This window comes from Camelus dromedarius, chromosome 9, assembly GCF_036321535.1.
Source record: "Camelus dromedarius isolate mCamDro1 chromosome 9, mCamDro1.pat, whole genome shotgun sequence".
NCBI lineage: Eukaryota > Metazoa > Chordata > Mammalia > Artiodactyla > Camelidae > Camelus > Camelus dromedarius.
The window spans coordinates 14,552,077-14,623,964 of record NC_087444.1 but is presented as its reverse complement, the minus strand read 5'-3'; the positions used below and the strand labels follow the sequence as shown (position 1 = coordinate 14,623,964).

At 40.4% G+C, this 71,888-nt stretch overlaps 3 protein-coding genes across 4 annotated transcripts; 1 reads left to right on the top strand and 2 right to left on the bottom strand.

The window, feature by feature from the left end:
• The first annotated feature begins 3,955 nt into the window (after nucleotides 1-3,955).
• GNAT2 (G protein subunit alpha transducin 2) lies at nucleotides 3,956-12,206 on the top strand. Its single transcript, XM_010975914.3, has 8 exons — nucleotides 3,956-4,136; nucleotides 5,847-5,889; nucleotides 6,193-6,334; nucleotides 7,052-7,209; nucleotides 9,054-9,182; nucleotides 9,440-9,569; nucleotides 11,240-11,393; nucleotides 11,933-12,206. The coding sequence occupies exons 1-8, from the start codon at nucleotides 4,019-4,021 to the stop codon at nucleotides 12,121-12,123; spliced, it is 1,065 nt and encodes a 354-aa protein (XP_010974216.1). The 5' UTR covers nucleotides 3,956-4,018; the 3' UTR covers nucleotides 12,124-12,206.
• Nucleotides 12,207-19,261: 7,055 nt separating this feature from the next.
• On the bottom strand, nucleotides 19,262-57,484 carry GNAI3 (G protein subunit alpha i3). The gene is made up of 9 exons (XM_031457758.2): nucleotides 57,232-57,484; nucleotides 36,198-36,240; nucleotides 35,946-36,087; nucleotides 31,902-32,059; nucleotides 29,878-30,006; nucleotides 25,858-25,987; nucleotides 25,288-25,441; nucleotides 21,433-21,645; nucleotides 19,262-21,342 (listed from the first exon to the last, which is right to left on the bottom strand). Exons 1-8 carry the CDS (start codon nucleotides 57,347-57,349, stop codon nucleotides 21,455-21,457), a joined length of 1,065 nt encoding a protein of 354 aa, XP_031313618.1. The 5' UTR covers nucleotides 57,350-57,484; the 3' UTR covers nucleotides 19,262-21,342; nucleotides 21,433-21,454.
• Nucleotides 57,485-60,405: 2,921 nt separating this feature from the next.
• On the bottom strand, nucleotides 60,406-67,286 carry GPR61 (G protein-coupled receptor 61). 2 transcript variants are annotated; one of them, XR_004138750.2, is made up of 4 exons: nucleotides 66,895-67,286; nucleotides 63,995-64,112; nucleotides 61,567-63,759; nucleotides 60,406-60,894 (listed from the first exon to the last, which is right to left on the bottom strand). XR_004138750.2 is itself a non-coding variant. In XM_031457757.2 (3 exons), exon 3 carries the CDS (start codon nucleotides 63,171-63,173, stop codon nucleotides 61,818-61,820), a length of 1,356 nt encoding a protein of 451 aa, XP_031313617.1. In that variant the 5' UTR covers nucleotides 63,174-63,759; nucleotides 63,995-64,112; nucleotides 66,895-67,286; the 3' UTR covers nucleotides 61,420-61,817. The 2 variants fall into 2 exon arrangements, 1 of the variants encoding a protein (XP_031313617.1); XM_031457757.2 differs by lacking the exon at nucleotides 60,406-60,894 and having other exon boundaries at nucleotides 61,420-63,759.
• Between the last annotated feature and the right edge of the window lie 4,602 nt (nucleotides 67,287-71,888).

Genomic DNA, 71,888 nt, shown 5'->3' with positions numbered 1-71,888 from the left:
CAGCTGGTTCCTTAAATGGCCCTCCCTGAACCCCAGGCCCCCACTGACAATGTACTCCTAAATTCTCTGAAGAACTGCTTCTCTTAGCTTCTGACCTGCAGTTCACTTATGATGTCAGCATCCTACTGAGGCCAGACTGCTGTCAGCAGACATTAGACTTAGGAGAGAACACCTACAGCCTCAAAAAGATCATTGGCATGACTGTTTCCCAAACTATACCTTATGCCTAGATCCTTTTAGCATCAAGCTGTTCAGCTCTTTTTCTCAGCTTGTTCTAGCAGCCAGCACCCCCAGCATTGTTTATAGCACCATGCAGCTGTATTGAACCATACTTGTTTATAAGTCTTCAGTGGAATTTAGCCAAACCCTTTAGCCCTTCACTGGCTAGCCCCGATTTTCCTTTCCTGTCTTCATCTCCCAGCCCTCCCCTCCGTGCACTATTCACTCTTTCACTCCAGTCCAGTCATATCAAACTTCTCAGTTCTCTCTGAGCACACTTTGTACCTCATGCTGCTGTGTTTTTCTCATGTTCTCTCCTTTTCCCCAAATGCCTACCCCTCATTTCTGTTGTTGCCCTGCTTCTCTGTTGAAAGTCTGTTCATTTACATTGTTCCCTTCTTTCTTCTACTATGGAACTTATCTGTCTGACAGTGAGATGTGTGTATAATTGTCTTTCATACCAGGGGTGGAGGCTAAGTTTGAAACAGCTCCAAATTCTCCAGCACTAGGACACTGTTCCTTTAACTAAATTGTTTCTCTGTGAATTTATGCAACCTCTTTCTTGAACTGGAAGGTCCCCAAGGCAGTTCCTCTTTCTTCATGTTCCACTCCCCCCATTCCAGCTGGGACAAGGCTTTACCCACAATCCCTACCACTGGGTATATGACAGATCTGGAGATCTCCCCTTAACTCAGAAGCAGGACTAAATTAGTTGGAAAATGGTGATTTTTTTTCTTTCATTCAAAATAATTTGGTTATAAGGGGTATGAACTTGTACACCTGAGTTCTAGCTGATTCCAATACTAATTTATAAACATGAGCATTGCCTCTCTGTGCTTCAGTTCACTCACCTCTAAAATGGGGATAGCACCTACATGATTTACCTACCCCACCAGGACACTGAACCCAAATGCAGTAACAAAGTAAGCAGCCACAGAAAAGGCACAGGAGCTGAAGACAGGAGGCAAAAGGCCACTGGCATCAGGATGGTCCATACACAGCAGCTGGTCTGTGCAATTAGAGGGCAGGCGAGGGCTGGTGAGAGGTAGGAGTTCCCATACTCAGCTTAATAGTGGGATGGGGAGCCCGGCAAGCTAGGAAACAAGCAGAAGCAGCAGAGAAGTTTGCAGAGGTGGTAGCTGGAAAAGGAACAAGCTCAAACATTTTCCCCCATGTGTGAAACAAGTGAGTGGTTCCTTTAATAATGCAAGTGCTGTTGTTATTGAGCTCATGCATTTGCCCATCATTTTTGCCCAAGTGTTCTTTCACCAGCTGCATTTGTGGAGTAGTGGAAAGAAAGATCATCTGGTTTGTTTACCAAGCTATAGGACCTTGAACAAGTTACTTAACCCTCAAGTCTCAGTTATCTGGTGTGTAATTTGGGGACAAGAGCACTTACCTTGCAGTTAGTTTGAGAATTAACGGAGATGAGCTACATTAATTGTCTAGCGCAGTTCCTGGCAGTCCCTTGCTCTGAGCAGTGCAGGTTGCAGCACAGCTCGGGCCTAGGTGTAAGTTACCAATATTGTGGGTAGGCTAGGCAGGGCTGCTGAGGTATGAATACTGAAACCTTATAGCCACGATTCCAAGACAGTCACAATTTCAAAGACACTCTCCCATTTTCCCTTAAGTCAGGAAGCACTTGCCAGTTTTTGATTGGGAAAAGATGATCACAATGGAAGGCACCTTGGCGGCTGCCTACTTTTCCATCAGCCCTGGGAGTCTGGGCTCCAGGCCCAGGGCTTCTTGGCCAGATACCCAGATATATAGCTGAGAGGTGGTGGGAAGAAGGAAGATGATCAGTGATGGCTCAGGGTACCTGGTAGGTGGGAGACCTAGGTTCTGCCTCCCACTTTCTCTGTTTACTTGGCCACCGTTGCACAATTCCACTCTAAAATGAAAGAGCAAGTCAAATCCTTCAAGCTCAGCGATTCTCCACATTGGCTACACACTGGAATCACCTGGGGAAATTTTAAAATCTTGCCTGGACTGCACTGCAGACCAATTACATCAGTATTTTTTAATAAGTTCTCTGGGTAAATTCCAATATACACCAAAAGCTGAGAAGCACTGTTCTAGATCAGGGTGTTTCAAAGTTGCCAGAAGCTGATAAGTACCTATACTGGTTTAAAATACAGCTTCTCAGGCTCTGGAACTAGAATTATTACTAGAACTTACTGATTATAAAACACACTCTTTTAAAAACATATATTTTAACATCTTTGAAATCAGAACGATCTTCCAATCAGTGGCATCTAAGATTTGATGAAATACAGAAGCATCCCAGGTGATTCTTACAATTCAGTCAGTTTGAGGAAAAATCAGTTCCCTAGTACTCCCTAGGGCAGTGCTTTCCAACCTTTAGTATCCTTAAAGTCATCTGCGGTCCTATTAAAATGCAGGTTCTGAATCAGAAGGTCTGGGTTAAGTTCTAGGATTCTGCATTTCCAAGAAGCTCCCAGATGATCTGTGCTGGACCGTGCATCACATTTTGAATAGCAACATGTCCCTCTGTCAAGTCTCCACAGCAACTCATTTAACTAAATTGAACTAACTGGCATAGAAAAGTTTGACCAATGGAAAGAGTCTTTGATATGTCTGTGAGGCAATTTCTAGGCTGCACTCTCATTTCTCCCAAGGAAGGGGCAGCTGGGATGAGAGCCAGAGGGAGGGCTGCTCCAACCTTTGAGGAACCAGAGACTAGAGTCCAATTTCCCAAGGAAGCACTTTGTTACATGAGGCAGCACAAACCACCCCCACCCGCCATGCTAAATACCAGCAAAGTTCACTTGCCAAGTGAAGCTAGGCCTCTGGTGGTTTTAGTGGGTAGCGAGTAAGCAGCCCCATTCTCTCTACCATATGCCCTTTTCCCTCTCTTCCTTCCTTCCTTTCTTTCTTCCTTCCTTCCTTCCTTCCTCCCTTCCTCCCTTCACCAAACTTTTATTGAAGATCCACTGATACCACAAGGTCTGAAGGACTCAAAGATGAATCAGATTTGGTCCCTGATCTCCAGGGGAAGAAATTCAGTATGGGGGAAACCCATTTGTAAAGCAGACAATAATGAAGTGATTAAGTGCTAATAACAGAATTATGTACAAAGAGATGAGCCAACATAAAGGAGCAATGCTAACAGCTCCCTGGTGCAGCGGCCACTGGAAGAGCTGGAGGAAATACTTCTTATGTTTCCAAGAAGGGGCAACAGCCTGAACAAAAATTCCTTGCCAGGACCTGCCTGCTGATGGAGGAGTGTACTTTGAGGCTCTGAAGCCCTATAATCTGGAGTCTCAACATGGGGAGAGCTTCCTACTTTTTTGCCTCTAATCTCTAGCTCTAAGATGCAAGTGAATCTAGAAGGAAGAGACTTTTAGGAGATCAGCCCCTCAAAAGGATGGGGCAATCATTATCTTATTCCAGAGAACTCCAGTATTGGCATGCTATCCTCCTATGTCAGAATCCAGCAGATCATTCCCTTAGTTACAGGAACACTTAAGTCTTTGCCCTTTGTCATATTGAGCTCTTAATTGGCTTGACCCATCACACTGCTAGATATAAATGCTATAATCCCTAGACTAAGTCGGTTTCCGGCTGGGGTAGGGAGTCTCAGGCAAGAGAGGCAGAGTACAAGAACTTAGAGCCTGCTCCCTCACCCAGCTCCAGAGAGACCAGCTTTTTAGGAGGACTACAAGACTGATACTTGATCCCAATTTACTGTTTCCTTATCTTCCATCTCACAGATAGGAAACCCTAAACAAGAAGTTTAAGGGCCGGAGGAAGAAGCCAAGGAGGAGACGGCAGAAAGATGGGGAGTGGAGCCAGTGCTGAGGACAAAGAATTGGCCAAGAGGTCCAAGGAGCTAGAAAAGAAGCTGCAGGAGGATGCTGACAAGGAAGCCAAGACCGTCAAGCTGCTATTGCTGGGTGAGCAAGATGGGAAGATGAGCCAGTGAAGGAGAAGGTACTGCTCCTTCCTGCTTATCCTGGATGGTAGGTGGGTTCTAGCCCATTGCATGGGGAGGAGGGATGGCAGGTCATTTTCTCTCTTCCTATCCAGTCTCGGGCTAGGGGATCAGGAGCTCTAGGACCCAGCACAGCCACCCCAACAAGATGTAGAATGCCAAAGCTACTCTGGAATTGTTCTGCTCTTCCTTGAATCAGGAATAGTACAAGGGCCAGGATGGACCTACCTATCTCCATATCTAACCAAACCTAACACCTTATGGCTTAGCAAAAACCATGAACTCTGGACTTGCAGATACCTAACGAATCTGCAGTCAGAGAACTCTGAGTCAAGGACTCAGACGTCCTACCATATAATCAGTGTCATGCAGTCCCAGAGATAGGCCCACTGGTTCTCACCACGTATACTGGTTCCTCCTCCTTGCTTTCAGTAAAATAGCTGTAAAATTATTAGAGTTTTTATAAAATAGAGAGTCTTTACAGCAGTCCCTTCCTGGCTTTCTCTTCAGTAGCTACTTCTAAAGCCCCTGCCAGATGGGAGGCTCATCAGCTTGATGATCTCCTAAGTAGATCACAGGTTTGTGCTGAAAAAAGAAAAGCACCTCAGTCAGTCAGAAATTGATCATGGCTGTAAATAGAACCAAGACAATAGAATTTAGGACATCTGGCTTAGAAAAAAAGCCCACAGTAGGGCAGAGGTAGGCTAGCTGGAGTAGGTAGGGTCCTTGTAGCAGGAGACTGGCTGGCTGGGCTGGGTTTCCAAGCTCATGTGGAGCATGAGAACTAGCGGCCCAGGCTAAGGCACCTCCTTTATCTTAGCTGATCTGTGGCATGGCCCTAAGGACACACTGAAGGAACATACTGAAGGGGCATAAGCTCGACCCAGACTCCAAGGAGCCCAGGAGGCTACAAAGGAGAAAGAGATGGCCAGGCGACTGAAAGATCTTTTAAGCCTAAGCAGCTTTCTTCTACATTCAGGATAAGAAGCTTAGAGGGAACAAGCACAGGATAAGGGGGAGGGGGTTAAGGTATCAGGCGTAGTATAGACTAAGGGGTTGAAGGGTATGAGTTAGGGAGAGTGGAGAGTGAATGAGGATATTGGGACATTTTAGTCAATAAAGCAAAATTTCATCATTCAAGATGATAAAAGACAGTATTTCAGTGAAGTGATACAGCTCTCTCCAATCCTGCCCCAAGAGGAAAAATCCTGCCTCCTGAGTAAAAACAGGCAAAGAATAGAAATGTATTAAAGGAATTCCCCTGAATCAGTGGTTCTCCATCAGATTTTGCACACCTCCACCCCGAGACACCTGGAAATGTCTGAGACATTTTTAGTTGTCACAACTGTAAGAGTGGAGTGCTGCTGGCCTCCAGTGGGCAGAGGACAGGGATGCCGCTAAACATACTACAAAGCCCAGCACAGCCCTCCACACAAACAAATCATCCAGCCCAACATGTCAACAGTGCAGAGGCTGAGGAACTCTGCTCCATATACAGATTGAATGGCACTTGAGCTCAAGGCTGGCAGAAACTAAGAGTGGCAGTCACCCCAGTGTGTTCTCTCCTAACAAGGCTTCCAAGCAAACAGTGGCTTAGACATCTCACAGGCCATCTACTGAAGGGTTGGGGAGAATTGGTGGAAATCTGAAGCATAAGCATTTCTCCCTGCAGGTGCTGGGGAGTCAGGAAAGAGCACTATCGTCAAACAGATGAAGTGAGTAGGAACAAAGCCCCAAAGGACTGAGGTAGGGTGAAGACTCCGGTAGAGCCAGCAGTGGCATGGAGGATAAAGGGCTCTTTAGCCTTAAGGAACCTGGATGTAAAGGGTATATAGCACTTTATTCCCAGTGCCCCTCATCTGCATGTCCCGTGTCCCATGTCCCTTACTCTTCACTTTGGGACAGCAGTAGGAATAGAGAGATTGGGTTCTTATGACCCTTTAAATCCTCCCAGATTCCCAATCCCTTAGGTCTGGTTTCTCAGGTCCAACTAAGGGCTGGGTGTCTGCTCCTTACAGGATTATTCATCAGGATGGCTATTCGCCAGAAGAATGCCTGGAGTACAAGGCCATCATCTATGGGAATGTGCTGCAGTCCATCCTGGCTATCATCCGGGCCATGTCCACACTGGGCATTGACTATGCTGAACCAGGCTGTGCGGTATGTGATTAACGTGTGTGGTTAAGGGTGGAAGGAAAGGCTAATGAGAAGAAACAAACCAGTGGTCAACAAGCTGAGGAAACATGGGTCAGAAAAAATTTTATGTAACTAAAATCCTGCTGAGCCTTGAATCTTTTTACTTCAGTCCTAGAGAAGCATGCAATTTCTACCTTTATAATAAATGTTCATAAAAATCTGCTCTCTGCTTCCTCTGCCTTTTTATCTTATTTTACCACTTAAATTGCTCCCCTTGGTTTCCTTGCCCTGGATGTGAAATTTTTATAAGCTGAATCCCTAGTTCCAGTATTGGCCTTTTCCTAGATTTGAATCATTGAAATAGCAAAGGTGACAGGTTCCTGTCTACCATCTTGTCCATTTCATGGTCAATCTGGTCTTTAAACTTCCAATCTCCCTACAGCAGAGGATCCACATTCTGTGGCAGGACACTTGTTTTTGGACTAAGGATGGAAGATGAAAACATCACAGAGGAAGCCCCTGGGACCTCTGCTCTCCACTACACATCCCAGGGCTTGATGTATTGCCACGCTCTACATCTCAAAAATTAATCAGTATTTTCTTACATAGAATCTTCACTGGACAATGTCCCTACCTTAGGCTTTGATAGCAATGCAAAATGCTTTTTTTCCACCAATATTCCCAAAAGCCTGATGGAAAGCCATTACTCCCATGTAATTCTCAGCCTGGTTTGTCTTACAGGATGATGGGCGACAACTCAATAACCTGGCTGACTCCATTGAGGAGGGCACCATGCCTCCTGAGCTGGTGGAAGTCATCAAGAAGTTGTGGAAAGATGGCGGGGTGCAAGCCTGTTTTGACAGAGCTGCAGAGTACCAGCTCAATGACTCAGCATCTTAGTAAGACTGATTGGAGAAGGGGTAGGATGAGGTATCAGCAACCTTCTAGGAGAGCTTGCAGCCAGCCTAAAATTTCAGACACTGAAAGCTGGAGACCCAAAGATTGAATTCAGTCTATATACCTGTTTTGTCAGGCTTGAGCACTGTTTTACTATGCTCTGAATTTAATGGCTTTACATTAGGACATTTGCCACAGGTCCCACCAGTCTGCATTGCTTTACACTGCTTCGCTGCAACTTACAAAGCTGAAGAGTCAAAATTCAAAACAGTGCTCTGTTTAACAGCCCTCCTCCCCTGTCCTCTTAAGTCAAACACAGAGCCTCTCCTTTCAGAACCATAAACACTAATTCAGCACTGCAGTTTTGCTACACTCTCTCCTAGGAGGCATATGATTCATGATGGCCCTTTTAGGGCTGAAATTTTTTAGCTGGTAACCCAGGCTCTACTGGATGCCAGGACATGGGACACACAACTGTCAGGGCAGACTAAAGGAAGCTGGTCAGGTATTATAGAGCATCAACTGTGCAAAGCTGGTCCCCCAAAAGATAAAGTATACAGAGTTTACCAATCCTACCTCAAACAGCATGGTATCACAGATGGGCATGAACTTTGGAGTCAAACACACCTGGGTTTTTAGCTCCTGTTCTGTCACCTAATCTTGTAACGAGGTTGTCATTCACTATACGAAGCACTCACTCACTCAGGCCCAGGCTCTGCTCAGTGCATTAGGTATACCTTCTCATTTAATCTGCTCATTAAGCCTTTACAGTAGATAGTATTTTTTTACTAGTCCTATTTTTAGATGAAAACTGAGGTTCAGAGAAGTAAATTAGCTTGTTCAAAGTCATACAGATAAATGGAAGAGGCTGGACTTAAACCCAGGTCTCTCTGACCACAAAATTGAATGTTTTTCATAACACATCACAATGCCTCTTGGCCTGGACAAGTTATTTAACTCTTCTGGACTTTTCCTTCATCTGTAAAATGGGAGATGAAACTTGAAGCTTCATGAGGTTAAATGAGAATTTAAATGTGAAAATGCCTGGCACATAGTAGGCACTTGTTAATTTTCCTTCCTTCCCTCCTCTGTCATCTTACTTCATATCTGCCTTCCATTTTTAAAAAAATTTTAATGGTAACTGTCAAACATAAAAGCAGAATAATACAATCAATCACCTGGCTTCAACTGTTATCAACTGATGGCCACTCTTGTTTCATTTTATCTCTATCCCCCACTGGATTATTTTGAACCCCAGATATATTACTTTGTCCTAAAAATTTAATTATGTATCTCTAAAAAATAAAGATTCTTTAAAAAAGAAATCACAACATAATCATCACACCTAAATATTTAACAATTCCTTAATGTCATCAAATACCCAAGTCACTGTTCATTCATGTTTCCCCAGTTATCTCAAATGTTTTTCCCTCAGCTTGATTCATGATATAAACAAGGTCCATGCATCACACTGATTTATGTCTCACATGTCCCTAAAATCTTTTTGAATGTACTCCTGCTTCTTGATAGAAATTTTGGCACTCATTTAAACCACCAAATCTCATTCAAGGGTCTAGAAAACCTTGCAGTCAGAAAAAACACAAGGAAAAGTTATCTGACTTGACTTAAATGGGACAGAACCCCTGCCTCAAATGTCCATCAGCCCATCCCACACTTACTTTTGTAAGGACACAAGAAAAATAACCCTAGATTTAACAATATGCATTCTATTCTAGTCCTGGTTCTAGCATCAAGTTAATTATATGACTTTGGGTAAGACCCTTCACCTTTCTTGACCTTGGCTGTGGAAAATTTAATGTCATCAATGCCAATCACTTTTCTCTAGCTACCTGAATCAGTTGGACCGAATTACAGCCCCCAACTACCTTCCTAATGAGCAAGATGTGCTACGATCCAGAGTCAAAACCACAGGCATCATCGAGACCAAGTTTTCTGTCAAAGACTTGAACTTCAGGTGAGTACATGGTTTCCTGGAGGCAACCGATACACATACGGTTTCCCTACGGGCATCTCAGATACCAAAAAAGGGCACAGGCATGCTTCTTGGCCTTCACTAAAGCCCAATCTGAATTACTCCTACTTCTCCTTTCCTCTCCACTTCCCATCTTACTGCTAACTGGCCCCAAAGTGGCCACCTCTCTGGGGTAAACACCAAGTGCATGTGGGTCATAAATTGAGCACACTTTTGAAAACAGCTGTTTCTTCTCTCAGAATGTTTGATGTGGGAGGACAGAGATCAGAGAGAAAGAAGTGGATCCACTGCTTTGAGGGAGTCACCTGCATCATTTTCTGTGCAGCCCTCAGTGCCTATGATATGGTGCTGGTGGAAGATGACGAAGTGGTGAGTAGCCTTTGCACCAGGCACCTTTGATAGACAGTTCCTGCATGACCCTTCCTCAAAGCTTTGTGTCACTCCAATGCCCCAGTTTGGGTGATTTCAGCTAACACTTATGGCCTAGCAGTCTTCTAGTAGATCAATCAATGTCTCAGGCAAATAATTTTAGAAAAACCCTTCTTCTGTAGGTTCTAGGTTAGCACTTTAGAGCTCCAGGTTTACTGAGTGCTTGATTTCAGATTAAACATCCAAATATCACTTGGATATCATATCAAAAAGCTCGTAAGAGAAACTGAGGGACAGGTGATCATTAACTTGGCAAAGCAAAGGAGTTACACTTAGTATTCTCCCAGGCTGCCTATGGAAGTAAAGGGTAGGAGATGCAAATGATAGAGCAGAAAAAACTATGTACGATGTGTTATCTTTATGCAACACGCTGGAACGGTTGAACTACTAACCTTATGCAGAAACCTAAATATATACTCAGTATCAACAAGACTAAGGAGAGGCTGGCAAACCAGGTTTCTCACATGCCACTTAAATTGGCAGCTGGACAACTACCTGAGGGTGGTTCTCTTGATCCTGTAGGGTTTTACAAGATGAGAGCTCTGCAGGACAAGTGTCAGCCCAGACAGGTACCTTCCAAGTTTAACACAAAGGATGTCAAAGGCATGGAAACCGCCACTTCACATAAGCATCCAAAAACGGAGGCCCACAGTTTATTGACAGAAGACAAAGCTCCTATCCTCCCATCCCCTGCTCCAGTTCTTCTCCCTTCTCCTGAGTAGTTCAAGTTCACATTAGAGCACTCTGAATATCTTGCGGCCAAAATGTGTAACAGGGCCATTCATTTTTCAAGGTCTCTTCCAACTTAAACCTTGAAGTCTATGAGGTCTTAAAAGGTTTTGCAGGAGTACTAGCAATGAGAAAAGGCTACAAATTAGTTTTATTAGGTGAAAAGACTGAGTCCAAGTCAGCTAAGAGCACACAAGACCCTAAAGGCCTGCTGCCTAAGGGTAGGTAGGTCTGGGTCACTGGGTAACCCCTGCACTCTGCGAATTATAGCCCCACTTCTCACTCAAAGTGGCCATCAGAGAAGGAAATAAGCCAGAAGTGCTCGTGGTGCGGCATTAGGAAATTCTTTAGCCCTTACCATTTGGCACCAGGGCCAAAGAATCCTTAATATGTTCCTGCCCAAACTGATATCTGGGACTCTATAACAGAAGCCTATCAAAATCATCCTGGAGATGTAAACGGGCACATGTTAACTCGGGCCCAGTTTCAACTCTCAATCAGCAGCTCTTATGGATATCAAAGTCCTTAGCTGTGCCCTGGCTGCCAAAGATCTGCGTAACATTTTTTGTACACCTGTATGCCAGCTACTATCGTGGACACTACACATACATGATCTCATTTAACTTTCATATTAAGCCCATGAGATAAGGAAACTGAGACTCAGAAAAGCTCAATAATTTCCCCCAAACCACACAGCTATGATATGAAGAGGAAGTCAGACCTCTTTGGCTCTACTCCACCACACTGAAAAGAGACAAGCTGTTGCCTATCTTTCTCTTTACGTTTGGAACACTAGTCTCTTCAAGGGGAACAAGAACAGTAAGTAGACAGATGTCCCATAAGCCCAACCTGATATCTCTGATGGTGTTTCCTCTTACTAGAATCGTATGCATGAATCATTGCACCTGTTCAACAGCATATGTAACCACAAGTTCTTTGCGGCTACTTCTATTGTCCTCTTTCTCAATAAGAAGGATCTCTTTGAGGAAAAAATCAAGAAAGTCCATCTCAGCATTTGTTTTCCAGAGTATGATGGTAAGTGCTAAGGGCTGGAGATAAACGGTTATTCTTTCTTAGTAATGACTGGTGATTACCTCTTCCTATACCAAGGAGACACAAAGGAACTTGTCTTTAAGAGTTGTGTTAAGCGTAACTCCTTCACTTTGCCGAGTTGATGATCCCTTATCCCTTTAATACTCAGTTTCTCTTGTGAGCTTTGTGATGTCCAAGTGATGTTTGGATGTCTAACCTGAGAAACATGGGCATTCAGCTAGAGGTTTAAATTCAGATGTCTCTGGAATACAGCAGACATTAGATGCACGAGAGTCACTGACTGTTAAAATGATATCTGCTAGAAACCAAAGGTGGGAGACAGAGACACCTCTCTCCTCAATTTCTTTGCTCAACTGGGAAACACTGGAGTGTAATAAAGGAGAGGACCCGCCCTCCAAAAATAAGCCCCCAACCACAACCATTTAACGTATTTTGAGGATCAAGTCAGTCACTTAAAAAGTAAGTGAGCAACTAAGAAGGGCTAATTCATCTCACTTCTTTGCTTTTTTTGTTAAAAACAGGGAACAACTCTTATGAGGATGCAGGGAATTATATCAAGAGTCAGTTCCTTGACCTCAACATGAGAAAAGATGTCAAAGAGATCTACAGTCACATGACCTGTGCTACAGACACACAGAATGTCAAATTTGTATTTGATGCAGTTACAGATATTATCATCAAAGAAAACCTCAAGGACTGCGGACTCTTCTAATTCTCACCATTCCTCAGTTATACATTCTATAAACAGGCTTGGAATCTGGGTGATTTCAAGCAGAAAATTTTAGGTCACTAAACCATGACATGAAGAATGAATGCATTCTCCCTTGGAGAAGGAGTACGTATGACTGCAACTGTGTCTCATACGCTCTTTTAAAAGTGGGATAGCTAGTGCAGTTCAAAGAACGCAAGGCCAGGAGTCAGAAGACCCAGGTTACAGTACTGGTTCTGCAACTTACTACAAAAATGTAAATATTTCACTTCTATAAAATGAAGTTACTTCTCTACTACTTCACAGGGTTAGTCTAATGACCACAAACATAACTGAAGGAAGAGAAGGCACATAAAAGCTATATGGTTAGAGTCACAGAAAAGAGATCCCACATAAAAGCTGCCATTTATGAAATTCAATACCAGGTTTTTACATGAATTATCTAAGCAAAAGAGCAGATCTTCCCTGCAGTCTGCAAAAAAGAAAAAAAATTAATTAAAATAAAACTTCAATAAACCTACCACCCCTTTTTACTAACACACCTTTATGTGCCTTAGCTCAGAGATCTGGATCACTGGATAGAAGATGTGAGTTTGTTAGTTTCTAAGGCACACATCCAAAAATGATCATCTTTATTAATCACAGATTACCCCTCTGCTCCCAAACTGCCAAAAAGACTGTGTTCCCTATATCTCTATAAGCTGAGTATCTCTCAGCTGTACAAGACACTTTCTGAATAAACTTGGAGGACATCAACAAACTCCCATTTGAAATATTAATGATTTTATTGCTGCCACTGCTCTATCATAGAATTTAGAACAAGTGAGCAATCCTGAGATTGTCATTTCAACTGCTGTTTCAGGAGAACAAAAAAGGCATGTAATTTTGCTTTAAGCACTGAAAATCTTTGCAGTTAAGCCATGTGATGCTTGGCTGAAAACAACATCTCCCCAAACAGGCCAACAATTAAATTATTCTTTGAACTCCTTTGAGGGGAAACAAAGCTTGTATTTATCTTGACTGGAGGTGGTGAAGTCAAGTATAGATTTAGCATTTACAATTACTAGTGAGGAAAGCTCTTGGCATCCAAGATTTAGTATATAAAAGAAAGTGTCAATTAAAATGGAAATCTGCTCCTTGCCAGAAACACACATTCACACTTAGGCTACTACTAGCAATATTGATACTGTAGAGCCATATGAGCTTGAAATACACTGAAGAATAAATTTGCAGCTGTTAAAATTTGATTCATTTAATAGTCTTTCTGATTCCTTGAAAATAAATCAACTTGGGAAAGTTACCAGAGAAATAAGAAAAACTACTCTGCCTAATGTCGATTAAAAAACATAAGTCAAAGGAAAAAAACCTGGGCAAGACTTCCTGCACCCAAGAGCTGTTCAGGGACTATTGTAAAGGGCATGCCCCAGTGATCACTAACCTATTTGCTTTAACTCAAAATAGAGGGGCTCTAAGTCTTTTTGGTGTCATGGATCCCTCTGGCAGTCTGATGAAACCTATGGATCTCGTCTCAGAATATTTTTAAACGCATAAAGTAAAATTCAGAGTATTACAAAGGAAACCAACATACTCAATCCAGTTCTATCTTTGAAGCTCTGAAGCCCCAGGTTGAGAATCTTTGCTACAGCTATAATCTTGTCTATTCGGCGCCCAAATGTAATTTTTCCCATTTATTCCACTTTCAAGTAGGGTAGCCCCACCTCCCCCCAAATCATACCAGACTGTTTGCTTCTTTTAACTTTTCCTTAATCTTTGACTCTAGGCAGGAGTTGGTTATAGGTCAAACTATAAAAGCCCAACCCAGACTCCTCGGTTATTTATGATCAATTAGGAACTGCCAGATAGTACTAGCATGAAAACAGAGCCAGGGGACAGGTCTTTGGTAGAACAATGTCTAGCAGAATAAAACAGGTTGTATTTTAGTTTTCTTTTTCTCTGGTAGACATCCCAATTTTTAAGTGGTTATAAACAAATCTACACAAGCCACCCCACATGCACTTTGCAAAAAGTATTTTGGAGGCTGGACAGGCAAGTAGCAGTACTTAAAAGCAAGTTCTACAACTGCTTTACTGAAGTTAGGATGTGGTTATTCACCTAACAACGTTTTACCATCTTACAATGTTTTCAAGCTAAAACTCTTCTTTAGCTCTCGAACCTAAAAATCTACAAAGAATAAAAATTTGGGGCCTTGGTCATTCATTCACCTGTTGCTTAGAACAGTCAAAATAATTTTCTGAAGCTCTTAGCCAATGCTGGACTCTTCTCTGAGTAAAGGTAAGAGGACTTCCCCCTCCAAGTGTTCTGGATAGGCTTCCCAAAAAGGCATTAATGCTTGCCCCAGCTTAAATGTTTGTCAGGCCCAGAGATAATTCCCAGACTTCACACTATCAGAGCTAGAGAAAAACTGCATTGGTACTTCTCCTACACAATTGGCTTATTTTTATCTCGTGGACATTTTGATTATGTGCATGAAAAATTCTTTGCATAAAATAGCTGCTAGAAAGCTTAAAACCAAATCAAGCCATATACCCACTCTGCGGTCTGTATCTGTCTTCTTTTGCTTCATTTTAAATTTACACTATACCGCTGAATTTTATGAGTCAGCAGAAATTCTTTTTTGAAACAAGATAGGTCAGAAACATATTCAACCCTATTTTCATGTCCTGCAATCTCAATTCTTAGAATAAGGCTAGAAGAAAATTAAAAATATTCCAGGTCCATCATTAGCACATTTATAGATAAGAAACTGAGGCCAAGGAAGATGGAGTGTCTTCATCAAGATCACAGTGCTAGAAGTCACAGATCTACAACTCCAAAACAGGTCTTCTGAATCCACAGCCAGTGGTCTTTCTATAGACACCACGCTACAAACAGCCCACCATACACTATGAAGTCAAAGTCAATTTTCTCATTCTCCTAAGCTGCTTCTACTCCCAAATTCTTGGTTATTTTAAAATTACTTCATCTCCAAATCACAGATATTTAACAAAGTCATCTCCAAACTAAATAAAATTGGCCTCAAAATGGAATGTGACACTAGCATAAAACAGTAAAAATATAAATAGCTTTAAATTTGTTTGTTGAAGGTATAACTTCCTGCTCTCATCCTTAGAGGGCAGACTGTAATACACTTCCCATGCACTGCATGATTAGACAATGACAGTAAGCCAAAGGTAAATTAGGTTCCATTCCATGTAAATCTGATGAGTTGCTTTTCTTTTATATAGCATGATTCCACTTACAGGAGGTATCTAAAGTAATCAAATCTATAAAGACAGAAAGAAGAATGATGGTCACCAGGGCCTGGAAGGCGAAGGGAATGGGGAGTTATTGTTTAATGGGTACAGAGTTTCAGCTGGAGGAGATGAAAAAAATTTCTAGAGATGGATGGTGGTGACAGTTGTGCAATAATGTGAAGTACTTACTACTACTGAACTATATACTTAAAAATGGTTAAAATGACGAATTTTGTGTTATATATCTTTTACCACAATAAAAAAATGGAAAAATATATTTGGAAATGTGCTTTTATGTTTCTGTGGATTAAAAGATAAAAGCAGCACAAAAGTGCAGTCTTCAAAGCAATATAAAAGACACATTTACTTATAACAGTTCCTACTCTGATAAAAAAAAAAATTCACTTACATGTACCCCAAATAGCCCAAATCAGGGTGGCCCCATCCCCACGGTAAAAAAAAATAACAGCATTCAAAACCCATTCTATACTTGGAGATGTGCCGAAGACCAAAGTGTGCCGGCCGTGCTGGGTGGAGAAGGTGGTGAAGGGCGAAGAGCTCTGACCTTCCACTGCCCTCTCTACCCGGCACAGCCCCCGGAGCACAGATTCCAGGAGGCCTACGGTGTTGGGCCAGGGCCGCAAATGTGCCAGAGCCTCTGGGGTTCCTGCCAGGTCAAAGCGTGAAGACGTCTCTGTGAGGTCAGACAGGCACACTGCAGGTTGCAGGAGAGAACTTTTCTGCCTTTTGGCCATAGAAAAGTAACCACTAGTTTGACTAGAAAATAAAGAACTGGATTTAAATGTAAAACAAAGACCTTTTCCCCCTGCTTCACAAAATATAGAGCAATTTGCAGCTGAACTTCATTTCAGGTCTTCAAAATGAATATGGGAAAAGTGATGCTGAGAAAAGACAGCCAGCTACAACGAATACATCCGTTGGTATTGTCTTAGGAGATTACTTTTTTTTTTTTTTTTTTTGCAGTGGGTATATTCTTGATTATCATAAAGAATACTTACAAAACACTTAAATATGTTATTTCTATTTGATCAGAACAATAGAACATGATAGGTGGAAGGAATAATTTAGTCCATCTTAAGGTAACAGAAGAGGGATGTGAGACTGAAAAGATTTCACAGCTAGCTGGAAGAGGGGGAAAGACCAGAACCCAGCATGCCAAACAACTCTCCAACCTCATAAGATGCTGAGAGGTCTCAGGCCCTTTATCCTACATAAGCAAGGATGAATAGTTAGAAAACAGGTAATTTCTTGTGATTTGTTATGTATACTGGGAATCTGTCTTAAAATGTTTGGATAACAAACGAATATGGCAAGGTGGGGTGGGGACTACAGGATAGGAGATAGATAAACCAGGTTCTACATAATTTAATACTCCAGCTTCAAAGATCTTACAGCTTAGTGAATGCTGATAAATTGAGATGGTGCATCCTAGCAGTATATTTACTAATATTTGCTTATTTCTGCTACCATTTCACTCCCTCTAGATTTCAGGAAGAAAAAACATACACCACTGCGCATAAAAGCACTTCTATACCATGTTTGACTCCTCAATCATTCGCTTTACCTACCCCTTCCCAAGCCCTCTCAGAAAGACTTTAATTCTATAGTTTAGAGCTAGCTAGCTTTGCTCTTTATCTACCAACTGTAAATAATTATTCATGTTATTACATAGTTACCTTTGTCAAGATTTTATCTTTACTGGTGTGTCTTTCAATTTTTACTGAATAAATAAATGGAGTGAAATAAGTTATTTGAAAACCTCAAGTTTCCTGTTTTGTCTAGACTTTGTTTAAAAACTAAATACTCTGTATCTAAAATGTAAGAACATTCTTTGACCAAACTGTCCTCGTACTAATTTTTTGGGTGAAAGGCACTTTAAGTTAGGTACAAAAGGTGCTTTGTACTTTATTGGCAAAAAATAACTCAGTGGCTCACTAGTGATTTTAAGGTTGCCTACTATTTGTGCTGATCTTTAATATTGTCTATTCAGCTGTTGCCAAATGTTGGCCCAGGTTAGTTGCAGGAGAACCACCTGAGGAATTTATTTTAAAAATATGTATTCCCAAAACCCAGCTGAGACATCTTATTTGAGTAGAGTTTAGCCAGAGAATCTGTATATGTTAATCTTATACCTCAGGTATCTACTGCTACATAATATTTCATATTATCTCTTATTCCTGAGAAGACTTGTCCAGCCCTAATTTGTTCTGAAGTATGCTTTCCTCAGCAGAACTTCACAAAAGGTTACTTAAAACCTAAACAAAGGTAAAGGAACAAGGATCTTGACCATCCTGGAAGTTAGTTCTCCAGTACACCTCACTTAAATCTTTTACTTCCTGATAGCTAATATCAAGACCAACTTTCAGTTACAGGCCTCTAAGCAACCTTGGTTTCTCTTGGGCTTGGATGGTCACAGTTACGTGAAGAGCTGCAGCTGTTTCAGGGCAGATCTCTGATTTGAACTTTGAAGCCTAAAATAGAACATAAAAATTACCTGGCAGTATAGGGAAATTGAGATTAATTTTGCTCTTAAAGTCAGTATCACATATGAAAGATTTCACAAGTAGTAAGAGTAAAGGGAATTAGTAATATTTTAGGTTTATATCAATGAGTAGAGTAGGACTGTTGTTTTTTTAACATTTGAAAGGGAAAAAAAGTCAACTAAAGGAGATTTTTTTTTAACTGGATGAGAGACTAACTTACATGTAACTGTCAATATAGCAAGGAGCTCTGCAGCAGGAAACTCCAGAACTATGCTAAGCTAATGGATAAATATGTAAAGCAACTAGTCAGGTCAGGCAAACAGTGTCCAAAGAAAGTCACGGCTACAAATCAGAGAACAGAGACCAGGGTATAAGAATATAAGGTGGGCAAATAAACTAGAAGAACCAGCAGTTATTTTTAAATAGTCCAAAAGGTGCATGTAACAAAACACAAATAGAATACATAAGAGAATAAAAAATAAACGAGGCAAGAAAAGAGTTTTTAAAAATTTGGTCCATCTATTCTTAGAATGCAGCACCTTATGAAAAACAATCCATCAGTATGATACACTGAGCTAGAGGTTTAGAATTCAAACTGTTCAAGATGAAAAAGTCATCTCAAGATCCACTTATGAATAACTGTAAAAGTTCTTGGAATTTTCATGCCAGGAGGTGAAATCTGCTACAAGAATGAAAGCATAAGGTTAGAGAAGACTGGCCATTAAGGAGCAGAATACTTCCTCTTTATACATAGCCTAGTGTAAAGCCCAGGGTTTTAATCAGGTAGAGAAGATGTGACTATTGACAAAGCTATTGTTGCAGTCCTTCCTGCTGGGGTCTATTCACTGTTCTTTATTTGTTAAAACTTAATTTTCTTAAATGTGCTGATTTCTTAGATGGTCCAAAGCCTGGCCACCTGAATTCTGAAACATGATCCATCACAAATCTCCAGTACTCTCCACTGAAAAGACACAAGGCAACTTTTACATTTCTTTGATTACAAATATCAACCGTTTTTCCTCCAGGCTAGTCAATACGATGTTTCATCCCTACATTATGGCTCTGCTATAAGAAAAGACCTTTTATTTCAAAATACAATAGTGATTTGTAAGGCTCATGATTAGAATTATTTTTCAAAATTATCGAACGCCAGCCTATCAGCCAAGAGTCAATCTCTGAGATGGATCCAGGAGATTTTAACTTAAGGCATATCTGAAAACCACTGACTGAAATTGTGTCCCTGTGTCATCAAGGAATGTGCATTTAGCTAAATTATTTGGGATGGTGGGTTAGGAGGTGATCTTCCTGTAAACACAAGACAAATGTAAATGGTGTAGAGGCAAAAAAGTGGACATCTGTGTTCAAATGAAAATACAAAATGCATTTCAAAGTAAAATTAATTTTTTTGGATTATCTCTTATTTTGGGTTATCAACAACACCAGCCTATTAGCCTGGACTAGAGAAAGACTACAGTCAAAACAACATTCCACTAGTTCTCATTTCCAGATGATCCTACATTACAGAATACAATGAGAAAAAGATATACTCAAAACGAACAAGTAAGAACTATCAACCCTATTTACATTGTGGGCAGAAGTCAATCACCAATTGAAGCTGATAACTTTCTTTCTTTTAGATCCAGTTTCCCAATATTAAAAAAAATGTTTTTGTTAGATAATACAATTATACCGTCTGCATAGTTTTATTTTTCCCCAAAAAGGAAAAAAAAAACCTATCAATAAAGGCACTGAAGTGCTGTGGCTTGCTTTCTGAACCAGCTTTGATGACCACCAACCTTTTTTTTAAAAATTAATGAAAGGTCACATCAAAAGATAAAATGGAATCCAATCCAAAAAGATTGGATCTCAAAAGGCACTGCTTAACTGATCTGGAATGCTCAACATGCATTCTCTTCATTTGCCTTCCTCCAATGGACCATTCAGTATTTGATGACATTTGCTGTACATTGTACAAAAGGACCTGTAGGCTGAGTTGAGTAAAGCTCTCTACACAACCAAAATGTAAATCTGGAAAATGGGTTATGACTACAGATCACTTACACAGATATGACATAAGACCTTCAGTCAGGCCGAGATTCAACAATACTATTACACCGAAAAGACTAGACCTTAGGAACCCTTCTACCTAAACCCATTCTCAGACAAAGGCCAAAGCACACTCAGCAGGGGCAAAAAAAAATTAAAATTAAAAAAAAACAGAAGAAAATATTTCCAGAAAGGACTAGTTACAAACAGGAACAAACCTGGACTCTTTACTCACCATTTTAATACTGCTGCCAACTATAACAGATTAAAATCTGTACACACGGCAAAGTGGAAAAAAGTCCCAAAATCAATAGTTTCAGCAAAAGAAGGTACTGACTAAGGATCACTACAATTAACATTGCTACAATGAAAACAATGGCAAACAGGGATTTGGCACCACATCGACAAAGTAAAAGCATGCACTGTTAATACACTTTAGATGTTTCCCAACAGAAAAGGTCATGGAAGATGGAAAACAAGGGGCATCTTTTACAAAACTCCCTATAACTGAGACAAACAAGCAAGATTCAAAGTGGTCAATTTAGCAGATACGTAGCAGCAAAGTCACTAGTTCTGTTTCAAATTTTGTAATTTGCATTTCTAATTGACAGCTGCCCTGGGTGCAGCTGTATCTGAGAAGTTGACTTTATCATACTGTATAGCATTTATCTAGTAATTTGGTAATCAGCTTAAACCAGGTCAACCTTTAACCGTAAGTTTAAAAAAAAAAACATAAGTTTAAAAAAAAAAAAAAGAGAGAGCTAGAATCCTATTACAGAACTCTTCAATGTAATTACTATTTAGAAACCATAATGGTACTTGGAACAGGATAGTGACATAAATTTCATCCAAAAAAGCTGTAGAGCCCCAATAATTGTAAAGAATTAAGTAATTATGGAAATACTATATTCTGACCATACCAAGAGTTAAAAACAAACAGTTCCTACTAAGAGGAATATTTTCAAGATGATCTGGTCACATCATGTGCATAGTTAAGATTGTTTGTGTTTTAATAAAGATTCTTTTGCAAAGAAATAAAATTTAGTGAAGTTATTCTTCCCTTGATGAAAAAAAAAACTTTAAAAATGAACTACTGGTGGTTTGTTAAGAAGGGAAAAAAAAATAAGCTACATATTGAAGTTCTGGAATGCAGCACCTCAACTTCACATCTGCCCTAAACATTTGTGATTGTGAAATCCAAGTGATGTATTGATGACTGAATCATACTTTACAGTTGTTCCAATTCCAATGTCTGACTTTAGCATCTCGTGTCAATTAAGAGTTCCCTAATACAGAAGATTGTGCTAAAGAGTGCTAAGATTCTGCATGCTGCTGCCATTCCCTGGTCCCGTTCATGCTTGCAGCTGCCCAATGAGACAGCAAAAGAAGTCTGGTCTCAACACTCCACACTGTAATAACTAGAAAAGAAGAACATCTGTAATTAGAAAAAGTTTACAAAGTCAAGAGACATCACTACAGCACTCTAAATAAACTGTCTAAAGCTTTACCTTTTATCAACATCCATACTCTTCAATAAAGTCCACATTCCTTTAAGTTGTTTTTAATGATGACATCTGTAACAGCATCAAAAACAAACTGCACATTCTTGGTATCTGTGGCACAGGTAAAGTGGGTATAGATCTCCTTGGTATCTTTTCTTCTGTTCAGATCTTCAAACTGGCACTGAATGTAAGCAGCTGCTTCTTCGTATGTATTGGAACCTGAAGCAGACACCCAATATCCTCAGTTCAAATTATTACAGCTGCCTAGAGTCAACTAAGTCAGGCCATCACCATTTACTTATGGAGAGAGGGAATATGACCCAAATGAATATAAACAGATTTCTACTTTTCTATAATCATTAGGTTTCTCTATAATCATATTCTTCTTGAGAGTAATGATGACGACATAACAATTTCGCTTACTCATAAGTAAAACAAAATTATCACAAAGATTCAGAAAAAAAAACTTTTGTTTCTCTTTCATTCAGAATTTTTAGCTAAAAAAATCTAGAAAGTATAAAAGGAAACTAGGGAGGATGCATTTCTAGAAGAACACAATTGTTTAAAAGGTCAGAGAACGTGTGCTCCTTGGAGTGATGCTGAAATAAACAATTCAAAACAGTAAGCCGGACTTCTTTTCAAAATCATTCCAATTTTAAGGAGTTTAACCTCAGAGTCTTAAGGCAATCATTTAAATAACCAAAGGTAAACCAGCAGATGCAAAAAGGGAAAGGGGCCTGAATTGTACACTTTTAAATGGTGAATTTTATGGTATGTGAATTGTATTTCAATAAATCTGTTATTTTTTCAAATGAGAGGACCCAAAAGTAAACCCTATTTCCAACAACATTTGTAATTAGCACTCTTAATTGCCTGCTTCCTACACCAGCTTGTCTATTGTGAGCCTTCAGAACAGCCTGAGGGAAACGCAAAGACAATACACACAGTCATTCCTCTGAACTAGGGGCTGTTTTCAGTGACATTAAGCATGAAAAAAAATAACACGTAAGTATGTAAAGAAGACTAAGTAACAAAAGCTTAAGAAAGAAATGACTATTATTTAAACAGAATATTTAAAGAACCGAAGGAAGATCGTTTGGCAGATGCTTGAAATAGCCTGAGGCTTCTTTGATATGTGTGAAGATTCCCTGCTGAACATTAACGTCAATCCTTTTACTTGTCTTAAGTAAGATTTCTCTCCCATCCTAGAACTTGGCTACTTTCTATAAACTTACCCAACTCTCATCTCCCTTCTCACTCTGAACAGATGACCACATTTCTAACTTCCTCAAGAAAACAGAGGTCATAGGACTTTAAACTATATCTCAATTTTTTAGCCCACAACCTCGCTTAAAAAGTTACCTGTATCTGCACTCATTTGTACCTTTGGTCTTAGAGATGTCTTCTTTCTGGTTCAAAATTCAATTGCTCTGTCTAGACTCTTTTTTCAAAAGTTGAAATGAAAGTTACATAAGTTTGCAATACAGTGTCATTTAGTTTATTTATATGTTATGCAATCATCACGTCTCTCTAGTTTCAAACTTTTCCACCACTCCAGAAAAACACCCCATTCCCATTAAGTAATCTTTCCCCATTTCCCTTTGCACCAATATCCTGTTAATCTCCAACCAATCTGCTTTCTGTATGTAAAGATTTGTCTATTTTGGGTATATCACATAAAAGGAATCATATAAAAGTGTGAACTTTTCTGTTTGGCTTCTTTCATTTAGTATGTTTATGAGGTTCATTGAATTTGTAGCGTTATCAGTACTTTGTTCTTTTTCAGTGCCAATGAACACTGTACAGACATACCACACAATATGTTTATCCATTTATCCTACCTACTCTTGATTCCTTCTTTTCCCACCCGCTTACAAATCTTGCTCCATCAGTTACATCCACTTTGTGTAACTTCTTTTTTGCTTCAGTATCTGACCTGTAAGTCTATAAACATTTTCAGATCCCTCCTTCCCCTGTAATCTAAGCTGCTCAAAAGCAGGCTATACTTGTCTTCATTTCCTCGCTTCCCACTCAGTAACTCACTGTTTCTGGCTCTACTCTCATCATTCCACTGATAATGCTCCCCATAACAGTCAACAATCTCCTGATTGCTAACTCAAGGGGCCATTTTCAAAATGTTATTTTATTTATTTGCACATGACATTGTTCACCACTCCTCAAACTATCCTCTTAGCTTGATACTTTGGCTTTCCAGACTCTTCTCTTTGTATCCTATACAAACTTTTCTTTCTCTCCTGCCAACAGAAGCTGGTACTCTCATTCTATTCTTTTCTCTCCTTATTCTGTATAATCGTGCTAGGTCATCTCATCCATTTCCATGTTTTATTTACACATGACCCCAATTCAATACCTGTTACTAACCCATAACCTCTCCCCAAGCTCCAAGGCCACATATATAACTACTTATTAGATATCTCCATCTGGATGTTCCACAGATACTTCAAAACCAACATTCCTAAGTAGGAATTCAGATCACAGTACCAGCCCTCAATCAAGACAGAACTCTGGAATACTTTTGACTCTTCTCACTTCCTTACCCTAGCTACACCTTTCACCTTGTTATACCAAGCATTTAATGTCTGCTCAACTAACAACAGTTCTCCTTTCCTGGAAATACTCAACTCTGATCTAAAGGGCACAGGGTACAGCCCTGGCACTCACGTTTCTATCTCTGACCTTGACTGACTGACTACAGAAAGGGTTTTTGTGACATCACCTTGGCCAGAATCTCTCTCTCAGGAATTTGAACCTCACAGCAACCAACCCTAGTCTAGCCTAGTTTTGAATGGAAGAGACATAGAAACTGTAGCAGGGCCAACGTTTCACATAAACCGAGTAGCAGAGAAAATTAGTAAGGAGCGAATGAATAGACGATATAGAGAGAAGAAGAGAAAAAGAGATGGGGAAAGAGGTGCTTCCAGAGTTCTTGACAGCTTTCTATTTCCTAATTCTAACTGCATCCTTAAGAACCATCTGCATTCTTTCTGTGACTAATATGATATATCCTTGTATCGTCACCAGAAGTTTCTATCTGCATCCTAAGAGAGTCCTATTTCAACTCCCCTAATATCTATATTGCCATTCATCACATAATCTTTCTAAAGCACAGTTTCTACTACATCATGTACCCCAATGAAAATCCTTCAGTAGCTCCCCACTGTCTCAGCATGAGACACAATGCCCTCCATGGCCATCCCTGCCCACTCCTCCCCACCACTTTAAGTTCCAGCAATACCAAACTCCTCCTAGGTTCCAGAACAAATCATGTCATTTTTTAACTTCATAATTATTCATATACACTATTCCCTCTTTCTAAAATGTTTTTATTTCCCCATCTGCCTGATGATTTCTAGTTCATCCTGTTACATCTCACTCCAAGTGTCATTTCCTCTAGAAAAAGACTACATTGATCCCATTGAGGTAACCACTTCTTTTGCTCTTCTATTAATGAACATTTTATACTAAAAGGAAATTCTTTATACTAAAAGGAAATTCTCTCTTTCTACAACTAATGTCAGATTCCTGAGTATAACAAGAATCTGTATTTTACCCTTGTATTTTATGAATATATTTACATCAAATTTTGATTTTTATCTTTCTCTAGTTGCCTCAAAAAATGGAGAGGAATATAAAATAAACACTGTAAACTCGATTATGTCTGGAATAGCACTTTAGACTTAACGGGTCTTAATCACATGCTTAATGTTGATACCACCACCAGTGAACACTTTCCCTAAGGAGAACCACACATTGTTCAAAACAAAATACAAGTTGTAGAAAGATCACTAAAATTTGGATCTAACATGTGTACCTCCAACAAAATTTTTCATGATCCCTTACCTGTGTATTCTGGATAACAAATAGTTAATGGACTCCTCTTTATCTTTTCCTCAAAAAGGTCTTTCTTGTTGAGGAAGAGAATGATTGAAGTGTCTGTAAACCATTTGTTGTTACAAATGCTGTCAAACAGCTTCATGCTTTCATGCATTCGGTTCTGAAAAAGAAATAAAGGATGACAGGTCAGTAGCAAACTAAAAGTAGATGAACTTCATGAAAAAAACAGACCAACAGGTTTTAAAAGCACTGAATCACAGAAACAAGTCAGACACTGATAACACAAAAGCTGAGTCAGCCCTCATTTCTGTAATTCTTGGAGGTTGAAAGGTGGGTGTAAGGACTGGCTAACAAGGGGACTTAATCCTGCCCACATACACAATGTGTTATCCTATCTCTTATGCGTTAATAGGACATGGATCAATGTTTTGCAAATCTAATTGCACTGACAAGGAGAAAAAGTAAGGATATTAAGTTTTGGTTCAATGAGTAAATGGATGCACAAAGTCTTCCTAAGGGTTATTTTCCATTTTCTGCCTACATTAGACCTTTTATTTACCAGAAGCTCCAACATACCATTTCCTCGTCCTCAGCCAGAACAAGGTCATAATCGCTGAGAGCCACACAGAAGATAATTGCTGTCACTCCCTCAAAACAGTGAATCCACTTTTTTCGTTCTGATCTTTGGCCACCTACATCAAACATCCTGAGTACGGGGAAAGAAAGCACAATTTCAACAAGGTCTCTCTCTCTCTCTCTCTCTCTCACACACACACACACACACACACACACCCCTTCCTAAACTGAAATGGTTAGGTGATTTCTTACTATTGCACATTCAAAACCCTGTTTATAATAAAAAAAAGACAAACAAGGAGCAGATAAAACATAATAAAAATAATTATCTGTGGTTAAATGTAAAAGAGAACATAATGAGAAAATTAAATTAAGAATGAAAAATTCTCATTTTAGATAAATAGCTGAGCTTCCTCACAATCAAAGCTTATATCAGACGTGCCAAAAGTCAGCAGAGTAAGCACTGAATGGATTAAAGGAGGGAAAAAAGACAGGAAAAATGAAAAGCTGAGTAATACTACTTAGGATAGTAACAATAATAATAACAACTAATATTTACTGTGTGTTTACTGGTGGCAGACACTACCCTAAACACCCTAAATTACAGTGACTAATTTAACCCTCGTAACACTCCTGTCAGCAGTATTATTTTCCCCATTTTACAGATGAAGAAATTAAGGCACAGATGTTAAATAATTTGCCCACTACAAGAGATGGAGACTGGAACTCTAACTCCAGCACCAAAGCTCTTACCCACAGCACTACTCTACCTCTCAAAATGGTTTATCTCTTTAGTTAAAAAAGAAAAATGAAAAAATATAAATCCTCAACTTGCATTCTACTTCCATAGCTCTACCAATTCAAAAGTTTGTTTCCTTACTTTTTGTTTCTTTCTTTAAAAAAAATTGAGGTATAATTGAGATTATTTTCTTTACTTTAAGGAAGACATATTAGATTAATTATGGAAAAAAGTAAATTATATTTTATGGTAGGACTCTACAAACCCAGTATCTAAACACAAAACTTAACCAGTATTTCCCAACTCCAAGTCTTATTTTAACATAATTAATAACAAAGTCTCAATTGTTCACACACTTTATGTTCCACTCCAGATTAGTTTTAGTCCACTACTCCCTTCTGGGTGGCCTACTTGATATCCTGAGTCAACTGCTGAACTTCTGACAGCAGTGTCCTTATCTACCTCCTGTTGTAAAAGGAGAACCTGCACTGCCTTGTCTTTTAGCTGGTACTAGGGTCTGAGGAGGTATGCGGACAAATGGTTAGATACTCTTAAGACATATGTTCTATGACAATGATAACATTTTCAAAGGTTAAACTCTGCCAAGCTGGTTCAGTGTGTCAGATCTACAGTGACTAGGGGTCTATTTCCAGAGAATCTTCCCTCTAGAGGTTGACAGAAATAAGACATAGTTGAGTAATTTCTCAATGTATATTTGAAAGAGAACAGTCATCTCAATTTTTCATGACCCAACTTTTTCTTTTGGCTACTCTTACCCAGTTCTTTTCAACCATTAATCATGGCACCTGAAATGAGGCAATCTGTCACAAGTTGGCCTTAATATAAGGTCATATTATTGGTTTTAGGAAAGGTAACATCATATATTTCACCATTCATCATTCAAGAGGAGACACACACTGGTACACCAATAATTTCAGTTTGCTCCTCCATTTCTTTCTATAAAGTTCATAAAATTGATAGAACACTGTGAAGTTCCCAAGGTGGGCTTTTAGCACATATTAACATTTACAGTACCATTCACTAACATATCAACATTTTATAAACATTACCTCATAACTGAGAGGCAAGTAAGCAATTACACAATGCCTTGCATATAGCAGATGCTCAATAAATGACTGAATAAATGGATAGTGGTTTTGCCTAGAGAGAAGAGGAAAAGGAAGAAGTGATAGTACTTCATAATCAGATATCTACATGCCAACAATAAAGTGGGTGCAGCACCTTTATAAGATCTGGCTATTGATCCTGACATAAGAACAGTACGATTTACCTAACTAAAGATTAATTTATGACAACATCAACAAAAAATTTTCCCACACTAAATAAATAAAGGCGACAACATAAATTACACACTGATTACTAATCTGACAGCACCCAGGGACACCTCACTCAGTCTCACAGCTGATCATCTACGGAGCCTCTGCCACTCTCGTTAAACAAATTCATCAGCACTAATGATAAGCAGCTCTTCTAGTCTAAAAATACTCAGCAGAACTGCTATTTTCCTGCACCAGGTCTCAAATCTGTATTGCTGTATTAAGATTTCAAAGCCTCAAGCTAACACTAAAAAAAAACACAAAACCACACCTACAAATAACAAATGTCGATGAAGATATGGAGAAAAGGGAACCTTGTATGCTGTTGGTGGGAACGTAAATTGGTGCAGCCACTGTGGAAAACAGTATGGAAGTTTCTCAAAAAACTGAAAGTAGAACTACCATATCACCCAGCAGTTCCACTCCTCAGTATATAGTCAAAAAACCCCAAAAACACTAATTCAAAAAGATACATGCACCCCCAATGTTCATAGCAACATTATTTACAATTGTGAACACATAGAAGCAACCTAAGTGTCCATCAGCAGATGAATGGGTAACAAAGATGTGTTATATATATACAACGGACTACTACTTAGCCATAGAAAAGAATGCAATAATGCCATTTGCAGCAACACGGATGGACTTAGAGGGCAGTGTGCTAAGTGAAATAAGTCAGACAGAGAAAGACAAATATTTATGGTATTACTTATATGTGGAATCTAAAAAATACAACAAACTAGTGAATATAGGAAAAAAGAAGCAGACTCACAAATATAGAGAACAAACTAGTGGTTACCAGTTGAGGGTGGGGAGTGGGAGGTACAAACTACTGGGCATAAGATAGGCTCAAGGATGTATTGTACAACACGGGGAATATAGCCAATATATTGTAATAACTGTAATTGGAAAGCAACTTTTAAAAACTATAATTTTTTAAATTAAAAAACAGATAACAAGACATCAACTAGTATCTAGTAATACCTAAACTCAGTGTAGATTTTGCAAATCCTGTGAAGCAATTTTTTTCAGAGAAAAGAAAACAGAGTATCTCAGGTAGAAGCTACATTTGCATGCAACAATGCTGAATATCACATTCTACAAAGATACTGAGGTAGCTAAAAAGGATATATCATATATTGAAGAGGGAAAGTTTATTCCTATCTCAAAGGTCACAAAAGCAGAAAACAGGAACCAAAAAGACAGTTCTATTATTTACAAAGGACCATTAACAGAGACAAGCTGAAGCCTATTTCAGAATTACTAATGCCGATGCTGTACAGAGGATTTTCTGTCTAAAACAGTAATTATTTATATGTCATAACTCCCCAAAATATCTTTATTTCCCAGATCAATATTCCATTCTGCACTGTATTAAGAACTTAGTTGTACATGATACTGTGCACAAATCAGTCAAAGGCCATGACAATATTAGCTCTGTTCCATTAAACTTAAAGGGAAGTGCAATCCAAAAAGAAAGGACTGACACTGGTGAAAAAAGCATTTCTATTTTAATATCAAAATGCCAGAGCAAAGCCACATAACTAAATCAAAACACTGGCTTTCTATCCTTTTAGTATTGTTGTTACCCTTCTACACAACAAACATTCAATACCTGTTGTGGTGATTCCAACAAAAAAGCAGCTGAAAAGAATAAAATTAAAATAAAATAAATTGGTAATCATATGATTGCTTTTATTGATACGTTACAATTTAATTTTGAATTTAAATTCCTCCAAATGGACACAAATATTTGATGCTATCTGGGGAAAGAAGAAATGTTTGGGCCCCGATTCAGTTAAAACAGGCAAACACTGGCTGATGAACATGATAAGTTTCTAAATCAAGGAATACTGCTTAGAGAAACTTTATCCCGATGAAGAGAAACTAACTAAAGGAAAGATACTTGTGTTTGGTATATCTAGAAAAAGGCTAATGACTTACTTGAAGTACAGGTCCTTGAAAGTGAAATGTGTTTCCACAATGCCTGTGGTCTTCACTCTTGTCCGCAGAACATCTTGCTGAGTTGGAATGTAGTTGGTTTGAGATATTCTATCCAAATCATTTAGGTAACTAAATAAGTAAAATACACCTTTATTTTTACCTAGTAAAGCCACTCATGTGCACAGCAAGTCAACTGAATAAATTAGTTTCTTGCCAAAAGTAGATTCTGAACCTCTCTAAAGTGGCAGAACAAATCAGATCATCAATGTCACAGAAATGATAATGAGAAAAAAATGTGAACCAAGCACAGGACAATATACACTACATACACTACACAGAAGAGGTTTTAATTCTACCAAAATTGGGGGTGAGTATAGTTCAGTGGTAGAGTGCATGTTTAGTATGTATGAGGTCCTGGGTTCAATCCCTAGAACTTCCATTCAAAAAAAAGGGAGGGTTTGCTTTAATTCTGCCAAAATCAAACTGTAAAAAAAAAAAAATGGAAATGCTACTCTTTATTAAAGATTTCTGAAATTTAATACTAAATCAACCGCACACTGTACAGTACAAAAACCTAACCAAAACAAAAGCCCTCAGATGTTTAAAGTTAATGGGTTATTTGTATGTTTAAACATTCTCTAGAACATTAGAAAATGCTACTTGGACTACTAAAATTAAAAAAAGAACTAAACTCAGTAAGAAAGAGTATTTCCTGTTCTGACTCACGAAACAGAAAAGGGTTTTTTTTTTAATTCAAGCCAAAAACAAATTGTAAATACCTCCAAAGAAACTTAATTTGTTCAGTGAAATAATGAAAAAAACTGCTTCAAAACTAAATTAAATTCTTCACAATTTCACGGTTCCTAAAGATTTTTTCTTGAATAGGGGATACCCCTATAAGAGAATCATTAACAATCTTCTATAAAATCAAGTACCATCATTAATGTTAAGGAATCAGTCAAGCTTAGATCAACAATTATGGGGAAAAAATTCTATAAATCATATATCTTCAGGTGTAGTTAGAGGATTCAGAACTTACTGAATATACAGTTTAAAAAATTACAGTAAGCTTTGAAGACTACTGGGAGAATTATTTAAACTACCAATATATCTACAACTAAAAAATATTATTGAGAGATGGGCAAGAGTCCTGAAATGTTTCTGAAGTCAAGTTTTCATTTAAAGAATAAGCTAAATTTTTCAAACATCATTTAATTTCTTCTTATAACTATTTAAGCTAGAATGATAGGAAAAGTAGAAAAATATAATATTGGGGAAAATATCTTAATGCTTAAAAATTCCTTCATTTAGTACAGAGATGAATACAGGTAACAAGAACTCACCAAGCCCCCCAAAAGCACGTTATGAATAAAAACCCATACATTCTGAATATAGGTCTTATAAGTAAGCTCACTGTAAAAGAAGCAATATAGGATAGCATATAATAGCTTAACTGAAGTATTAATTACAAATCCTCTAAAACTATACAACACTCAAGAAAATATCCTTAACAAACAGATGCTTCAGCTTCACTCCCAACATTCTCTTTTGATACAAAGTCTACTATTGTGATCTGGCAAAAGATTTATAAGTGGTGACTAGTACCAGAGAAATTCATAGTGCAGGCCAGCCACAGAGAGTGTATGCATAAAAAGGATACCACAATTGTCATTTTCCTCGCTAGCTGGCAATCAGTGTAAAGCCCTGATGAAGAGGGAATTTACTGAGTTGGAAGAGACCCAGGACCCAGCTGCAGTAGATTTCTCTCCTCTTTCACTTGCTTACTATAAATGACCATGGAGCTACTTTCATGATGCCAAATCTCCCATTTACATTCCAAGAAGAATTACTTTTCTCCAAATGACTAAGGGCCTATAACCCTAAACTGAAACAATCTTTGTAAAGGGATCCTACAGAGTTCTAAGAGTGTCTGTTCCTTAAACATTTCCTGAAGAACGGGCACTGAAATTTCTCTAGGGTCACTAAGTTATTTTGTCATAGTTTCACAGAGAAAAATTACTTACTATGAAGCAGAATCATTGAGCTGATACTCCCTGGATCTGCTGAAGCAAGCTTGCACCCCACCATCTCGCCATAACCGTTTGATCACTCCTGCTAATTCTGGAGTCATGATTCCTTCCTCAGCACTGCCGGCTAAAACAAATAACTGCCGGGCATCGTCCTGAAGAAAGCAGTTAAGAGAGAGAGATAGATGATTCTCCATTTCTTAAAGATTTAACAAGAGTCTTTTTAAAACACACATGCACACACATATTATATGTTATTATTATTTTTAAAGAAGTATTAAAGAGACCTCTCCTGGCAGTGCAGTCTGAGAGAATTTACAATGAAGTCTGACCCCTTCTCACTCCACTACAGTTAGAAGTGCAGAGCTGAGCAGAGGAATGATTTCATTCCCCCTTCCACTTCTCCACACACCACCATCCCCTGGAAGAGATCTCTTCTGACTGGCCTACAAATCTCCATCCTGGTTACTCATTTTTTTTTTTTTTGGCAGAAAAAAAAAAAGATCTGTGAGACATATACATGTAATACATCCCCATTCTGTTAAAGGAAGCCTACAATAAAAAAAATGAGAAGACTAGCACGTAAGAGGTGAAGTCTAAACACGTCATAGGGAGTAAAACATTAATCAAGTTTAAGGAAATCATATTCTCTTTTTCTCTCTTAAGCTCAGACAGAGGAACAGGAAGAAGAAGAGACTGAGGCATTTAAGAAGTCTGGAAGCCTAGTGGGGGAAATAAATCTCTCAGGGAAAACTCAGTCTCTGGGTTTCCCCAAAGGAATAATAATCTGCTAAATAAGAGAGGAGAAAAAAAGGCAGCAGGAGAAAAAGAAAGTTACAGAGACAGATTTGATCAAAACTTCAAGTGTCATAGATATAGCTTTCTCAATGGTGACAGTTTTTAAACCTAAAATATGTGGGAAGTAGAGAGGACAGAAAAGGGTATGAGAATTGTGATTGATTGCTTTGCTTTATTCTACTCAGCCCTGAGATACTTTAATATAGGTCTCATGGGATGATTTCCCCACCTCAAATCTAATATTTACCTGCCTCAGGAGAATGCCTAATAACTATAAAAATGCAGGTACTAAAAAAACCATTTGCTGAGTAAAGAAAAAGTAGTGGGGGAAGTGGAGCAATCAGCGGTATTACAAGTTGTCATTAGGACAAGACACTAGCAAGCAAAAAGCATTTCAGACCATAGGTCAAATTATACACAAAAACTCCTAAGACGTGCGTATTCTCAAAACTTATGCATCCACCTCAACAAAACAAAATTAATCTTAGTGCATTGCAATTAATTTTGCCCAACTCAGGATCTTCAGCCTTAATGGCTTTTGCCAAGTAATACTCTCTTCCTTTGAGATCCTTTCCAATAATACTTAGACCCAACCCTCTTTAAGAAACTTTATCTAGTATCTATATTGCCCTCCCCTCTTTTCAGAGATAAAAATTTTAAATAAAGGAACAAACGAGGAAAGTTGAAAAAGTACACAAATTGGCAACATACTCAACAGTGGGCATGTCCTTTTATGTATATGGTACAGCACTTTGTTTAACATTTGAAAACTTTACAGTCCCTTGGTTCTAAAATTTGACCTCTACTCAGGCAGGTATTCAAAACCTCAATAAGAATTAACTTTGTTTTTTTAAAATACCACAATTCTAGTTTTAGAAACTTTTAAATAGAATGCTACTGCTACATATTTTTGCTGTCCTGACTTTGTTAACAGTTTTAGGAAGAAACACTTTTCCTTTATCACTTAACCCCTTCCACAGACCTACTCCTGCTTGCCCACAATAAACCCTTTTCATAGGTCTATAAAAAGGCCCCTCTTCACAGTGAACTTCATATATTTACCCTTAAGTAGATATGAAAAAGCAAGCTATCCCACACACAGCTCTATGCCTTTCCATTCACTCTGTAGCCAATATAAAAAACTAGAGGAAAAGGGAGGAGCTATAAATATAAATCATTACATATTAAAGGAAAAAACAGAACCCTGAAAAAATTATACAGGGTTGTAGATTAGGATGGGTGGATACTGAAGGGCCAGGTGATTCAGGGAGCCTGAGAGGAAATAATGTCAACTGCATCTGATGACACAGGAGTGCCTAGGACCCAGAGATTAATGACACTGATTTGATAAAGGAAAGATGAAAGGAGAGAGACTATGGTCTGAATGTTTGTGTCTCCCCAAAATTCCTATGCTGAAAATCCTAATGCCCAAGTGATGGTATTAGGAGGCAGGGCCTCTGGGACATGCTAATTTAGGTCATTAGGGTGGTGCCCCCATGAGTGGGATTAGTGCCCTTATAAAAGAGACCCCAGAGAGATTCCTTCCCCTTCTGCCAAATAAGGACACAGCAAGAAGTCTGCCACTTGGAAGAGGGCTCTCACTCAGCCATGCTGGCACCCTGATCTCAGGCTTCCAGCCTTCCAAAGTGTGAGAAATAAATTTCTGTTGTTTATAAGCTATCAAATCAGTAGTATTTTGTTACAGCAGCCTAAACAGACTAAGACAGAAAATGTCAACTGCGTCTGGTGAGAAAGGAGTGATAGGACCCAAAGATTAATAACAACTAATTTGATAGTGGAAAGAAATGAAAGGAGGAAGGATGGTCAAGAGATATAAAGGAGGTCAGAGGATGAGAAATAAAAAAGGAGGAAACTAAGAGAAGAAGTAAAAAATGGAGATGGAGAAAAAGCCAACAAAGAGAGGAAAGAGAATAAATAGTTTTACTGACTAGTTATTGGATACAGCAAATACAACAGAAAAACAGGTGATAGGAAGGAATGAGAAAAGGGAGGAAGAAAATAGAACACAGGAGAGAGCTGGTGGAAAGAGGAAAAAAAGAAGAAAGAAGATGATGAATTAAAGCAAGCGAGAGAAGGGATAGAAAGGAATAAGACAAATAGACTGTTTATTCTCGCCTTAGCTATCACACTTTCCCTGCTCAGAGGCTTAGAAAAATAGTCTCTAATTGTTGTGATATGGAACCTTTTCCCAAAAAGACAGAAGTCTTGTCTCACACATCTCCTCTTCCCTTCTTCTTTTGCTCCTCTTCTCTCCAATGATTTTACAACCCTTACTCTAGCTCCCCTTCCTTTACAGCACTTCTAGACTTCCCAGTCTAGTAATATCCAATTATAACCATGCTTCTATTATTTTTCTCTGCAACAATTTCCCCACTTATTTACTGAATATTAATTTGCATTTGAGAAGTTGAGAAGTTGCTTAAAAGGGCTCCTAAGCTATTTCACCAACATACCAGCTTTGCCTTTCCAGGTCATCTCCCAAGTCACTTCCTTTTATTGCCCATAGCACCTAAGTATGACACTGAACACAGCTGATGACTCCCTTAGTTCTAGGAAAGCATTCTTTACATTCCTAGCCTCCTCTTGGAATTTAGCTGATAATGATACAAAAAATCCCCCACCTTCATTTTGACTCTCTCCCCACTTCATCACATACCCTAATTTACAAACTAGACTTTCAAGGCCCACTAAGTATCATAATCAATCAACAAAACTTTTGAATATCTGACATGTGCAAGAACTATACTAGGACATGGTATAATCCAATTCTATAGCCTACAGTTCAGTATAGTACAGGGACATAGTATTCTTAAATACCAGAAAATTGCCTCTAAAATTGATAGTGTTCATGTTCTGACTAAGTTTATTTGGAGAGATTGATACTTGCCTTTAATCTCTACGCCTGTGAAAGCAAAACTACGTATCATGACAACCTCTTTTAGATTATTTCAATTTACTATCATTTACTACTATAAAATAAGTCAACAGTTCTGTAAAAGAAACAAGTGAATAAAACAGCACAGAAATCTACAGTACATCCACAAAATCCCATTTCCTAGACTCATCTTTGTGGCAGGAATCTACTATCTCCTAAATATCTGAAAGCAGCCAATAGTACTTTGCTATATCTTATCTTGTTGCTTAAATTTATTTCCTTAAAACCTGAAGCAAATTTTGCTTAACTGAAAAAGAGCAAGTAAAGAGGAAATGATAAACACTTACTGCTCTGGCAGCTTCCCCAAAGTCAATCTTTAGCCGTCCCATGGCTCTTATGATCGCAATGATGGACTGTATAGTATTGCTGTAGACAACCACTTTATATTGTTTACACTCTTCCTCCGAATAGCCATCCTCATGAATGATTCTTTAAAAAGAAGAAAACCACAAATCATTACCATGGACCTGAAATGAAAAGATACTATGGACTTTTATGCATTATGAGGAACTGTAGTCTTATAAAGGGCAACAACTTACTTCATCTGTTTTACGATGGTGCTTTTACCAGATTCCCCAGCACCTGAAAGAAAAGAAAACCAGATTTTGAATTCATCTATAATCTAACACTAAAGTATGAAATCAACATGAGTGATAACTCTAGATTAATGGAAACCACAAGTCCTAGGGAAAGGTGAGGAAAAACTACTCAGCTTCTCCATTAGAGATTTTACTTTCTTTATATTACTCAGTAACCAAATAATAATTCACTGAAAGTGTCCCAGGGCCCACTTGATATCACTTAGGTAAAGCAGGCACTCTAAAAGAGATATGGCAATATAAACACCTCTCAGAACTCACCCTCTACATGAAGCATCACACATGATACAGACACTGAACACAGGCAAAAATGAAATGATAAATTTTTGGCTTATTGGCTTTAATTAATTCCTCTGACAACCCCCTGGGACCTGAGGAATGCTCCAAGAGCAGTAGCACTCTCACCCATGAAACTAAAGAGTTCAAAACAGAAGCAGAGGAGGCCCACCACCTTTCCACTGTATTCCCCCTCAAGACCACTTCAGCCAGCTAGAATCACATTAATAATCACAAATGTCAGATGGGCCCTCTGACCTCCTTGACATTCTATCTGCATTTCCCTAGTCAACTCATTCTCCCACTCTCCAAGATGCCTATCTGACGCCACCTGCTCCCTCAAACCTTACAAACCCCTTCCCACTTCTGACTCTCAGTTAATGACCCTGCCTCTCTCTTACTGGAAAAAGTAAAGCACTCTGAAAAAATTACTTATCTCATTTTCCCATAACCAAGCACATCAATCTATCACTAGTATTCTCTACCTTCATCAGTGAATGAACTATCTCTGTCAATGTCTAAGACTAACCTCTCCAACTGTGCACTTATCCACCTCATTTTACCCACTCAAGGTCTTGGCTGCTGCACTTATCCCATATCACTCAAATATCACTGAGTTTTTTCTTCCCACTGAGTCACTGTCACCAGTATACAAACTTGCTATACTGTCTTCCATCTTAAAATCAACACACACACACACAACTTCCTACATTTCCTTGACTCCACAAATCTTCCTCTAGCTACCACTTCATTTTCTCTCTTCATCTTCATAGCAAAACCCCTGAGTAGTCTATATGCATGTTCTCCAATTCTGTAGCCCTAATTCTCTACTTAACCAACTCCAACCAAGTATTCATACTCACCACTCTACTGAACCCAGTTCTCAAGGTATCCAATAACTTCTATCTCAACAAATGCAATGGTCGATTCTCAGTTCTCATCTTACTCAATCTCTCAAGCATAATTTGTCCAAATTAATGACCTCTCCCCTTGAAATATCTTCTTCACTAGGCAAGCTCCTAGATCCCATATACTACTGGTCTAACTTCTAGCCTACTCCTTCTCAACTTCCTCCCTCTCTGAATTCTAAACGTTATATTGCTTCAGGGCTCCTTCCTGGGACCTTTCCTCTATCTACATTCATTCTCCACAAAATCTCATCCAATCTTATAAACTGATAACAACAGTTAGTATCTAGTGAGTACTGCACGCCAGACACTGTTCTAAACACTTTGCTAGTGTTAACTCATTTAATCCTCACAATAACCCAGTGAGGTATATGTTATCACTATTCCCATTTTATAGAGATGTCCAGTTAACTTGCCCTTCATTACACAGTGAGTAAGCGGCAAAGCTGAAATTTGCATTCACACAGTTTGGCTCCAAAGTTCTTGTACACTGCCTCTATGCTAATGATTTCCAAATTTAGATCTCTAATCTAAACCACAGCTTCTAACCTTGGCTCCAGACTCATCTAAACCACTTACCTGATAAATCTCATTAGATTTCTAGCAGGCATCTCAAACTTAAAATGCCCCAAATTGAGTTACTGCTTCCCCACTTCACCCTTAACCCTCAAACAAACCCTGCTCCAACCCTGTTTTCTCATCTCAGTAAATGACACCAGCACTCACCTAGTTCTCAGGTCAAAACTAGTAAGTGACATGTAGCTAACAGACAGATGGAATGTGGGTGCCAGGACTAATACGTATATTGAATATTAGTAAAGCTTAAGTTTTAAAAATAAATATGAATGTAGTTCTAACAGTTTCTTCCTGCACCACAATGGATGATCACAAGCACCTTGGATCACAAGCACCTTAGATCATTGCAAAAGTTTTTTAAATGGTCCAGTGCTTCAGACTTTGCCTTTCCCATGGTCAGTTTTCCACCTGGTAGCTGGAATGAACTTTGCAAAATGTAAATAAAGATTCTGTCACACAATTCTGCCCTAAAACTCTCCTATGGTGTCCAAGTACACTCAAAACAAAATCCATTGGTAATAATAAGGCCCAATATGCTTGGGACCCTGCCTACCTCTGCACCCTCAACCTCTATTATTCTCCACTTTGTTTTCTCTGCTCTTGTCAGACCAGCTTTCTTGCTTTTCCTCCAACATACCGAACTGGTTCTCTATGAGCTAGATTCTGACTCATGCATGGTCTCTGCATTTACTATTCCCTCTATCCGAAATAAGTTTTTGTAAGATCTTCTTTACCCAGTTTCCGCTTCCCTCAGAACAGTCTTTCTTGACTAATCTACCTAAATAGCCCCTTCTCGATCACATTCTGTTATATTTTTTCAAAGCACTTATCACTTCTTCTTATTACAGATTCGTTCATTTCCCGTCTTCTCCACAAAACATAAGCTCCATGAAGGTTTATTCATGCTAGTATTCCCAGGGCCCAGAACTGGGCCTGACATAAACTGGTTATGCAGATAAACACTGTTGAACAGATGAATGACTGATGTTTAATAAGCATGATCCTTTACTAGTATTTCTCAACTCTATCAACTAAAAATGTTAGTTAAAATAAAGTTCAAATAATTTTAAAATTCCAGACATCTACATTTTTACAGAATCAAGAGACATTTATATATGATTTTATCTCTGTTCTTACCACTTAATTGATAATCAAGGGTAGCACTAAAATAGTTAACATTCATTCAAGTAGCACACAAAGAACTTTCTAATGACATTATTAGAAAGAAGTGATTTCATCTATGCATATCTTGAAACAATTAATGATTCAATTCTGAGGAAGAGAATACAAAAGCATACCAGTTATATTTTAAATACTTTAAAACACAGAATTCTCAAATTATCCCACATTAGCAACAACTACAAAATTAACTACAAGAAGTAGAGACTGATGAAGTAATTAATGTGCACCACTTTTTAAACACTGAAAACAGCATTTCTACCACTGACGTTGGATTATTTTGAGTGAAATTATAAGTTTATTAATCTCAGAATTGATTTCTACCCATCTCATTAAGTTCTACCTTATGAAGTTGCTGATTAAAAAAAAAAAAAAAGTTGCCCTACCTCTCCCTCTTTTTTCCCCAAGGCTCCCTCATAAAATGCCAGTTTGTCCTTCTCTTTATTATCACACAACATGTATTTACTCAGCTTTTATTAGGCATCCAGTGCCATCTCTTAAAAGAAGGCATCTCTTACTGACCACAGCACAGAACTGATTACAGGATCTGTCTCAGTGGGTGTTCCATGGTATTTCATACAAATAAAGAATGAACCGCTTGACACCAAGTCTTTGACCCACTGAGTTTCTAGGTCACCATGAAAAGTGCCACCACCTTACCTTTCTTCCAAGTAGGAAATCTAAGAGTCATCTGGAACTCACTCAGTCTTCTCTCCTTACATCAAGCTGTAACAAAATCTTCTTATACATTTCTCAAATTAATCCTTTCTACTAACATGTCTGAGCCTGACATTACACCTACTGTATGTTACTGCTGTAATTTTCTCAAACTTCTAGCTCAAAGTCCCTCTTCTTTCTCATCATCTCCAAGTGGCACTATTGAAAAATCATGAATTTATTCTGCACCTCTTGGGGAGTGATGGAAAGGTTAGCTATCTTCTATCTTGATTGCAGTAGTGGTATCACTGGTGTATACATCTATCAAAAGTAATCAAACTGTACATTTGAAATATGTGTAGTTTACTGTACAGGAACCATACCACAATAAAGGTGTTAAAAAAATCATCAGTTTATCTAGCAATTCTCCAAATTCTTCTAACATTTCCTATAACCCTTTCTTAATAGATTGGAGTTCATTTTTACCTCAGTACTCTGTGCTCCATTGCTTCAGTAGGAAGTTTTCTCTAATATCATCTCACTCTTAGGTTTTTCCCAAACAGCTTCCCTTGTCTCACCTTCCTCTCCCAATACATATGCGGTGTTTGAAACTTCCTAATTTTATCTACATCTTTCTACCTATCTTTCTTCAAAATTCGTCACAAGTTTAAGGAGAGATTCATTTGCCCATCTTCAATCTTCAATAGTAAGGATATAAAGAATGGGACAGATGTAACACAATTGCAAAGACAGATCTATGGCTTGGAGAGGGAGGAACTGAAGATGACTCTGTAGGCAGAAGGGATGCAACTGGGTAGGGAGTACGATACATAGAGGAGAAAAGCCTGAAAGGTTCCAGAGACAAGAAGGAATGGGATCCATTTAACTTAAAAGATTTATCCTTAAAATGATATACACCTAAAGGACAACCTATATAAACAGGAAGAAAGGATGAAGGTTGAAGCTACAGAGATTTTCGAGAGAAAAGGAAGACAAGTGGCTGTTAGATGGTCTTGTTCTCAATAAAAGAAGCAAGGCAATCTGCAGAGAATAAAGTGGTAGAATTAATTTAGAAAATCAGGTTATAAACAATCAAAACAAGTAAGAAGTGTGTGTACAGGTCAGCACGCATAATCTCCAACACTATTAGACAGAAAACAATTTACCAGCACATACTCTACAGTGGAATCACTGTATTTACCTAAATACGTTCTAAATTTTATTTTCAAGAAGCTCCTTGGAAGCAGTTACCATATCACATGTCTCCCTATTTCTTCCCATAACATATATTACAGTATGGGTGTGAAAAATAAGAGATGGTGATGATTTCTTTGCAAGATTTTTTGTAAAGGCCAGTGAATTGCTAATATAAATCATTATATGAGTAAACACATTCAGCTCACAAACACACCGATTTTAAAAATTAACTCTAAAGGATGGCTGATACTCAAGAACACTGTGTCACCTGATACTTTCTCTTTTTTCTCTTTCATTTTGACTCAAAGAAAACTTAGAGCTAGTCCAAAGAAGGTACATGAGTATATGATGCTCTTTTACATTTCTGTGCCTTCAGGCACAATGAATTTCCTCATCTGTAAAACAAGGATCAATAGAAGATGTTTAGAGCAGTGCCTGGCACATACTAGGTATTCAATAAATGTTAACTGGCCATTATTCATGAATGCTGTTTTCTCCATTCTGAGTACCACCAAGTAATTTAAGACCCAAATTTACCAGTACATACCAGTTAAGGGCCAAAGAGTGTAATTTAAGAAAAACTCCTTGGATACCGATGGTTCAAAATCTCAGTAGAAATGGTATCTATACTTAGCTGCTGTTTCACAATAAGAAAACCACAGATGGAACCTGATTCATACACTTAAGCAGCAACTTATAACCTAAAAGCTACAGTAAACTACATCAAAGCATTATTCATTTTCTCTGCCCCACCCAGAAGAACATAAACACTTTCTTCCTTAAATGTAATTTCAGCCCTAGATACTCCTGTCTACTACCTCTTTCCCCACACTTCTCACCCATCTGTGTCTCTACAGCTTTCCTTTGAAGCTTCCTTACAGGTCTTTGTACCACTACCAGCGTGTACTAGTAGTTATTCCAGTGGCACCTGAAACACCTCCTTTTCCTTTTAAATACTTGTTTCTGTGGAGAAACTGTGAAACTTTTAAAGGCCAGGGTTGTAACTAGAGCACAGTCCCTTTTCTAGAGGTCTGCACAGCTAAGTCCCAATATGCCACTATTGTTGGTTAACTCTCTAGCCAGTGCTAGACCAAGGCACTCTCATGGTTTCTCTACAGGCCTCCACAATCAGACATATGGGAACATGTGATTGGAACAGGCATAGACAGCCTCTCTATCTCAGCAGATTGAAAGCTTAGTCAGTAAATTTGATTTTTCTTTCTAAGTTATTCTCAACTTTCATTCACAACTCAGGCACTTAAAAAATTCTTTTAGTTAAGGATACTGTATAGACAAACAGTAAGTTTCTTCTGTATAACACAGGGAACTATATTCAATATCCTATAGGAACCTATGATGAAAAACAATATGAAAACAAATATATGTATGTATATATATGACTGAAACATTATGCTGTACACCAGAAGTTGACACAACATTGTAAACTACTTCAATAAAAATTTTTTAAATTAAAAAAAAAAAGGATACTGTGTAGTAATAAAGAGAAGGAGAAGAGGAGACTGGTCCTAACTCTGCCACGACTAGCTGTGTTACCTCGGGCAAGTCACCTAACTTAATGCCATCTCCTTATACATAAAATGTGAAGGGCTTTGGCCTAGATGGGTTTTATGGCTACACTCCAATAGTCTATAATAATTACAATGCTAAAAGCAGACTAAATCTCTAATTCTGACACAAAGAGGCTTCAAATCAAACCATGGATTCACATCTTCCTATTAACCTAACAATTCACAACACTACCATAATACAGTGATCAGCATGTTCTCTAATTATGCACTCCTGATCAAGAAGGGACAAAGGGCAGAAAGAACTAAAGAGTGCAGCAACAGTAAGGAAGTAAGAGCTGTCCGGCAGCCAAGCTCCTATCCTCAAGGATATTCTATAGTTACAGAGTCTCAAATCAGCAGAACAATCAAGTTGGATTGCTGTCCTTTTAAAAAAAATGTGAATATCTGTAACTAAAGATAACAGGAGCACCATTCATGCTACTTCCAATAATGAGATTATCTATTGTTCCCACTGATTCCTTTCTATTCTTGAGGCATAAGGAGCTAACAGAATAAAAATTCAGGTTAAGGTAAAAACTACATTTCATCCAAAATGCTTTTCAAAGTGCCATACTTAATACAAAAACCAGCTCCCAGATTCCTAATTCAGTAAAAGAAATGGTTAGCAGAAATACAGATGGGAAATGTCACAGAGCAAATAAAAATGGTTATTCAATCTTTAAAAAAACAAAACAAAACAAATAACAGAAACCTTGTCTTGTATGTGCCTGGAACTGCTAGACACCAAGACTTCAAACACAAGTAAGTTTAGAAATTATGGTCTCATGGGAAAAGTTAGATCTATTTTTCTTGTGAAATGAGCAAGTTTCCTTAACCTAAAATATAAGAATAATTTTTTTCACCCACCCAGTGTCTCTCTAAACATGCCAAGCCTCTGCATTTAAACATTCTTGAAAATCCTATTCAATTCAAACTTCAACTCTTTGCTGAAGCCTCCCCCATTCCCTCTGAACACAATTATTATTTCACCTCTGTTGGCTGGCACAGATTATTCCCTTTCAGCATCAGTCCCAGAGGTTAATTTCCAAAATTAAGTCCCAAACTGTCCTTGCCAGCCACTTCACCTCATTTTATCTCTCGCCAACTCTAGCTACTCGGGAAAAAAAAAAAATTGACTAACTTGACAGCTCCTAATCTTATAAGCTACAAATGGGTTTTCTTGATTTTGATTAAAATGGTAATGAAACTCTTTCTGATAGAATCTGAAAACGCTTTCACATCTTTGTAATTCTTCCTCAAGGTGACTCTGACCAGGCCCAACCTACATGCTAGTGTCAAACACTGTAACACTATTACTTGGTCAAATTATTTTAATTATTTGAGTTGGCTCCTGTTTAGGGTTCCACTGGTCCTAAACTCAAAAGCACACTCCTCAAAAGCACAAAACAGTGCCTTCTTTTTGTGTCTTTCTACCCTAAATCTACAGCACCATCCAGGACAGAGTATACACATAATAACTGTGGGATGAATGGCTTGAGTTTCTATGAGATTCAGTGGTTGCCTAATCACATTTTGCAAATGCCAGTTGCAATAGATGGAATTTTCTTTTTTTTTATTTTTTTAACATTTTTTATTGATTTATAATCATTTTACAACGCTGTGTCAAATTCCAGTGTTCAGCACAATTTTTCAGTCATTCATGGACATATACACACTCATTGTCACATTTTTTTCTCTGAGAGTTATCATAACATTTTGTGTATATTTCCCTGTGCTATGCAGTGTAATCTTGTTTATCTATTCTACAATTCTGAAATCCCAGTCTATCCCTTCCCACCCTCCACCCCCCTGGTAACCACAAGTCTGTATTCTCTGTCTGTGAGTCTATTTCTGTCCTGTATTTACGCTTTGTTTTTGTTTGTTTTTGTTTTTGTTTTTTAGATTCCACATATGAGCGATCTCATATGGTATTTTTCTTTCTCTTTCTGGCTTACTTCACTTAGAATGACATTCTCCAGGAGCATCCATGTTGCTGCTAATGGCATTATGTTGTCGGTTTTTATGGCTGAGTAGTATTCCATTGTATAAATACACCACATCTTCTTTATCCAGTCACCTGTTGATGGACATTTAGGCTGTTTCCATGTTTTGGCTATTGTAAATAGTGCTGCTATGAACATTGGGGTGCAGGTGTCATCCTGAAGTAGATTTCCTTCTGGATACAAGCCCAGGAGTGGGATTCCTGGGTCATATGGTAATAGATGGAATTTTCAATGTGGGCAGTTAACAGAAACAGATGATTTCCATTCCTCTACTATCTTTACTCAGCCCCACACCTATTCCTGGCTAAGCTTTCAATTCTCACCCCACAACTATATCTGAGAATAAATTTAGACTCATTCACAAACCTCCTATTCTCCCTATTCCCCTCTAAACCTTACTCTCAAACCCTGTCCCAGCTCCCTTCCACCCACCATCCACATCAGTGAAATTAACTGCTATGAATCTGTCCTGCCCATCCTATACCCCAATATCTGAAAGAGCGCAAGAAGTATTGTGAGTGCTCATTAAAAATTTGTTCAGTAAATGAGCGAATGAATGAATATCTTAAGAATAAAAGATGGCACTGAGTTGTGATTGGGACAGAGATAATGCATCTCTTCTCTGAAAAAGATTTTTCTAGGAAGCATTCACATACCAATCACCAAAGAGGCTTAAAATGCACTAAGAAATTTTTGATAAAACTTAACTGATATATTAGAACTTCAGAGTATCTGCCTGACCATAACCTCTTCTGGAGAAATTCCTATTTCACTTCCTTAGCAGGCAATGGCCTACAGAATCTAGGCTACACCTCTCTGTGTGATTATTGGACCATGAGTAAATACCTGGCACAGGCTGACAGAGGACCTACACCCCGTGTGACCTAGCTCCAAAAGATGAGCAGGACCAGACAGCTTATCTGAGGAAATCTGCACTAGAAGACACAGGAAAAGAGGAAGACAAATATCACGTGGTATCACTTATATGTGGAATCTTTCAAAAATGATACAAATGAGCTTATTTACAAAACAGAAATGGGACGCACAGACATGGAAAACAAACATGGTTACCAAAGGGGAAGGAGGGGAGGGATAATTAGGAATTTGGTATTAAGAGATACATACTACTATATATAAAACAGATAAACAACAAGGACCTACTGTAGAGCACAGGCAACTATATTCAATATCTTGTAACAACCTATAACGGAAAAGAACCTGAAAAAAAATACATATATATAATATATATATGTGTGTGTGTGTATAACCGAACCACTTTGCTGCACTCTCTCCAACTCTATGAGCTAGTCTGAATGAGTTTTCTGTTCCCTGTGACCAAACACAAAAACCAAAAAAAAACCCAAAAACAAAAAAACTTTGAATGGAACTAGCTTCAAGTTAATTAGAATCAATTTCCCCCTTTTTCAGCCTTTAAAACTTTTTAAACACTGAATACAATAGGGCTATTTGTGTAACAAAACAAACATCTGTGTACCTATCTCCCAGCATAAAAAATGAAACATTACCAGTTATTTCTGAAGTCATCTATGTGTCCCTCCCTGACAGCAATTACTTTTTCATTAAATATTTCTAGAAGGTAAATATGCAATGAGGGAAGGGGTGATATAAAAAAAGCCCTAACACCAAAATATGTCCAGGTTACACAGTAGTGCATGGTTTATTCAGTTTCACATCTTTCATGGACATGATCCTATCATTTTACAAGCCTTATAAATCATAAAGTAGAAAGCTAATAGCCATTTTAAGGCTCATAAATCACCTAAAGAAGATGTTGGTTTGATTAAGGGGGGAAAAAAGAGGCAGCTTACTTAGCCAAGAAGCTCTCTTCAAAATCTTTTCACTTTGAGAATATGAACAAGGTAACTCAAGTGTTGCTAAGGATCATGTGTTCTCTTTAGGCAATCGGCCAATTAAGAGGGAGAAGTAGGGTTTCTTCCTCACTTTTGTGAAATATAAAAAGAACGCTTAAGGGATCAGTCATTTGTGAGCAAGAAGGGGGATTATCCTCTGGCTGCTGCAATGTTCTAATTTTGACCTCTAGTGAGTAAGTTTCCTTTTACTTCCTTGAAAGCTGAGCAACAAAAAGCCACTGTGATGCTAATGCCAAATTATATGGTATGTACATGTAACCTGACTGAAGACTATTTTTGCATAGGTAAGTTTCTAACTAGCTCTAATTTAAAATTTTCTTCTGAGACAGAAATGTAAAACACACATTTAACCCATACAAATAATGATTCATATATAGTGGAGATGTCCTACAAAATTACCTGTAAATTTAAATCCATTCATCAAAACCCAAATATCCCAAATTTTTACATTAAAAAATGTTAGAATCTCATCCCTACCTAAGTCTCAAACACTGATGGCAGCATACAGCGGTTTTCTACATGCCTATTTAATTGAACATAAATTAGTACCAACTTTAAAAATTCACTAACAACAAACTATTATAAATTCAGTTGGCTATAATTTCAATTCAGTTTCAATTCAAATTCAGTTCCTACATCCATAAGGATGCCTAAAATTTCTATTCCCTTTACCATATAAATGCTCACCAATGCTCTAAGTTAAAACCCAAAAAAGCCTGGGTTTCATATATGTATTTCCTTTTACCAACCATTATTACAGCATGAATTAGTAATGGAATGGCCAAAAAAAAAAAAAAAAGGCAGGTTATAAGAGGGAAGAGAATGCAAAGTCTCTAGATGATTTCTCCCAAATTACATCTATATTTCTCTTTCTTTCCATATATCTAAAATGTGACTTAAAATACGGCTACTAAAAGTTCAAATCAACACTCTCCAAATCCACCTTTCCAGCCTTATTTTCTACACTCTTTCCGTACCAACTCTTCATTCCAGGGCAAATCTATTTGCTGGCCCATATTTCTAAGCCTTTGTCTATACTATTCCCTCTGGATGTGATTCTCTTCAATCTCTGCCTTAAAAGTTCCTATTTACCATCCAAGGTCCATTTCAAATGTCACCTTCTCTGAGAGGACTTCCCTGATACGTCTTTCTCCTTTCTCCACTTCCTCCTTCCAAACTTGGCTACTCTTTCTCTAACCACATTCCACATATATTACCATTCTTTATTTGTGTATCTCCACAACTTAAACTGCTTAAGAGTTTTGTCTATTTCTCATTTATATCTCCAGGCTAGGAAAGTAAGAGAGAGAGAGAGAGAGAGAGAGAGAGAGAGACAATCAGAGACACCTAATCACAAATAAGTTAATAAATGAGACTCTTTCTGAGCAGTGCAACACTGAAAACCAAAAAGCTTAATAAAAAGTAGCCTTGACTCGATGCAATGCAGTGTCCTGGATTGGATCCTAGAGCAGAAAGAGAATACTAGTGGGAAAACTGGTGAAATCCAAATAAAGTATTAAGTTTAGTTAACATTAATACACTAATACTAATCTCTTAGTCTGGACAAATGTACCACAGCTATGTAAGTTGTCGACATTAAGGGAAATCAGGTGAACAATGTAAGAAACTCTATGCATTATCCTTGCGGATTTCCTAAAAACCTAAAATTATCTCAAAACAAAAGTTTACTAAAAAAACTTTTAAGTAGTCTAGAAAAAGCTGAAAGAACTACAAATATCAATGAGGACATGAATGTGGCTTTTAACTGCAACCATAATAACAAAAATAAAAGAATAAGAAATATACTTCTTTTGGAAGAAGAGGAAGGAAGGAAATTACATTTTAATAACCTGAGATGAACCAAAATATTTGAAGATTTATTAATGCTGCAAAATGGTGGAAAAAATTTACATCATTAAACTGAAATAGTTCAATTTTTATTTTCAGAAATACATAACATCAAAATCACTTTCATAGAAATGTTAAGACTATGCTATTACATCATATACATCAGACCTACATACCTACATATATCATTATAGTATTTGTTATTACATCAAAGTCCTGTTTTGAAGTTAATGATTCCCATGTTCTGTCTTCAGGAAATAGAGGGGAGAGGTTCTATGAAAGAAATGTCACTCTAAAACAATCTTTCTATAATTTAGTCATTTGTAAAATGTAACTTCCAAGGTCCTGGGCAAAATTCATTTCCACATTAGATCAAGAGCAGTGAATAAAGAGGAGTTCTGCTGTTTCTCAACTGCCTTTAAAATATTTTTAAACTAATGATTCCAAAATCATACTGGTAAGTTTCAAAGTCATATCATAATATACACTATACATTAAATTAAAAAATATAAAAACTAGGGCTATCAATACATAACTAAAACAGAAATCCAAATACAATGTAATATTTCCATAAGTTCTTCAAATTCAATGGAATAGTATATGAATTTTAAAATTCAACTTGAGAGGGGAGGGTATACCTCAAGTGGTAGAGCGCATGCTTAGCATGCATGAGGTCCTGGGTTCATCCCAGCACCTCCTTTAAAAATAAATAAATAAACCTAATTACCTCCCTCTCTTAAAAAAAAAGTTAAAAAACAAACAAACAAATAAAAACCCCAAAAAACAAGAAAATAAAATCCAACTTGAAAGGATAAAGGAAATTTTGATTATTTAACCTGGTTTAAATAGGTTGCACAATCAACCATTACAGGAACATTAGTTACAAGATGACAAGAATCAAGCTACCTTGCTAATTTTAAAGAGGTCTGATTTAAATGGTCCCTATATCACCAGGGTAATAAGTGTTAACAGTAGGCCACATGAATAAAAGCAGGAGATACAAGAACAATTTAAATATACCTAAAGTGTATGTTTTGATCATGGTGAGACATGACTTACTCTACAGCTATAGATTTACATGAGCAGCTAGAAAAAAATTTAGAATACCATCTACTTTGAAGTTAAGCAACAAAAAAGTTTTTAGATGAAAAATACTAACATCAATCAAAAAACTAAAAGACTTTTGTATGAATATTAAAACATCCACTCATTTGAGAATTAGACTTGGTAACCAAAAGAGGGCCACAGCAGCAATATAGTAATGGAACAATGTATACAATAACATCTCAGCTAATCCTTAACAGTCTTAAATTTTAAGTATCTTCCCAGTCTAATTTAGAAATCAAAGGAAATTCAGGTCTAAAGATCATATCCTCTGAAAATTGTTTCTTGTAAGATCACCTACTCCATTAGTCAGGTACAGTCAAACAAATTTGGTCTTTTTGGTATCCTCTGCTTGGTTCTTATCAGATACATTCATTTCTGTTACCATTTAATAGCTAGACATGGGAAATAGTATATTTCATTTACATACAGCACTGCATCAAAACTAGAACAATTTAACAGTGATCCTAACACAATGCTATTCAGTTCAAGCAACTTGAATTACAGAAATGATACTGACGATTGTTAAGCAGGTAACAGGATAGCCTGGATAGATAAAGGCTTAAAGATAACTCTAACTTGCTCAACACCAATAAAGAATTATACTAAAATAAAGACAATTAAAATTAGTGGGGAAATCAAATACTAGAACAATTTTTTTATATTCTCTTCAACACTTATTTACATTATGGGCACTTTATGAATTTGTCTTTCAGGCTTTTAACTTCAGTTTTAACTATCCTAAACAGCTTTATTATGTAAAACTACTTTTAATCAAACTCAAGAAAAAGAGAAATAATAAAATAGCCCTCTTTATAACTTGCTAAAATACTCCATCAGGTTTATAATATTACCTTCACAGACAGGGACCCCAGAGATCGGGCCTCATTGTACAGAAAAAGGAATGTGAAGCTCAGAGATTAGGACTGCTCCTCCCATATTCAGTCTCTGCTTTTTGCCCTACATTATGTGGTATCTCCTATTTCTGAACTGAGTTATTAGTTTAAATATACGGATTTTCATGGTGCTAGTCTACTGTATTCTGTTAACAATTTTTTGTTAAAACAAAATTTAAAACAAACTAGTAATCTGAACAAATTTAGTGTCCACTGCTCTAGACATTTCTTATGATACCCACATTTTAATTTTTTGGTCTTTACTGCTGTTATTCTAGCTCCTGAATTCTTAAATTATCTCTTATTCCCCATTTCCCATGACAAGCCCCACCACCCCCAATAAAACTAAACTAACTAAACATAAGGAGAAGACAGAGCATGGGTAACTAAAATCTGTGAGCAATCTCTTTGCCAAATGTTTTTAACTATTCCTTAACAAAAATCTCTAATCAAGGTTACTAACAAGGAGCAAAATTATCCACTTTACCTCTTCCCTTAGCTTTGGACAATTTTCTGGTGCTCATAAAAATAGTAGGTGGGAAAATTAGTGAGAAAAAAGCAGCGATGATGAAGCATAGACCCTGAACTGATTATATGCATTTAATAAAACTAATTCCTGAATTAAAATCAAAGGTAATTAAATGCAGGTGACATTAACTATTCTGAGTTGGTTGTGTTGATAATGGGAGTTTAAAATCCTGCACCCTATCTCAAGTTGAATTTAATTACATCTCCCAATCATATAAAATGACAATACTGAGAATTAGCAGGCATGCTCTTGTGACTTAAAGAAAAACTAAAGCAATGATATGTTTAGTTCCTCAATATTTCCATCTCATTCCATTATGCTCAACTTATATTTAATGAGTGTCTACTAGGTGGTAGCCACTGTCATCTATTAATCATTTAACTTTCTAGCCATGCCTTCTTAATAGCGAATTTGACCCACTCAGTCCCTGAAGGGGCCAGCCTTATCACACTCATGATACCCCATCAACTCTGCCATATTCCGATCACAGCTGACTAGATTGTGGTGGGCAGCTGAAAAAGATAAGCTAATATGATATTCTTTCCAGGAACCTGGAATGGAAATCCTGGGAACTTGAGTCAGATGACATGAATTACCTGAACTACCAGGTTAGGCAGTGTGTAAGCCAGAGAAGATGCCAAAGTAAGCCAAAGCTGAAGACTGGGGGAGAGGGAGTAGGGGCAAAAAAGTATGCAAAGAAAGCTGATCTGAAGAGGTGACTTACCAACAAAGCAGAGCAAGTGACCATTCTACTCTAGGAGAAATGGGGGGAGGGAGCATGTATCACAATCCACGTGTATGCAACCTGGTTGTTATTTCATTTCTTATCTATCCTTGGATGTCTGACACCTATGAAGTTGCCTACTGTGTCCTTTCACTAAAACTCTCCTTGACGGGAACAAGTATGAATGAGTTTCTATTCTTTACAGGCAAAACAACTTAGTGTTATATTAGGTGCTGCACAGAAGATCTAAAGATGAGAAATGCCTAGCTCTCTGGGCCCTCAAGGACCATACAGTTAGGATCAACTAAGTATACAAATAACCATAATATAAAGGCAGACTGTAAGAAGCATAAAAATTATTATGAAGTTTTAAAGAGGGACAGATCATACCCAATTCAGAACATCGAAAGGTTTCATGGAGGAAACAGACTAAAATAGTAATCATAATAGATGAAGTTTGGGAATTTTTAAGATGTATTTATTAAGAAAAATAAAATGTAGGAATCCTAAGTCAGTCAACAATGAAAAAAATTAATTTTAATGGTCCACGAAATCCACAAATCTGGTAACAACTGAGTCACAGAACTTGGCAATTGACTGGTTATAAGGATGAGAGCAAGCAAGAACTTTAAAAAATGGGTTCAGTTTTCAGCAAGGATGATTTTTGAAAATGACAATGCTGGAACAGAAAAGTTCACAACAGGTGGTTTTAGGAGAAAGAAGAGAGGAGGCAAGTTCCGTACTGGATATATTGACTTGAGGTAAGTGGAAGTGAGTAGTTCATTAATTCACTAGGGGAAATGGAGAAAGAGGAGCTATCTCAAGTACAGAAAACAGATTTCTCAAAAATTCCAAGCAAAAAACTGTCCTCTAGAAGAGGAAATAAAAGATTTTTCACAATGTCTAGGTTTTTTTTTTCTTTTGCATTTTGAACATTCGATTTTTGACCAGCTACTGATTTTCCTGGTCCAAAGATGAGGAACTTTAGGGAGATAAGGCAGTATTACGGAAGAACTTGAAAAATATGGCTCCCCAGAAAAAAATGCATATAATCACAAATTTTGCTAACAATTTTAGGAAGTTCCTGTATTTTCTGAAGCCCTAAGGGGTACACACACCTCAGATTTAAAAAAAAAAAAAAGCATGCTGTGAAAGAAACTGTTAAAGAAGAGAGCTGGGGGGAAGGGGGAAATATCTGCAGAGACTCATTCACTCCCTTTTTCTTTCCAAGAAACCAGAGGATGAAGCAGCTCAGCATCACGGGGAAGGGACAGAGTAAAGAGCACACTGCTTCAGGCTTTACCAACCTTCTCTAAAAGAGGAACTGCTTTTGTCAAAGACAAGTACCCCAAAACTAAGACTTTTTTGCAGTAGTACAAATAAGTTTAAAGTGCTAAAAATTATTTTTAAAGAAACATAGTTGCTGCCTGATTAAAAAGTCACATGCTCTTTCAAACCTATTAAGTACTGAGCAGTCAACTCTATGGTCATCACAGTACTTACTACAGAATTAGCATACTCAGGCAAGATTACAATATTATAATCCTGAAAAGAATACCACACTTTCAGACTGCAGAATGAGGAATACAAATAAATAAAAGACACAAAGAATAATAAGTACTTATAAGAAACAAAAGCTATTTCTGCAATGTGAATTTCTATTTTTTATGCCAGTTTCTTTTGCCTAGGCACAAGATGCATCTTCACGAGAAATCTAACAACTATCTATGAATCTTATGCCAAATAAATGGCAAACATTATTAAAGAACAGCATCCTATGAAGTATAATGTAATAGTATATTTATCAAAGGGCAGTCTGATTTTCAATAACAGGCATATTCAGGCAGTAATATGCAGATATTTAAATATAAATAATCAGTTATAAAATATAGGGCTTAAGTAAATTATATGGTTCCAGTTCTTCGCAAGCAACTTAATTTTGCCATACCACTACCAGCAAATCCTAAAGAACAGAGCATTAATCTCATTTTGTATAACAGTGTTTTCTCAAGATCTACTAGGGGAACTATCAAGAAATGGAGAACTAGACAAAGCGCAGGACTAGATAATAACTTATAAAACTAAATTATAATGTTTAATTCCTCTTACCACAAGAGTGGTATTAAAGTTCTCTGATGATCTTTGAAAAGGGTACATTAATATCTGAAAACAATCAAGTATCTGCCTAAAAAACCTTGAAAAAGAAAGCTAAAATTGTAATTGTATGATGTTCTACAAACATAACAAAAGTCATCATTTACTGAATACTTATCTACTAATTATTTTACATGTTATCTCACTTCATATTTTGAAATAGGCATCACATCCCCACTTTATATATGTGAAAATTAATATTCATATGGTTAAGTTACATGCTCTGGGTCTCACAGCTAGTAAATGGAGGTGGGAACTGAACTCAGTTTTACGTGACTCCAAAAGCAGTGCTCTTATCCATTATACCAATGTCTCTCAACTTTTATAATATCATGTCACACACTGAAAATGATAATACTTATAAGGCTTACTGAAGTAAGCTGGAGGGACTTGGTGAACATATATTTTTATGACATGAAAAATAAAATATAAAATATTACAAGTGATTTAAATGCTAATCGGTATAAACCTTCCAAGCCAAATATTTTCAATTGCCAAATTCAGAAAGTTTACTGATGCAAGCATACCAAAATGTTCAAGTATCATTTCAACTGCTGTAAAATTTTAAGAAGTTATAAAAATGATTTAAAAATTCAAAACCATAAAAAACTTGCAAACAGCATACTTGTATGCCTTCTTATGTACAGCACTCTGGTTAGGAAGCCCTGCATAATATACTTTTGTCTTTCTATAGAATGTTATGATTAAAAACTAATTTGGTATATCAAGAGCTTCTCAATAACGCATCTAAAAGAAATTTAAACCAAAGGTAACCAAAGAATTATAATACAGTATTCTTCCATAACTAATCTGAATTTCTATAGCACCTTTAATCTGTAACATTGATTTTGATATATTAATAATTATAGCTAATATTCATTACACTAATACTTTGTGCCAGGCTGTGTTCTACTTCACATTATTATCATATTCAATCCTCACCAATTCTAAGAAGTACCTCTATTTTCTCCACTTTAAAGATGAGGAAACTGAGGCAGAGGGAAATTGAGTAAATAACTTTACCAAGCTTATAGCTGATAAATGGAAGTTAGAATTTGAAACAGTCTGACTTCAGAGCTAATGTTGTTAATCACTAAGCTAAACCACATCCTTGCAAGGAAGGAAATACTGTAATATTAAGTGAGTAACTATTATGTGCTAGGAGAGACAAGAGTAAGTAAACAGATCTCAACTTAAGAGTAAATTTGATAGTTCTGCAGTGATGAAGTAAAAATGACTTGCGTGTACATCAAAGGAGGTATTCTACAGTAAAGAGAAAATTATTTGTTTGCTGTGATAGGTGCATTTTGGTTACAGAAACAGCAGGGAAGGTAACTTTAATTTCATGTGTGTTATGATATGGTTTAACCAAGAGCATCTGTCTCTGCAACCTATTTGAATTTGTTAATTTAACTTATTCAAGAATAGTGAAAAAAATCTTACTTAAAACAAAATTGATAAAAATTAAAAGCAAATGCTTCTGTACTTTTTTACTTACTGCTTTTGAAGTTCCCTAAGTGACCACGTGTTTAATTTTGTTTTTAATTAAATGCAATATTTATAAAGTTTTTTTAAATAAAGATTTTTCTAGACATTTGGACAAGTTCTGTTTGCCTAAGTTCTGCCTGCCAAATCCTGCCATTTGGAAGAAAGCCTCACAGTTTATGACTATACCACAATAGGCTAACTAATGTCCTGAGGGGATCTCTGATGGTGAACGTCAATCAAAACAATCACAGAAGATGAAAATACACCTTTACTTTCATAACCAATAGATCAACAGAGATAATGCTAATGCCTTGAGTATTATGGTTTATATCGAACATCTGAAAGACCCCCAAGGAGCAAAGTTCAACACCAGCTAGTTCATGCTGGTTAATAGCATATATTTAAGAAGCACCTACTGTCTGCTAGTGATCATGCTCATTCACAAATGACAGCTATTACACAGAGAGAGGCAGTCTGGAACTTCAATTTGAATTCATACATTTTCTAAGATCAGGTATTTAAACTGAAAGCTCAAGCTCCAAAGCATAACTTTCTCCCTTTATCCAGAAAGCTGTTACCAGGGCTTCTGCAATCTACAAATCATCAAACATGTTAACATTAAGAGACTAGCATGGGCCCTGAGACCATCCTGGACTACAAAATAAACCTCGGGTTACGGTGGTGCATTCTGTTCTCTGGAGCTTTACACCATAAAAATTTGGCACTTCTCCTAAAGCAACTTCTTTTTCTCAAAAATCAATTGTTTTAAAAAGTAAAGTTCTACTGTTTATAGAAACCATTACTCTTACTTATTCTTCCCTAACAGATCCCTAGAAAATACTAATAGTGAAGAAATGAGGCTTGATTTATTGGTAAGCTGATACCGGGGTATTTTATATGGTTTACTGAGCCTCTAAAAACCAGTCTCTCAAAAATTCTAAAACTAATCATGCTGAGTAAAATGCATCTGACTGTACATAAAAGCTACTTAAAAATGAATGTCAAGTAAAATAAACAGCAATTCCTGAAGCCAATATTTTTAGTTTGAAGAAATGAAAAAACATAAAACAGCTTACCAGAAGCCTGTCATTCTCACACTTTTTATAGCAAATATGTCCAATTCCATAATTTATCCTAAGATAACTGCATTCCCACTGCACATCATCCCCAGCAACCTCCAGCAACTCCCACTGTGTAAATCTACTGTCCATTACATCTTATGCCACAAACCTCAAACAAGCCAGTCCTTATATTTCCTCAGCTCACACCACCTCCTCCTTATAAAAACAAGGGAAGAAGTTATAAAATCTTAAGAGAATAAAAATAATAGAAGACTGGATAAGTACACACAGGCTCTGCACCCAAGCTCTTTTCCTTTATACCTGAGACCCTGTCATTTATCTCGACCACACACCTTCGTGTTCCTGGATAACTCAGGGTTCCTCCGCCTTACCGACAGTTCAAAATGCCCATTCTCCAATAAACGACAGGGTCCTAAGTGACCGCTCTGTCCCAGCCCCTCTCTATTTATATTAATCATTCAAGCCTCCCAGCTCTATTCTGTCATAAAGTTATCACCACGCTCCAAACTCACAAACCATTATACAATCTCCATACCAACTCACTCCAACCCCTCCCGTGCAAAACCTTCCCTAATATCAGCTCATCCTTTATGAGCTCTTCCCATGTTCCTAACAGTCTCAACGTCCTACTGGACCACACTCTCAATCTCTCTTCGTTAATCGCAATTCCAGCATGGAGTCACACCCTCTCTCCAGCCTAATTCTTACAAACCCAAAACCCCACCCCTCATCACGCCCTTCGGGGCCTCAGCCACCAACCTCACACCCCGCCTCATGCCCGTCACGCCCTCCAGACCCTTCGGGGTCCTTACCACCCGCCCCGACCCCCCTCAGAGCTCCCCAAGGCCTGGGCCCTCCGGGACACCCCGCCAGCCCCGCCCCCAGCCCCTCACCAAGCAGCAGCAGCTTCACTTCTTTGGCCGCTTTCTCTCCGTCCTCCCGCAAGTTGCGGTCGATCATCTTGCTCCGCTCCACCGCCGCCTTGTCTTCGGCGCTCAACGTGCAGCCCATGGCGGCGGCGGAAGAGGGGACTGGGCCCGGGCTCACTCACACACCACGGAGACTGCGACTCGGCCGGCTGAGATACCGTCTACTGCTGGGCGGCGGCCCTCTCCGTCAGCTCCCGGAGCACCCGAAGGAACCGGATATCCGTCGTTTTACGACACTTCCGGCAACGCCCGGCGGCTATTACGGCTCGGGCCTCTTTAGCTGAGGTAGGGGAGGTGCAACCGAAAGCGGAAGTACGGAAAGAGGGAAGGTGAGGCTGAGCGGCGGTTCCTTGAAGTAGAGAGGCCGTGTTGAGCTCGCCTTGCGCGGTTCGAACTTTGTCCCCTTTCACCTTTTCGGCTACTTTATTTGGATGAATGTAGAAAAACCAGCGACTTGTTTCTCCAATTCATGGCACCCTCCCGAGGTTATACAGCCAGCTTTAGTTGGAGGTAGGAAGTAGGGATTCTCAAATAAAAGCCCACAGCCTGCTCCGGTGTTTCTGCTGGGAGTTTCTCCCTGGCCAGTAAAGCTCCTTAGATCTCTGGCTATGGAGACCCGGGGCCCTTGCCCAAGTGTAGGACACTTCTTTGGCGGGGTAGTCTCAGCCAGATCTATGGAATGACAATTATGAAGCCTGGGCCCCGGCCACCCTCCACATTTGAGATATTTGAAGACCGAAGACCATGCCTACGTCTTTATCGATCTCTTTCTGCCCTCTCCTCTGTCCTACCGCCTCCTGCTCTCAAGAGGTACCTTGTGTGCTTGAGAGTTGCCCAGCCCCTACGTTGGCAAAAGACCACTTGAAGTCGCTAACAGATCCTGTATTACCTGAAAGGTAAGCATGTAATCCCTCCATAAAATTTCCATGCTCCCTTTCTCCAACACAAGCCAGTTTTAGTGCTCACAGATCGTCCTGCTTCAGGGGCTTAGGACTTACACCAAGAACAGCCAACCAAGGTCCCACACCCCAAAACAAAGCAGTGCATCCTGTGAATCTCCTTCTAAAATTTCCTGTTGCAGTATCACACGAAAAGGGAAGTTCTAGTAAAATTTGCCTTTCATCTATAGCAGTGCCTGAAAGTTGACATACCCTCTGAAAGCCTCAGACTGATAGCCTTTTTCACTCTGAATCCTAGATACTAGGGTGAAGGTGGCCCTAAATTATCTTTACTTCCATATAGCCCCACAGATACTCTCACCATATAGTCTAGGGAGGGGAACTCTTGTAGCCCCCAAGACCTTTCCCTGTGATTAAAAATTATTTTCCTAACAGGGAGGGTATAGTTCAAGTGGTAAGTGCATGCTTAGCATGCATAAGGTCCTGGGTTCAATCCCCAGTACCTCTAAAAAGAAATAAACCTATCCCCCCCCAACAAGATAAAAATAATTAAGTAATACAATAATAAATAAAAATATTTTAAAAATTATTTTCCTAATAGAATCTAAACCTTAGAATATAAGGTCTGATCAGAAAGCTCTATATGATGATTGATGGTCATTAGAGGGATTTCTTGAGAGCCACCTTAAACAGACTTGTCCAACAAAACTTACAATTCCAGTTCTTCAAAGTTCAAAGTCTCCTACTCTTTCTCAAGTGACTGTTAGAATAAAAGGGACTGCTTTCCCATAGTCAATACTTATGGGGAAAAAGGGCAAGAGGAAAGGGAAGAAAAACCAATATTTATTGAGTACCTATTTGCCAGGCATGGCTAGGTGCTTCCAAGTGTCATCTCTTATTCCTCACAACAACCCTGTGAGGTAGGTAATGTTATCCCCATTTTTACAGATGAGGAAATAGGCTCAGAGAAATTAAGCATCTTTTCCAAGTTCACACAGTGAGTAAGAAGGTATAACTCCAAATTTACCCCTTTTCTACCATGCCACTATAAGATGTTACCTGGGAGACCTGACAACAGAAGGTTTTCCTGTAGGACTGAGGGTTTCCCTAGCATCACAGGGTGCAGGAAAAAAATAACTTGAGAGCATGGTGTTCTCAACCTGTTGATTTCTTTAGTGGTTGAGAGATCAAATTTTTATCCAGGAACAGCTTTCACAGCTAGGAATTACATATGGAACTTTATCAAGAGACCTTGGTGACTAGAGAACTCCAGAAGGTGGTCATGACAGAAATTGTTGGGCAAGTTCTCAGCATAATAGAAGAGAAAATTTTATTTCCTTCATGATCAACTTAGGGTAAAATAAATGGTAAATGAATCAGCATGTGTCAAATTCTGTAATAAACGCCAGTGAGATCACAGTGTCAGGAAATTTCAGCCTGAATTAGCGATATCCTTGCACTTAAAATTTTCTCCTTTGATGTATGTGAAGAAAGGGTTGGAGGGCAAAGTCAAAGGAAAAGACAAAATAAATTAACAAAATGGCTGCTAGGCAATTTTTAATGCCCCTCCCCCCTTACACACCTCTTTCCTATTTCCACTGGACTCACACTGCCACCTGCTGGCAATGCTTGCTCATCAGTGATTGAAAGTTTTCCCTCTGTCTGAAAATGAGATTCCTCCCTTGTAAGTGTATCTTAAAAGGGAGGAGAGAAAGGGAGAGAAAATGTTTTTCAATCACAAAAGACTCTGCTCGATGTATATACTATTTAAAGGATTTCCTCAGTGTAATAGGCACTGGACTAGAGGAAGTCCAGTCGTAGGAAGAAAGAAACCTGGAGATTTTCCTAGATCTAAAGGAGGAAAGCTGCCCAGTTTCATTTAGTAAATTATTTTCTTCAACCAGAGTTTCATTGACAACCCGCACACCTTCCATTCTGCAGGAAGCCTCCATATAGGCATCTTGCTGCAATGGGCTGAACTCTCAGAAGTTAGAGCCATGAACATATTCTTCAATATATTTCTTAAACACATCCTATAGTACTTCACCAGATGTAAATGCTCTGTCAAAATACAAGGTACCTGATCAAATTAGACTATGAACTCCTGGAAGGCAGTGACTCCACATCCTCTGTGAGTCTCACAGAATAGAGTATTCAACTATTATGCACTGAGTTGAACTAAAGGAGTCAATGTTGATATCAGCATAACTTTTTATAATAAAAATTATTTATTGGCTGTTCAAAGGGGAAACTATCCCATTCCCACCAGCCCATCATCCCCTTTGAAGCTCAGTGAGCCCGGAATTTTTTCAAATACAGGTCACACCACCGTCTGGTCCTGCCTCGACCCCTTTAATGTTACCTGATTGAATTGAGGGAAGTGGATGGACAGGTAGTCCCAGATGGGAATCCTGTCCAGTTTGCAGTTATTCCCTCTCCCTTGAATATACCCCCACCAGTAACAACCAACACAGTGCCTACAGTATCAATCAGTGAACAGTTGAGCCCAACTCCTCTGCCTCTCCAACCCCGGGCTACAGATAGGAGAGAGATTTAGGTCTTTGTCACTGAAGCTAATTTTGAGAGCGATGAATGGGAGTAGGGGAGGCATTTAATGGACCATGGAAACCCCACCTTTCCAGTTCCCAACGTTAGTCTCTTGTACCCGATTGTCCAGGGGATTGGCGATGGGTCACTGCCATGAGGAGAGAGATCAGGGAGGCCAGTTCTGGAAAAAAAAAAAAAGATTTACAGTATTATTGGTCAGGGTGATTAGGGCCCTGTCTGTATCCAACCACCTTACCAATTCAAATGCTAACTCCCACCTTCAGCCATGCAACCCCCAATCTTTCTCTACTTCTTTATCCTAAAAGACAAGGAGAAAGAGCCATCCTGCTTTATTCTTGCCTCTGCTAAGATTAAGCCCCAAACTTGATCTCCCATGTGCAAGAGAGGTGGAAAAATAGAACAGAAGGGCTGTTCCTGGAAAGTAGAAGAGAGCTGCAGTCAGCTTTCCTACCTTCTACTCTGTGTGCCCTGAATGCTAGTTCCCCTTGCTTCTGGCCAAACTGAAGAAAGGAATATTCCCAGCTAGTCCTCTCACTTTAAGGAAATCTCAGGTCTAAAACTAGAAAAAGATGTATTAATTCAAATGGAAACACTTGGCTATAATTTAGTTCTGTTTAAACCTAGCAAGGAAATGAGAAGATGGGTCATTTTCTTACCTTGCTTAGGTGCAGTTTCTGCCCTGGACAATTACACTGAAAAATGAAATATCCTAAGGGGTCCCCAGAATAACTCCAAGCCTGGCCTGCTGTCCTGTATCTTCCAACTCCTACCCTTAGAGTTTCCCTGTTTTCTGGGGCATGGAAAGTTCACTGGTTGAAAGGCATCATCTCACCTTCACGACCCTTTATTCTCGTCACCATCTCACCAGGTTCCCTCCCCCAGTAGTCAAGGGTCAAAGCTGTGTCCAAGGCTTTTGCCACTCATCCATCCTGTTGGCTCTGCTCCTGACCCAGAAAACACTAAGCAAAAGCTGTGTGCAGAGACCCCAGCCCCGGCTAGCTGGGAAAAGGTGGTCCCACAAGGAGTTCCTTGCAGTCATAACCAGCCCCCAGCCCCATCTCCCTCCAAGTGTCCATCAGCCCATCATGACTCCAGTCGCGGTGAGGGGGCAGGACGGAGGTAGCTGTCCGACATGATGATGTCGCTGGTGAGCTGTTGCTCCAGAAACTCAGAGGTCTCCTCGGCTATCTGGCCTGGAATTCGAAAGTCAACAGCAGGTGGCTCCTGCTTGGGGCTGGGTACGGGTCGGGAAACCCAGGACTCCGTGGGACAGCCAGTCGCCTGAAGAAACTGCAGGAAGTTCTCCTCAATGGAGCCCTCCCGGCTCGGCAGCCTCAGCTCCTCCTCTGGAGCCTGCTTGAAAAAGCAGACAAACTGCTTGCTGAGCTCCCCCCGAATCTGCCGATTGAGACATCCATAGAAGAAAGGGTTGGAAGTGAAGCAGAAGTAGCCAATCCAAGTCACCACATTCTCCACCTGCCCAGTCGACATGGGCTGAGCACTTAGGGCAACATAGAGGTGAAAGGAAAAGTAGGGCAACCAACAGAGCAGGAACTGTCCTCCCACGGCCAGGAGGACCACCGCTGCCTTCCCTCCCCCAAACGTCCGGTGCGGGGTGGTCTGGGGCGCCCCCGAGCTGGTGACCATAGTGGAGCGGCTGCTGAGAGACTCAGAGCGTTGCCGGGGCGTCTCCATCCACGTGGGCAGCGGTCCGTGCTGCATGGCAGCCACACGGGCTACTCGGAACATGCTGCAGTAGACCACAAGGATGAGAAGCAGGGGCAACAAGAAGTAAAGGACAGCAAAGACCACCACAAAAAGCTGGCAGTAGGCACTGTGGCTCCATTGAAGTGAGCAGCCTAGGGGTACACTGGGAGCTCCTTCCTCCCGGGAGACCCTTCCTAACACTGGCACAGAAGCCATGGCCAAGGCCTTTACCCACACACCCACCAGAACAGAGGCCACCAGCCCTAGTGTCATGCGCACCTCATAGCGCATGGGGTGGACCACATAATAGTAGCGCTCCACGTTGATGGCCGACACCGAGAGAATGGCCAGGCTGACAAAACATACGCTCAGGAACAAGTAGAGGCGGCAGGCGACCTCCCCAAAGAGGTCATGGTCAAAGAGGGCAGAGCTGGAGAGCATAGCCAGGGGCATGAGGGTCAGGGCGGCCAGCAGGTCCACCAGGCAGAGGTGGAAGACAAAGACAAATTTTCGGAGAGCGGGTGTCTTGGCGATAACAGCCATCACAGCAGCATTGCCAGCCACAGCGGTCAAGTCCAGCAGGAGCATGAAGAAGAGGGCCACGGATTCTGAAGCCACGTCCCGCAGCCCCACCTCTGGGACTCCACTGGCAGTAGAAGGACCTGGGGTTTGAGGGACCCTCCCTAGAGTGGAAGAGTTCCCTGATGACTGGGGGATGGGTGAGGACTCCATGGGGCCGAAAGAGGACACCCAGGGCACCTCCTATCACAGGCCCATCCCCCATCCTAGTCCAGTGACCCTGGGTTGGCAAGCCCAGGCCCAGGCTTCCCAGTTTTCTGTGTGTGTTGAGAAGGGAGGGGAGAGCGCCTCCTGCTGGAGCCTCTTGGGCAGGCTCTTATTGCCAGCCTTCAAGGCCAGTGACTGAGGGCTCAGGAGTTAGCTCCCAGTCCACCCTGGTGACTTCAAAGAAGCAGGAAAGTGAGAGATGCAGGAGCCTCGCCCACTCAACACTCCACCTTCTGAGTGGTGCCCAGCCCCTTCTTTTCCACTTCCTTTCCTCTGTTCTCCACACCCTTCTCCCCTTTCAAGGACTGTTATCCAGAGATTCTAAATCCACGGTTTCCTTTTCCCAGGGTCCAGCTGAGCTTCAGGATAGTGCCCCAGTTTAAGATTGCTTATGTAAATTTCCTAGTTTCTGGTCTCCTCAGAATGGCAGGAGCTGTTGGGGAGAAGGAGCATAAGGTTTGGTTTCCAGTCCCAGGTCTGGGAGTTATTAACTCTGTGATGCTTCTGAACTGCAGTTTCCTCATAAAGCCATCTGTAAAATAAAGGGAATAATGCCTACTTCACAACTGTGTTTGGAAGATGATGTGAGATTTATTAATAAAAGTACTAATAATGAACAATGAAGTATATGGTGCTTTCCACATGCCAGGCCCTGTTCTAGGCTCTCAACTCACTTTAATCCTTATACAACCCTATGAGGTAGATACAATTCTTATCCTCATTTTGCAGTTGATAAAACTGGGGCCTACAGAGATTAAATAACTTACCAAAATTCACACAGTTAGTTAGTAGCAAGGTCCAGGTCCTCAGCCAGGTGGCCTGGCTCCAGGGCCAGCACTCCAGCCCACCATGCCGTGCTGCACTTGCTGGTGCCCTCCACCGTGGCTGGAACATAATAGATATTCAGTAAATAGTTGTTGAATTTGAACCATCTCTAAACATGTCTCTCACTGCACTGGGGCTACCACTAGGGAGAGATCATCTGAAAAGTGGAAGGACTGCACTTTAGTTTGCTGTGACACCACCACCCCCTGGACAAAGAGCTTCCACTTGGGGAGTGTTGAGAAGGAGCAGTGAGAACAAAACGTCCCAGCTGGAAGGAAACTCATCCAGCCTCCATTGCTCTCGAAGCCACAAGGGCATAAGTCACATGAAGGCTGCCCTTCCCCATGTACTCGTTAACTTCCCAAGTCACTGTGTCCCCACAGGTGGGAGAGGAGCTGCATCTATCCTCCCAATCCCCAGGGCCCCAGATCTCTGGTCATGAGTTGACCATCAAAGGACCCCTGGCCAAAACCCTCCTGTTCCTGGTCTGTTACCACAGTCCCAGAACAAGGAGGGAGGAGTAGGCATGTGTGTAAGAGCAGGGTAGGTATGTGGGGTGGAGGTGGGGGTAGAAGGGGATGAGCATAAAGCAGAGAGGAAAATTGGAAGAAACTGGCAAAGGAAGACATCTAGGGGTTCAGGGTCTCTCATTTCTACCTGATCAAATGGCAGATCAAAGCTGTTTGATGTGTCTCATCCATGCTGAGTTTGCATGGAATTGAAATAAGCTGCCCAATGTACAGCTGACCCCTGAACAACATGGGTTTAAACTGCAGGGGTCCACTTAACATGCAGATTTTTTTTTCAGTAGTAAATATTACAGTGTTACACTATCTGATCAGTGGTTGGTTGAATGCACAGATGTGGAACGTGGGTTTGGAGGAACTGTGATACAGAGGGTCTACTATAGATTACACCTGGATTTTCCACTGCTTGGAGGGGCCAATGCCCCTCATCCCAGCATTGTTCAAGGGTCAGCTGTAATTTTAATTTTTTAAATTTCCATTTGCTATTTTTGCAGTCCAGATTCCCTCACTACAGTGTGCTAAGGTATCAAAATTAGAAGCAAACTACGGACATGCCAAGTCTGATGGGCTTTCTGCAGACAAGTCAGTTTCCTGAGTCAGTTTCCTTATCTGTAAAATGGGAAGGTTGGACTGGCAGACCTCCAGAGTTTCCATATATGATGACAATTGATGGCTCAGTGAGTTTCTGGGTTACGGAGGGCCTGGTGGTGGCTCAATTAAAAACCTTTTAATTCTCTGACTGCAACAAAGAGGCACATGTTGGGCAGATGGGCCCCCGTCCGCCTCCATAGTTTGTCTTACAATTACCCTTGGTTTTTGGCATTACAACCAACCTCGCTAATTTAACTTCCAGCATGCCATGCATACAATAGTGCTCAATACAACTTTGTGAATTGAATCAAACTCAAATTGATCAACTGAATCCCTGCCCCATAGTACACACTCCAGGAACACTCAGTTCATCAGTTGTGTGCCAGCTAGGGGCCTCTCTTCTGGACTTGAGGCAGCCCTAACTTTGGACAACTACCTAGGGACATACCTCTACCCAGAGATAGCAGACAGTTCATTTCGCAGTTAACATGACCACATAGACTCAGGGTCTGCAGAGAAGGTAAAGAGAAGGCCCAGAACTGGGGCCATCTCTTCTCATAAGACGATCTGTCAGAAAAAGACGTGGAAAGAAAAACCAGGGGAGGCATCCGTGCCCCTTACTCTATACCATGACTACCCGCACCCCTTCTGCCTGGGAGTGGGGCCCAGAAGACATGGCTCTGGGGCCCTGGGAGCTAAAGGAGTAAAGACCTATCATGTCTGCATGGACAGCAGGAGTGTAACTGCAGGGCGCACCCAGGGTCCCAGACAGGGAAGCAGAAGTGGTTTCCACATGGAGATGGAGGGGCGCTCTGCAGCCACGACGGAGCCCTAGGCAAGAAGGCATTGGACATTTCTCTTTTGCACAGCCCTCTCAGCCTTGCCAGTATCTCCACACTGATTCCTAAATTCCAGGACTCCCATTTACCTACTGACAATGGGCCAATATACCTTCTCCCCAGAACTTCCTCACTGATGGACCAGGGTAAAGGAGGGGAGGGCGGTGGTATGATGATTTCATAGGGGAAGCCCAGGGAGCCTCACTCCACTCCCAGATAATATCACTGGGCCTTCTCAAATGCTCATGTCCTCCACCGCTTCCTTCCAACAACCCTTCCCTCACCTCCGGGACCTCTCAGTACCTGGAAGGCTTTGCCACCCTGGGGGCTGAGGTCTGGGTCTCCAGCAGGGGAATGGTCAAGTTACAAATAGCCTTGCTTCAGGATGCAAGATGTACAGAAGCGCCCAGCCCAAGGCCACAGAGGTGTTGTTGGGATTCACATGCACCTGTTTCCCAGATACAGAGCTTCTAGGCCAAGGCCCCAAGCCGGGCCCCTCTTCAGACAACAGTGTGCCCCTCTTAAGCCAGGTAAGATTTCCAGGGGGCTAGAGCACCTCTCCCCAGCAGAGTTGCCTGTCAGCCTGGATGCCAAAGGACCCATTCCTAGGATATAGGATCCATTTCTATGACATGGAGCAAGAGAGATGGGAAACCCTGTCTGTGTGCGGGATGTGAGTACTCCTGCTGGTGGGAGATCAACCCCCATCTCTAGGCTTCAGAGATGCTCACACCCCAATACCACCTTTCGGATACCTGGGAACCCATCCCCTGACAAAACTGCCCACCATAAGTTTGGGTGGGCTGTACCCTTCTGTAGGGTACCTCAGCATTCACCACCAGGCCTGGGTCTGGCCCCGGTCCTGGCCTAGTCGGCAACTCCTACCTTTGCTGAGCAGCTCCCGGCTCCCATGTGATAGCTCCTCTCAGCTGATGCTTCTCCAAGGCTGCTGAAGCCTGAACCACTGCAGTGATCGGTGAGAGGCAGAGCAGGATGCTCTGAGAGCTTCTGGGTCCTAATGGCCTCCTGCTTCCCACCCAGCCCCTTGGAGCCACTTCTGGAGTCAGGAGCCAGGCACTGGCACCCCCAGACAAGGTGCCCAGGAGTGGGCCCAGCCCCTCCACTTCTCTCAGGTTGCTGGAGTGATAGCTCAAAAGCCTAGAGGGGGCAGGTGACGGTAGGCAGGGGAGACCGTCCTGGCCAGCCTGATGACATAAAAAGAGCACTCAGAGTCAAAAAATCCAGGTCTGAGGCCTGGCCCTGGTACTTTCCTGCTGTGTGTCTTCGGGCAAGTCACTTGCCACTTCTGGCCTTGGTTTCTTATTTGTTCAGGGATAGAGATAGCATAGATGATCCCTGAAGTTCCAGACAGCCCTGCCATTGCATGGTCCTGGGACATCAGAACCAAGGTGCTTTTTTAGTAGGCCAGTCAGTGCAGACACAGAGCCACAGGGTTGGGTCTGGCAGCGCCCTGGCCTCCAGGGTGTGATCCAAGGTTTGGCTCCTTTGGAAGCTGCCTGTGTAGAGAGGACGGGTTTAGTTAGGAGTGGTGGTCATGTTTGAAGGGGAGCTAAGGTCCTTGTCCCAACCTTGCACTTACCCCTCAGAAGGTGCACTGCTATTGTTTTAGATCGTATGTTCACATGGTGTGGGTCTGTGAGAGCTGGTGGAGGTGGCGGAATTGAGCCACCCTGTGGTACCAGCACAGCACCGCTCCCTGCAGGCAGCTTGGGTGGCAGGCACTGGGGAAGTCTCTGACTGGTCTGGGCCTGTGGGAACGAATAGAGCTAGAGAACATTACCCACAGAAGGTCCAAGGCCAGGCAATGAGCCTTTATAGGCGGGATGAAGGGGCATGGCTTCCCACTAGCTAGGAAGAACACAGTTCCCTAGGTGGATGGCTGATACCCAAGGATAGGATCCGAATGCTGTAGAGCTGTAAGACATCCTACAGGCCAAGGCATCCAAATTTCTGAGGCCCAGAGAGGTGAAGAGATTTCCCAAGGCCACTCATGGTGGAGCCATGAGCCTAGACAAGGAATTCAAGCATGATACCCACCCCAGAGCCCTCTGCCCTGAGACTCCACTATCTGGGAAGTCTTGTTGCTAAAAAGAAACAAAGGGGATTCTGGAAGTGTTTACTAGATCCAACCCAAAGAGCCTTAAGAACAATTAATTACCCAGGGAACTCAGAGGGGACAAGGTGGCTGCCCCAGGCCCCAGGTCAACAACAAACAGGCCACTGACCAGCCCAGACCCAACACAGTGATCTCCACTATTCCCAGCCACCCTTTCTTGCGCTCTCCTGAGTGCCTGGTGCTTCATCTACAGAACTTCAATCCTCACACCGGTTCTGCGAGGCAGCCACTACTCATCGTATTTTATAGATGAGAAAATGGGTACCAGGGGTGAAGTGAATTTTCCCAGATCACACAGCTAGTAAGTGCCAGAGCCAATATTTGAATCCAGGTCTGTTTGAAACCAAAGCATTTACTCTTTCCTCCACGCCCCCATGGCTTCTCTGGAGGCCTGGCATGAGTCTCTGGACTGAAGCCCTAAAGCTAATTCTATAGAAGTGGCCACTGTCTTCCAGGAAACAGCCTAAAACAAAATTAGATACACCTGAGTAAAGGGAAATCAAATTAAAACCTGTAAAGAGCAAAGTGATTTTTATCAAACCCTGTGCTGGCGTGTTGGCAAGATCACTGGTATCAGTCAAACCCTCTGGGATCAGGTAAATCCTGTCCCTGATCAGCATCCATGTCATTCCTGCAGGGGCCCAGCCCAGACTGACATGGCCACCTTCCAAGGATTTCACAAAGAACCAGAGAGAACTCGGGTTCATCAGAACAGGATTACAGAAACACCACTGGATTGGTCAGAAAACCTTGGTTCTATCTGGGCTCTATTCTACTGGTTGACAGTAAGACCTTGGCCTGTGAGTTGGCCATCTGTGTCTTAAAATGGGCAAAATTCTTTACTTCCCAGCTTGTCTAATAGAGATAGGAAACCTGTAACACATAGCCTGCTTCTCAGGGTTGAGGAAGCCTGTACAGTTACTCTGGCTGGCCAAAAACAACCAGTGTGGTGGCCTGCGGGCAAAATCCCCAGGCCCTGAGGCCCCTCCCAGAGAGCCTTTGGGAGAAGTGGCTGTAAGGAGACAGTGGACCCTATAGCATCTTCTCAGTTGCTGGAAGCCACCTTGGCTCAGGAGAGGAGGAACTCGCTAGCCTGGCCTGGAGGCAGCTGATAACAATGACAACAATAAGGTGATGATACTAGCTCTCGAGGGCCAGTCTGCGTTCTCATCAAATGACCTCAATAGGGGTTTGGGGGAGCTATTGACATTACATCTCCCCACCCCACCCTGCCCACGCCTCCTTTTAGAGCTTAGCTCAAGGAGGTGGGAAGGCCAAGGTGGAGAAACTGGGAGTGGTCCCACAAGCCAGGTCAGAGAGCCATGGTCGGCCTTGCTACATGCATACCCAGGAGCAGGCTCCCGTGAAGGGTCGAGGAGGGGCAGCTCTCTCCTCAGGATCGTGATGGGGCTCTTGGTGCTGAGGTCTGATTTCTCCACCCAGACTTGCTCCTTGGTGCAGCCCTGCCCTGCCCTGCCCATCAGCACCTCTTGACAACGTTATGTCCACCCCTACCCACCCTTTCCTGCCCCCTCAAGGTGAGACCTTGAAGTGGACCAAGTTTATCTTTCATTCATCCATCCACATATTCCATACTCTCTCGATTGCTTTTCATGTGCCCACACCCTGCTCCCTGGAGCCCCTCATCTGCTTAGTGGCACCCACTGCCCCCCTTCTCTGCTCTCTCTGCCTCTGTCAAGACCTGCTCTCACGAAAGAGGCTGATAATTCCATTCACACTGATAGCAGCTTAATGTGTTCTCTCTCCCAGGAATATTAACAATTTAACAGGGAACAAAGGGAAAGAAGCTGGATGTTGGGATTCCAGCATCAACCAGGGGTGTCCCTGAGAGCCTACAAACACTGGCCTCACCCCACAGGATGCCGACACAGCGCCCTCCCTGCACCCACCACCACCCACATGGACTCCCAACCCTCCCCACGTGGAGAGCTGGCTCACAGCTGGGACCTCCCCACCGCAACGCAGCTCCCGGCTGTCCAGAGCTCCCTGTGCCCGCGCCAGCCCTGGCTGCTCCCCAGACAGCCACCCCCTGCCCGCCATCTGCGGCCAGGCTGAGAGGCTGCAAAGGGAGTTGGAGGAAAGCAGAGGTGAAAGCCTTTCCATTCCCTTTATTCCCCCACAGTCTGGCCTACACCCCCTGCCAGGAGCCAAGATCCGACAGTATATTCAGCCTGCAGCTGCCACTGGTCATGTGAGCCCATTGCTAGGTTACAGGGACCCAAAAATAAATCCTTCCCAACCAGATTAGAAACTGGGGGCCTTGGATGAACCAGGCTCAAAAGAGTGACAGGAACACCCACAGTGCATGTGCAGGCCAGGCCTGCTATGAGATGGGGGAGCCTTCCCCGTGCTACCCACCCCCCATCTATCAGCTGGGGCTCCATGCTGGACCCCTGAAGAAAAATTCCCAGAGAGCTGCCGGGCCTTTGGTGGTTGCACGATAAGCAGGTCTATGGACAGAGTCGCCCTTCCTCACTAGCACCAGGGGCTGCTGGGGCAATACTCCCCTGTCTGTTTTTCCCATCCAACCTCCTCGGCATTGGCCTGCCCCTGCAAAAGCCCGCCCCACCCCCGGTGTACCTGCAGAGCACCATTGACCGTTTGCTCTGTGGCCTGAGGGGCAATCCGTGCCAGGAGTCCTTTTCCAGACTCGGGCAGGGAAGGCGACCTAGCAGTAGACCTAGAACCAGGCACATTCACAGGAGAGATTTCACAACCATCCTTTGAGTTAGTTTCAATACCTCCATTTACACATGTGGAAACTGAGGCTCAGAGAGGTTAACTGACTTTCTCAGAGCCATGAAGCTGAGCAGCTGGGATTTGAATCCCAGATCTGTATTGACTAAGTCTGGGGATGGGATAAGGAAGAAGACAGGGAAGCACAGCGAAGAAAGTGGGGTGGTCCCTGAAAACTCTTCCCTAGGGCCTGATAACCTACCCCGGGCACCTTACCTTGAATGGGGGTGTTGTCTCTCTCTGCTCCCCACCTCCACATCCTCTGAGACAGCACAGCTGACCCAGGCCACATGTCTCCTTCTTCATGGCGTTGGACTCTGTCACCTCTGGTACAGAACCTTAGATGGGAGTCATTCCTGGTGCTCAGGCCTGAGGGGGGTCTCCATCAATCAGTACCCCTCTACTTCAGAACCTTGACCTGGAGTCAGAGCTGAAAGGGTCATAAGAGGTCAGGTAACTATTTTACAAATGAATAGGCCCAGAGAGGGGGAGTAACTTGCCCAAGGCTACACAGCTAGAGGGCAAAAGACAAGTGACCAGAATCCGATCCTCCAGATCCCTACCCACCCCCTTTTTCTGCCTGTTACCAAATACAGTTGAGAGACCATCACACCTGGCACTGGGGCAAACCTGAAGTTCCCCTAATACCAGGCTCTTTACCTCAACCCACGATATCTCCAAGGCCTCACCACCACCACCGCCCTGACCTGCCTGTTCTCTTCTTTAAAGTACTCCTCCTCCCCAGGCAAAGGTCTGAGTGTCCCCTCAGAGGATCCCCACTCACCTCTCTGTACAGTCCTTGCCTCCCCACTCTGATCCAATTCTGTAGTCACCTGAAATCTCTGAGTGTGCTGTTCCCACCTTCTTCAGCCCCCAGCAGCCCAAACTGCAGGCTTCATGTCACTTGATTGTTTATTGAGCACCTACTATATGAAAAGCTCTGTTTAGGGGGTGAGAGAGAGGGTTACAAAGGAACATTGCCCTC

What these genes read in the sequence shown, in the direction of transcription:
- GNAT2 (XM_010975914.3), top strand. Translation starts at nt 4,019, where the DNA reads ATGGGGAGTGGAGCCAGTGCTGAGGACAAAGAATTGGCCAAGAGGTCC. An exon ending in TGGTGGAAGATGACGAAGTG is followed by an intron (nt 9,570 to 11,239) that starts GTGAGTAGCCTT and finishes TCCTCTTACTAG; the next exon opens with AATCGTATGCATGAATCATT. An exon ending in TTGTTTTCCAGAGTATGATG is followed by an intron (nt 11,394 to 11,932) that starts GTAAGTGCTAAG and finishes TGTTAAAAACAG; the next exon opens with GGAACAACTCTTATGAGGAT.
- GPR61 (XM_031457757.2), bottom strand. Translation starts at nt 63,173, where the DNA reads ATGGAGTCCTCACCCATCCCCCAGTCATCAGGGAACTCTTCCACTCTA.
- GNAI3 (XM_031457758.2), bottom strand. Translation starts at nt 57,349, where the DNA reads ATGGGCTGCACGTTGAGCGCCGAAGACAAGGCGGCGGTGGAGCGGAGC. An exon ending in AGTGAAGCTGCTGCTGCTTG is followed by an intron (nt 36,241 to 57,231) that starts GTGAGGGGCTGG and finishes CTTTTCTTTCAG; the next exon opens with GTGCTGGGGAATCTGGTAAA. An exon ending in CTCAATGATTCTGCTTCATA is followed by an intron (nt 30,007 to 31,901) that starts GTAAGTAATTTT and finishes TTACTTATTTAG; the next exon opens with TTACCTAAATGATTTGGATA.